Source organism: Pagrus pagrus (genome assembly GCF_965226575.1).
Source record: "Pagrus pagrus genome assembly, chromosome: 4".
NCBI classification, from domain to species: Eukaryota; Metazoa; Chordata; class Actinopteri; order Spariformes; family Sparidae; genus Pagrus; species Pagrus pagrus.
Genome location: NC_140188.1, coordinates 17,227,065 through 17,293,674, shown reverse-complemented (window position 1 = coordinate 17,293,674; position 66,610 = coordinate 17,227,065). Strand labels below are relative to the sequence as shown.

Sequence of the window (66,610 nt, the reverse complement as noted above, 5' to 3'; positions counted from 1 at the left end):
CAAGGTTCGATTCCCATGCATGCTCACTAACCTCAACTTTAGATCTAAGAAGGCCACGGATTATCCGGAGAGAGGAATCTCTGAGATAGTCTTGGATACAGACAGACCGTGGGAGGGAGAGATCATGAGAGAGCTCGGGCTGAGCAGACAGTGAAAAAGTTGAGTTTTTCCACTTCTTCCACGTTTGTGGTAGATATCACAAACTGTATTATTGAAACGTAACACGTCATATAGATCGAGGGGAAAATGTTAATATCAAAATATGATCCGGCACTAAATATCTCATGTATTTAGTCCACTCAGTGGATGCCAGGAAAGGATGTCTCTTCATATATATCACACGCAGGAGTAAATTCCAACGGCTGAGGCAAAATTGATCCGACAGGGAGTGCTTCAAAGAGACGGCAGCTTCAATGAAAACAAGATTACCAAAGGGATTGGTTTCGATCTGGACAGAGCATACAGGCAATTTATCAAATCCTCCTCACCGAAACTGCTCAAAAATAACCCTTGAAAAATCTCAAAGAACTGATGTTATGATATTGTTGTTGTAAGTTTGGTGATGTGGAGTAAGAAACAAGGTGACACGCCAGACGTCTGTAGCCTGCTCCTCAACTCATCTGGAGGCTGATGGCACGAGGCTACATTAGCCACTGCTACCATAACACCCAAGAATCTCTGACTAAACTGTTGTCTGTCATGCTGTATTATGGGTAATGTAGGTGACAAATGACAACAAAGAAGAATGCTTTGAATAAATAACACAATAATTCTGTGCAATGCTGTACTGGTGGAGTACTGTTTAAAGTTGATTAGGATTGTATCAGTATTAACCAGCTATATTGATATGCTAATAACTTCTATGTGGTTATTGAACCATGGGGTTAAAGGTCGACAAAATGGCAAGAACAAACAGCACATTTGGATCCTGAACCACCACTGAATATGTTAACAATGTCTCACTGTAATGTCTAAGCCTTGCTGCGAACTCACTTGCTTACCAATCACATGTACAGTACAGTCTATAGATGTGTAGTGCGTGATCCTGGCGGCCTTTCTTCTCCGAACTCCAAACAAATTCTTCATTCTTTCAGCCACAAAGGCTCAGTGGTTGCAGCTGTAGGGTTCCCAGTGCTGCAGGTTCCTGTGGGAAGTTTACATGTTCTTTCTGTGTTGTGGCTTTTTGCTCACATTCCAGTGATACGTACACTAAGTCAGATAGATGGGAGACAGCCCACGTCTATGAACCGTTTTAGCCCTTTGATTGGAAGTAACTTGGCCAAGGTTTCTCCTGGCCCATGCCACATGCACAGTGGACTGGCTCCAATTGCAACGTGGATTAAAATGTAAATATATAAATAGTCTGTTCTTGTTGACAATAACAGCTCTCTGCAGAACAGCGTTACTGTTTTGCGCTTGGCTGCACTTCTGTTACACTGTTATTGTGAGAAGGTCGATTGGAAACAAGATTCAGCCAAGCAGAAAATACGTGAACATCTAACTGCATTATTTATGGCAAAGTCATCAGCACATATGGTCAGTGCTACAATTAAAAGGCTAAAAGCGCTGAGCTGTGCTTTGGGTTAGTTAAACTTGGCTATACTGTCTGTCTTGATGACTAGGTTTATATTTTTATGTAGGTTGGGCTGGCCTGTAAGGAATTTACAGCCAGTACCGCCACAAAGTAATCAAAACAGGCAAAATTTAGGGCTTTAAAAACTGATATAAACAATATATTACCGGATTTGAAATCTTATTTGCTAAATGATGCATCAATCATCTGGAGGCTGGCATGTAAGTGGCTCAGGAGATAGGTGAAAGAAGAGAGAATGGGTCACTTGTCTACACCATCACTCATTGGCTGTTGTTGGCTCTAGGGCGGGCATATAAACTCTGTTAAGCTCTGCTCAAATTACCTGTCAATCAAACACTACCAGTTCAGGATCTCCGGCGTGGAGGGATAATGGTTTGAAATGAGAGGAGCTTTTTGACAGATAAAGGCATTAAAAAAAGAATCCATGATTACAGTATTTAGCCATTTTGTCACCATTTATGCATTGAATACTGTGTTTTGGACTAAATATGTTTCTGAAATGGATTTAGTGGACATTTGGGAACAAGAGACAACAGTTTTTGTTGGCGATTGATGCACTACTGCCACAACCACACACTTTATTGGTGCATTGGCAAAACTTTGTACGTGTTAGTTTGTTTGTTGGTTGTACCTTGCTGATGTGGCTTAATCTTGAAATGGTTTAAGTAACTAGCCAGATGCTTTGTTAATGAAGCAAGTATATAGAGTACATGTGTAAGGAATTGCCAGCTAAAATATATAATATTTTACAGTGATATTTAATTACAATTTGCATTTAGGAATTTAAGATTGTGTTTAAAAAAAGTGAAAAGTTGAAGTGAAAATCCCCCCATGAATGAAGAACAAGACACACACGTGTGCAGCATTTATAAATCTTATTATTCAACAATATTCACATTACAACATCAACACTGCTCTGCTAGTGACATGGTCTAATAATCCCAATATATTGTATAGTTACTTTGTAATACATTATCGAGAGGCACTTCCAGTAAGTCTGGCAATAGAGGAGCTACAGTATTGTGTCTAAATTACAAAACAGTAAAAATAAATATTTTTCTAAAAGTTTTTTTTGTCATAATATACTTTTGAATCTGTACAGTATATATTTTTTTTTTATACAAAGTCAAACAATATCTAGAAATAAAATGTCATATTCCACTTAAACAAATACTGGTGAATCACACGATTTTCCCATCCTGTAGGTATTGCTACATGTGTTAAGTGCAAGATACTGGAGAGAAGAAAAGAATTGAGTCTGTGAAGTGCCTGCTATAGTAGATAAAAACATACCAGTCTTGTTTGTCTTGCTTTAAAGGTGGTGAAAAAAAGTTTGTTTTGGTTTTCTTTGTGACAAACAAGGAAAGCTGATGAATGTAGCATTCAAACAATGTGTACATACATACGTACATGTGAAAATGGTATGGCACGGGAGCGTAGCCGCCTTTTCAAAATGGCTGAAACAACAAACAATACAAAAAAGGAATGTTTTTGGTTCTAACCATCAAAAGAAAGTACAAGGGCTTCAGTCTGAGAGCAGAACAGTTAGTCAGCTCCATTGTAGAGCCGCTGCTGCCTATTGACACGGCAGTGAAATAATAACAGTGTGGACAACGCTGTGAGCTCTTTTACGTGAACGCTGACATGGTTCTTACGTCGCCTTTATCTGTCCTGTCTTCACGTGAGAGCTGTTACAAAGTATATGCAGATCCAGACATCCTCACCGGGTTCTGGATGAAGAAGATGCGAGAAAACGTGCTCCTTTTAGGGCTTGTTTTGTGCAAATCACGAAAAAAAAAAAAAACAGAGTTCAAAACGTTTCTTTGGTTTGCACAAGTTAATCCAGTGTGCAGCAATCCCCTTCTTCTCGTCAATTCAAAGAAACCATTGATACTGGCTTTGACAAACTGACATAATTAAGTTGTAGACCCTGTAATTTTGTTGTTTACTATTCCCGCTTTAAAGTGAAAATATCGTAAAATGATGTTTATTTATGCCTGGTACAAATCACTGGCCCATGTAGTAATGATGTCTTGAAACCAAACAGATGTCATGAGCTCTGGTGGCCATACTCCTTAACTAATATATTCAGAATAAATAACAAATGTTTCTGTCGTCGAAAGCCAGCAGATAGTGGATACTAGCCAAGACCAGACTTGAATGATCTTTAAGAGCAACTTAACACTCCCTGAAAACCTTATTTTTGCTGATCTCCAGTGCTTTAACTTGAAACTTTCGATCAGAGCATCCAGTGAAACACATTTAGCAAACAATGCTGCTGTGTCTCACAGATCTGGATGCATTTCATCAGCCACTACAGAAATCCATTGGTTTCCATTCATTTTCCCACAAGATGACAATGTAATACACTTGAAACTTGTCTGAGGTATGTAATCCACCTCAACAGACATCAAGTTTGCTTTGATATCTGCAAGCTGCAGGGTTGTTACGAAGTAACACAGTGCAGAGTTTTCAAATTAGGCCCTGTCCACACGTTAAGGGGCATTTCTCAAAACTAGCTTTCTCTTTGTGTTTTGGCCTTTTGAACACTGAGACTCTTAGGTCACTGAAAACTGACTTTTTGGAAGATGATGGTTTTCATTTTAAAAGATCATTTTTCAGGGAAATACGTAATAAAAACTGACTAACTGTCCTTTCACATACAAGTGACAAACATCATACGTGTAATTCATGGCACAATATAAACTGGAACAAAAATTGATTTGTCTTTCCCTATCGACTACTGAACACATTTGTTTCCATAAAAAGGTCCAATGAGGTCCACCGGGAGGAGCATGACTTCGGCTCTCTATATTTTTTGACGTTATTTTTTTATTATTATTTTTTAAACATTTCCAAAAATACCCTTGTGCGTGTGGACTAGGCCTGAAGCTACACCTAGAGGTCCAGTGTATAGGATTTAGTGGCATTTTGTGGTGAGGCAGCAGTTTGCAGGCAACTGAACACCCCTTGCCTCAGCTGTCCTCTCGAGAGCCAGTGTTTGGTTTGTCTGCTCTGGTCTACTGTAGAAACATGGTAGTATATCATGGTGGACCTTAGTAAGAGGAACCGCTTCCTCTGTAGATATGAAGGGCTCATTTAAGGTAACGAAAACACAACTTTTCTTAGTTTTAGGTGATTATATACTTATGATCTTATACTTGTATTCCATTTCTGCCCATAAATCCGCCACACTGGATATTTAAACGTCATGACAAAACCAATAAATGCAGACAAACATTCACTGTGGTGGACTGTGCCAATAGATTTTCCAAAATGAAGTGTTGGGCGGTTAATGTTTCTGCAAACCACTGATACGTCAACATTTGTACGTGTCATCGGCTAGGTACCAAATCGATGTGTCTACAAAACCAGTCATCTCACATTCACATTACATGTTAATGACCTGACTTTCATATTTGGAGGGGGAGGGGATGGTAGTGGAGTTACAGGCAAGAAGGCTGCCGAGCTCCGCTGGATATTTCTGATGGTTAGTCGGGACATCTCCAGCAGCGTTTGTGGCGACCAAAACAGATATTCTAAGCCAAAACATGATCTTTTCCTGACACTAACCAAGTGGTTTTCAAACCTAACCAGAGCAGAAGCACAACACTGTCAAAAAAAAAAAAATGTAAATTGAAAATTCAGCGGAAATCATCATATCATCATCGTATCCATGGTTTGCAGAAACATACAGTGCCAACATTTATTCTGGTGATTGGGTTGGATTTTCCTACTCCTGAGAAATGAATGAAAAACAATGGCATGGCTTTAAAGAAAATCTAAAATTGTGAAGCTTACATCTGAAAATGGTCAGCAAATACGCGTACATGCTTTGTAGTTAAGAAGCAAAGAGCTGCTAAAACACTGCGTTGCAAAGGGAACTGAAACCTTAAAAAGCTGTAAGGAAACTTGACCGGTTGACCGCTCCTGTACTGTATGTCTCACTCAAACCCCCCTAAATGGCCACACACACACACACACACGCTCTAATGTTTTGTATTGTTTACGACAAAAATAGCGACCCGAGATTCTGTCACAGCTTTGATTAAGTCTCTTTGATTGCTGCTCTGTAGTGTACACAGTTATTGAGGCAGAGCTGGGACGGGGAGATCAGAGAAGGGGAGGGTCTATTTTGACTAAACCGTGTCCCTAGTGAGCTTTGAATTCTCTGATCACATACAATTCAAGCGCATAAGTGAAGTGAGTGTGAGAACGTGTGCACATTCCCAACATAGAGGAAAAAAAATCCATTGCAATAGTGTGCACATTAGAGGCATCGATATACTGAACGGTGCGTCGGGTATTTACAGTGCACGGAGCTCATTCATGTGTGCTCAAGTGTCTGAGCTTTTTACGCTCTTGCTTACTCTCTAGAATGACTTAAGTCTGAAAGTCACGATGCTGTACAGAGTTTCAGAAAACGCTCAACTGAGAGACTCCAGTCGGTGGCTTATGTGAGCCACAGGTGTGTAGATCAGTCGCCTATCAGCTGGTGCTCACAGATCACTGCTACAGGTAGTCATGACAAGCCAATGCGAGGAGAGGCTATTGGAAGACATTTGGTTCAGTAGGGGACTTCAACTGCTGCATGCGCTACAACTACAGTGCTGCCATAAGTGCCGGCAGGTGAGACACAGTTTCAGGGGTCAGATATCACTTTGCCTTTATTCCGCTGCTGAGAAACATTAGCTCTTTTCATGATGGACTTCCTTTCTGATTCACACCAATGCTGGAGGTAAATTAAAAAAAGTAATAATTCAATTTGAGTATCACGGTTTGTTAAACAAAACCCAATTCAGCCTTCTTTGAATGTCTGCTATAGCTACCACGTATAAATAAAACAAATTAAAAAAATCAGACTTTGAACACCTATTAAGAGCTTTCAACTCGAACTGAAACCCGAACAATGAGCTCAGGCTTTTCTTGGCACAGGCTCTCTTTTTCATGGCAGTAAAAACAAGCTCAACCACTGCACCCTTTTGTAAGTAATAAGCAGTCAAGGGCATTATGTTGCACAGTTTAGCCCTCCTTTGCACAATGGGCATTTTGATAACAGTGCAATGGATACAGCTGAGGATTTAGACAGCATTACCGTTAGCAAAACTCTAATTGAGTTAAGAAATTGGGTCACAGTAGGGCAAGTTCAGCCAGTAAAAACATATGACAGTGTCTGCAAACAAGCCCGTTTAAGAGATTGCTTAGTCTGTTTTCATCCAGCGTGTGGACAATATGTCATGGACTGCTTGCATAAAGAGTTTTGTGTCCTATCTTATGCTCTTTTGGGTTGCTGGTTCAATGCCAGTCTTTCTGTTTCAATCTTGAAGCTGGAAATGTTTCTTTATCTGTCATCATCGCAGGTCGTGATCACAGTGATGGGCACTCACTGTAATATGATGTTGTAACCACTGCTGTCCACATAGAGGGACCTAGATTATTTATGAAGGGTTTTTTATGAGCAGATGTCTCTGAAAAGTGCTGTCAAAATCCAAGAAAGTCTTTCAATTGTATCAAAATGTGCCCTTGTTCACTTTGCAAAGCACCTGCTACATATCGGTAAGTGAAGACACACAGCATCCTTAAATCTCTGGATCTGAAAGAGTTGCTCCCCCTGTGTCAGATCATACACATTGTACTGCATATCCCTGTAATGCAGCAGGTCATCACATGATTCTGAATCCGACCGAACTGGCTCATCTTCAAAGAGTTACATCTCAAGGAATCTGCCGCAATGTGAAAAACTATTTGAGACTCCTCTGACCCATCATAAGTCAAGCTAAAAGGCTTCTCCCTCTCCCTCCTCTTTCATTACTGAGCCTCATTACCGAGGCCGTTCCCCTCGTTCACACTTTCCTCCGTCACCGCCAATCTGAATCTCCGAGGACATCAAAGGGAGAGCGCCGACACAACCCGTTAAGCCCTGTGCTATGTCATCAGCGGGGAGTATGGTGAGTCTGCTGGCCTGTTATCAGATTTCTGTTGCACTTCTGGACAAAATATGCTAATTTAAACGGAAGCTAAGCAGAACGCAGGTATTTTTCTCCTCATCCTCATCTGTGTCGTCTCTCATTCTGTCTTTTTCATTTGCTCTCATTGTGGACTGACTACACGTACAAAATATTTAGATTTTCTCAGTGAAGGTAAAAAAACAACCCTGACAGCAGACAGCAGCATTTTAAACTATAAGGCTTGCACTCAATTAATCCTACATTTGACTTAACTTAATAAATTAGTAATCAATATCATATATTCGTTATGCAGCTTTTGTTACGTAAGGTGGTTTCCATTAGGTCAGAAATGGTTCATATATTTTTTCCTCATTACTTTTTTTTTTTTTTTTAATAAAATAATGAAAGAGCGCACGACTTTCGATCTGATCGAGACTTCTCATTGAGTTTCTTGTGGGTACGCAGCATCCCCTGAATGTCTCCACAGGGTGGTTCTTTAAAAAAACATGAAAATATCTTATTGACATAAATCCTCACGGGTGATTTGGAGCTGTGAGTCAGCTCTGAGCTCGGGCCACTCTGGCTTACTGGATTACTTTACTTTCTCAAACATTTGGCCTACATACCAGGCTATAAATTATATTGCAAAGAGGAAAGAATCCCTGTCATTAGCGAGTGCGTTCCTGTAAAGATTTAGCAAACGAGTTGGGAAGCGACGTAACTGATGTTTACTTGACAAAACACATTACCTTATTAACTAGTTTGGTGTCTTGTGAGTTAGTTTAAAGGTGAAAGCTTGCTACTGTGTTATAGCAGGGATCAATCAGGAAGCTTAGAGTGCAGACGAAATGAAATAGAAATGTAATATACAGCATCATGTGATCAATAGTCTCTGTCGTGTAATTGAATCTCGAGCATCTCAAACAACACAGACAGAAAATATTAGACAAGTGGCAAGTTAAGTAGTCATTTCTTTTTTTTTCCTACGGGTTTTCTGCCTTCCTGAGTTGTGTGGCCTGGACACGTGTAGCTGTGCTGGACTGACTCTGAGTCACAAGAGACGGGGAGAAAACATGCGACTCAGGACAAACATTGTTTGACATGAACAAAACCTTGGTTTGTGTGTTTTTCTTTGAGCGAGAATAAAGCTTTAACAGCAACAGGGTTCTTTGTCTGACTTCCTATCTGTTCCGTGTGTGGAATGCATTTCTACTGTGTACTGTGTGTATGTCTGTATAAACAACATGCTACAACTGGCCCTTTCTTTTTTCCCCGTCTCCCTCTGAAATCACTCGGCTGAGCCTCAGTGGACACAGCTTTTTCCCTGGCTTTCATCCCATTGTCTTCAAGGAGAAGGGGCTTGTTGCACATCCTCGACCAGCCGGGTGGCTCCACAGTGTGCTGAGAGCATGGGAGCAACAAGAAGGGTGGGGTTGGGGGGGCGGGTGGGCTTGTGACAGTGTGTTACTCATCGATGGAGTGAATGGAGTGAATCGGCGTGGTTGGCCCATAGTGCAGGATGGGCGGCCCGGGTGAGGGCAGGGCACCAGATCCAGACTAAAACATACACAATGAAAACAAATTCAGTCCCAATCATTCTTTTTTTTCTTCTTCTTCCTCTCAGTCACTTCGTCTTTTGCTCGTCAGATGAACTGGGCATGCGTCATCCCCCCCTGTCCTCGAACCCAGTTTTTGTTAGGCACATATTACCCAAAACATCTTCTACAGTGTTGTGTCAAAGTGATGTGCTGGCTACCATATCAGTTAGGAAAGAAACAAACATTTTTAGACAACGTTCAGATTCCTGGTTTAAGAGGTGGTCAAAGTTCAGAATATCACTCAGGTTCCTCCTCTTTTTCCCCTGAAGTCTCTGACTGCGGAAGGATTTCCTCTTCCTCTAGAGCCGGCATCTCCTCCCTCTCGTCGAGGCCGTAGGTCGACTCCTCCTCCTCCTCCTCCTCCTCTTCTTTGCTTGCTTGCTCCTCCTCTTCCTCGTGAATGGCTGTGATTGGGTCGGTGGTGCTGATGCAGTTCGGCTCCTCTTTCTGGGCCTCCTCTTGGGCTTCTGCAGCGATGACTCTTTTCCACATTTCATGGTTTTCCAGAAGATGCTGCGTGATCTGGCAAAACACTTTCCTCCTGCTCACCTTTTTGGTTTCTTGCCGCTCTGTCGGACACAAAGGAAAAAGTCAGGCTCTCGAGAGGTGATGAGAGAATCGATACCACTAACATGTGTTTTCATTAAATGTGGAGCTCGCCAGCAGACGGACAGCTTAGCTTGGTATTAGTTTAATAAATAGGAAAAACAAACCTATTTCTTCCTTGAACAGTAACATTTACAGATACATGAGATACATGTGAGCTTGCAGCCTGACTTATGGTAGGGCGCTCTACACTTTTGATTCGTGTCTCTTGCGTAACCGCTTCAAAATATGCTTCAGCTAAAGGATTCAGTCGTCTCCATGGTAACCAGGAGCTATCCTATATAGGATTTGTGGACGCGAGGGCTCGTGCCGCTTCCCAGCTTTGCAAGCTTGACCTACACAGGCTTCACCCTATGACAACCACGCTGGCTGCACCTGGTTACAGTACGTAATATCATCCCAAAGGGTATTTGTATCCTTCTGACTGCTCGCTTGTGATGGCGTCTTCAACACTTCAGAATTCTCCAGATGTGCAACATGAACAGTAAGCGTTGAGTGACACTATTTTCCATCGAAGATTCGTCATTTTTGTGTCAAGCACCCTACCATACATCAGGCTTAAGAGGTGCTGGTGTGCAGATTTTTTTGTCTTTTCTTTTTTTTTGTTACCATAAACAGATGCAGACTAGCTGTTTCCCCTTATTTCCATTCTTTATGCTAAGCTAAGCTAATTGACATAAACGAGATTGCTGTCATTCTTTTAAAGTAACTCTAAGCAAATAAATGTATTTAGCAAAATCTCAAACTATTTATTTAAACTGGCCATTCAGTAAGTATGTTAGCTAACCAATGCTAGTTTCATATTCAAAATCTCTGATGGTATTCTTTTCAAGTGTATGACAGTTTCGGAAGCAGCTCCAGTCGTACAATGCCTTTCAATAAATGTAAATAAAACAATTCATTTAAAAAAATTATATAGATTAATGTAGTATTTATACAGTAGAAATCCTGAAATCTACCCTCAGCTTTAAACTAATTTGAAAGTACCATAAGATGCCAACAGTCTGTTCACCCTTCTACCATGTGGCAAAAGATACAGAAGAATCTGCTGCCATACCACCAGACTATGGAGTAACTTTATTCCTCAGGCTATAGAGACTTTTTCTTACAGAATGTAGCAAAAAGTGACTTTAACTCACATTTTATTCTACAACACTAGTGTTGTAAAATGACTATCAAACGCACCTACGAACCTTTAAACCATAAGATAAGAAAACTAGTTATAACTATACACAATTAACATTGGGTGACATGGGGAATAAGGCAAGGGTGAAACACCAAACACCAAAGACTGAAATACTCCAAATCAACCAAGCTTCAAATCGACAGTCGACACCCCTGAAACTCTCAGATTGATTTCTCTTTTGTGAATCCCAATCTACAAAACTTCATCATCAGCACTGATTTACAATCTTCACCCCAAGAAATAAGCAAAAAAGAAATCAGATAACTCTTCAAGTCCTGTCAAATCACTCTGGGTCTCACCAAGCAACAGGACATTATATTTTCTGCGTCATTAATTATTGAGATGTTGACATACGGGAGTTGTCAGAATTTATTGATGCGTCCTCATCTGCCACATCCTCATCTTCCTCCTCTGTGTCTTGTCCTTCCTTCGTCTCCTCTGGCTCCGTCTCTCCCTCAGGCGGGTCAACCCAGCGTCCCGGCATGAGAGCAGCGGAGTCGTAGGACGAGCACAGAGGTCCCACTATGTGAGTGATGAAAGACTCCTGTAGTTTAGCGAGCTGCGGGGCGGACCGGTCCATGAACGGGCTGATGGGAAGGCCCAGGCTTGCTTCTTCGTCTCCCTAGAAGTGTGCGAACACGGCAAATATGTCAGAGGCACAGAAACAATAACATTTATGATGGTTTATGATCAATGTACTGGGAAATGGAACATTTACATTATGTGGTAATGAGATTTAATGAGACATTTTCCCCACTGAGCCATTTTTAATTTGTTTAAAAAGGTTGCTGTCTTGAAATGAATCCAGCAGTCTCAGCCTCTTAAGCATCAGTTCTTGAGAATTCATGCAATATTTGAAGACGCTCTTAAAATTAAAATCTTTTATAAATTAAAGATGGTCTGGCTAACTATCAACAGCAAATATTTGGTTTGATCATACATGAATTCAAACATTTCTTTTTATTATTTTCTTTATATTTTTTTCTTCACTGATGTTAAAGACTTCTCCCTCTATGAGCCCGAGAGTAGAGCTGCAACTATTAGTCGATTAATCGATTAGTCGACCGGATGGAAATTAATCGCCAACTATTTCGATAATCGAATAATCCCTTTGGTAATTTTTTAAATAAAAATGTCAAACATTTGCGGGTTCCAGCTTCTTAAATGTCAAGATTTGCTGCTTTTCTTAGTCATTGATGCTAGTGAATGAAGAGTCTTTGGGTTGTGGGCTGTTGGTTGGACAGAAGAAGCAATTTAAAGATGAAACTTTGGGCTCGAGGAAACTGTGAGGAGCATTTTTCACATTTTGTTTTGATATTCTATAGACTAAACAATTAGCCAATCAATTGTAAAACTAATCTGCATGATAATCAACAATAATAATAATTATTGGTTGCAGCCATACCAGAGAGACAATCATGGTACAAATAATGTTATGGGACAACATATAAAAACTGCCATCTACAAATTGAAATATGGAATAACAACCAGTCAAAAGCATAAAAACATTTTGAATTAATTAAAACATTACTGACTGTGTTCATTGTTAAAACTTGCAGACGTTACTACACTCTGCCCGTTGAGCTCGAGCACACAACATCAATATTTATTATATAATTTTATATGGAAGAAAACATTTTTTAAAAGAGAGGTTAGACTGTATAAACCCTGATATACATTTTCTCTGTACATCTTCACCGGGAAGCACACAAAGCCCCAGATACACTCCCCCTGGGTACAGTCTCCTGTAAGTAGGTCAAGAGGACTACAAATACAAAAACATCAATTCAACTGTGGCTCATCTGTAGGCATCAATCAGAGAAATGAGTCTATAAACAGTCTCAGTAATGGTGACTATTATCTCTATATTTGCTTCCCACAAGGTCCCAGATAATAATAGTGACATAAATATTCTAATCATGTTTTTATTAAAGGGGCACGACAACAAAGTCTGATGCAACAAAACAGATGTTTGAGATTTACTGAAGTAGAAAAATCATCTATTGTAAATAAAAGCCAAAGTGGAGCCACGGTGCTCTTTCCTTGTCCTCAGATAATTGCCATTCGTGCATTTTCCATCTTTCCATTTTGCGTCCACAAAGAGAGACCTATAATCAAACAAACCAACATAATTTTTGGATTTAATCTGCTGATTGGTCTCCTGGTGGCATCCATATTCACACAAACTGAGCCCATATCTACACTAACCTTCAAAATGCTACTGTTCACTTCCTGTTCCAGCACAATTTGTTGTTCCTGATAGATTTTCTCTACAGAATGTAAATAAACAGATCTCTAGAACTTGTCCCAGCAGGCTTGTGGGATATTTACCATTATTTTTTGCCCTCTGTTGATGATAACGATGGCTGGATGGTGGAACACAAGCTACAAACCACAGTCATATGGGCTGTGGTTTGTAGCTTGTGTTCCACCTTTATATATGGCAAATGACATTCATGTATTTTGCGTTTGTGTGATGCCTTCTGATGTCAGGGCGTTTTAAGCAATTCAGGAGGACAGAGGGGTTACCATTGCTATGGCAACCTGAAACCTAGATGGCGTGGTTCATGCGAGAGGTGTGTGCATATATGTATGTGTATATATACTGTAGTATCGTCAGAGCATGAGTAGGGGGAGAGGGGGATAATTGTTTATCATAAGCAGAAATTGCTGATGTTTTGGACATTTAAGCGGCGTTTTAAGAGCATAATGTAAATGCATGTGTGTGTGTGTGCACCATATAAACATGTGTGTGCTGGCTCGATTGCCTCTGAGAGCCTCGGGTCCCTCCCTGTAATCTTCCTCTGTGTGGCTGTGAGTGAGCGCTGACAAAAGGACTCAAATGAAACCCCTTGAGGCAAATGGTGATTTGCGATATTGGGCTATATAAATAAAATGGACTCGATTCATTCAGGTCATCCGTCTACTCTCTCTCGAGAAAACATAAGCACAACCTCTGTCTCTCACCCATCCTCTCCTGATGCTCCCACTCAAAGGACATACATAATTCTCAAAGCTGTTATGAGATTGAGATCAGAAGGTTTGAGAGGAATAGCACGATGCTAAGCTTCAGGAGCAGATCAGAGTGAGGACTTTTCCCTCAGTAATCAGCACAGAAATGTTCTCGCTGCAACACAGTGTTTTGATGTGGTTGGTGCACACAATCACCTCAAAAAAGACTAAATAACAAAATAAATGTTGATAGAGAGCTTGCTGATTGTGGAAGGAGCCTGGTGATAATAAACGTCTGTTACAGCCAACTCGTCTGATTTTTCCTTCAGAGAAGATGAATGTCAAGGATACCGCTGACTGTGAGGCATAGAATAGCTTCAATCATGCCTTAAATAAAGTCTCAAATTAATGCTTTTCAAATTACAACATGCCATTGCTAGGCAAGTAGTCATGTCTCACTGGCTAATCAGATTTGATCTTCATCCACCCACTCTGCACCGACTGAATGGGCCAATGAGAGCCATCGTTAGTTAAGAACAGGATTTGTTGCCAGGCATACGTCTACAGAAGTCCTGAACAAATTCACGAGCTAGTAGGTAAGTGTTTTGGCCTTTTCAGTTTCTGTTAAGAAGACGCATCCATTTGTACACACACACAACCTCGCTGAAGGGTCCTTGAGCAAGAAATCGAATCCCTCTCATTTGCAGAGGCGCTGCTGTGCAGTTGACCTCGCGGTGGAGGAAGATGAGCAAAGAGAAGAAATGCCTGATGACAGTTTGTTGGTTGTTTGTTCCTTGTCAATCAAATCTGATCAAACCACATCCACACAGTCCTGACTGTTGAATCTTTATAAACAACATCTAAAGATGTGTTATTTTTATTTTGAGTAAAGCTGCTGTAAGTGAAATATTTGTATTAGAATAAGTATTAAACAGCTCTATATTCAAACAGTTATCACTGTGATAGAGCGTTTGGTCAGTAACCCACGTCTCTCCTCCAGGAAAAAGAAAATGTCTGGTATCCCTTCAACTCAAGTCCTGTCTTCTCATGAACATGCATTTTCAGAAGCTTTAGTTCAGTTTTTTATACTTCTTTCACCCTTTTCCACGTCTGTTAGCAATAGTTTCTGCAAATGTTAATAATCAGCGGTTATTATTCCAAAACAATACACTCCCATCTATCTATGTGTGAGATGCTATCTATTCTCCACCGACCATCTGTCTGTCTCAGATTGCAGAGAACGATGAGCTTACTTGTTCGTAGAACTCGTTGACGATCCCCTCTGTCCACTGCAGGTGGAGCTCCTTGCACTTCAGCGGTCCATTGACATCAGCCAGCTTGATGCACATCTGGCACACCAGCAATCGGTCGTTTTCGTTGGTCCAATCAATCCCAGACACTCCTTCATCACCCACCTGGGGAGATGTGCACAGGCAGGTTTGTGTAAAGACAAATCCAGTTATGGATTGAAAAGAATTCCCTACTGCTTGGTTGTCAACTTTAGTTTAGGACAATCTAAGAGAAAATAAACGAGAGCTGAGAAGAGATGACGTTGATTCGGATTGTTACCTTTGCATTAAACTCTGCCAAGAAGTCAAAGTGCTTTTTGAGGTCTGTGGCCAGGATGGCTTCAATGACAAGGAAGCGGAAGCGCTTGAACTCCACATGTTCAAGGTTAACCAGGAAGTTGTACTCAGGTCGAGACATGAAGAGGTTCCACGCTGAAGCTGCATGATGATTTTCCAAGACTGAACGATCATTGTATAGAAGAGCCTGCAGCAGACGACGAAGAGGAGAGAGAAACATTCAATCGATTACCAAAATAGCTGGCGATATATTTAAAAGTTGACAGCTACACTTCAAGCTCACATCAATGCACTTAAGGTGATCTGCTGACTATCAACATTTTATAAACTGAACGTGTCTACTTCAAGCCATGTTGTGAGCTTAATGTGCTACAGTAAGTTGATGAGGCTTGCTGTCTCGGTCTGTTAATGAATATTATGTAGATGTATGAGTTTAGATTGATCAATTATTCACAAGATGATTCATCCTCTGCAGTTCCCGGACGTGATTGGTTTGGAAATTTCCACACAGCAGCTGGTGCACAACAACACATGGCAGATTCAACATAATAGCCAGTGTTGGGCTCTGGATGCACTTTTGATGCACTGTATTCACATAAATACATAGATTTCTGATGAGTTGGCTGAGCACAAGCAGTAATAGGTTACTTCAACTTACTGATGAACTAAAATAAAGTCTTGGCAGGTGCAATGTTTTGTCAGGATATTTTATAAAACCAACAGTGAATCACCCTCATTATTCATCAGTGGCACCTCTCTGAAGCACACCTACACTTATTTACCTGTGGTGCACTCGTAGCTACTAGAAAGGCGTTGGTTCTTCCGGGATGGTCATAGTCATGCATGGCAGCAGCTACATACAGGGCCATGAGCTCCAGGCCGGGGATGAGGCCAGCCAGGGAACAGTGGCCTTCCTCCTGCACAGAGTTCATCCTCGACATCAGGAAGCCTGTGGCACCAGGCGTAATGCCATTCTCTGAGTCTACGGGGGAAAGATAAGAGACCACAGCTCATGATCCATTCACTGATTATTAGACAATGATGGAGGACAGCTGCTAGACTCTCAGCCCAGAACCAAAAAAGAGACTTCAGCTGCACAGAACAAGTCTAAGAGGAGACGTTCTTGCAGGTTGTTCTCGAGGAACTAATGTGTATATTAAAAGTCCTCACCAGTGTGTATCCCATTCTCCGTCAGCAGGGTGGGCAGGCTGGGCACAGGCTGAGTGGTGAGGTACCACACAGCATGCAGCACATCAGTGGCATGGATCCGGTTATGATCTGAGGAGAGGAAGATAAAATGCTCATTCACACCAGTGGAGGGCAGTAACTCCACTGTGAAAACAAGGGGTCTGTAACAATGCGGAGGTAATGGTTTTCTGGCTCTTAAAAAAAGGTCCAAGTTGTGGTAGAGCTCTATGGTGAGCCACGTTTAACTATGAGAGAGCACAACATGGACAGAGACAATGCTCCCATGTTATTGGGCATCGGTACTAAGTTACACTAGCTTTACAGGAAGACAGGCTGTTTACTGTTGTATCCGTCTGAGGATTAGCACTTAGATCTTGTACTTAAAGGTGCAAATCTCTTCTGAAATTTTGATCAGAAGAGAAAGAGAGATTTTTTGTTGTTGTTGTATGCCTATACAATCTAAATAAACAAACTGTCTTCCTGACTGAAGATGGCCAAGCTATCATCGCTGCTGGTGAAGGAGTCCCACCCCCTACAGGCCACTATCACAGCACTGGTCAGCTCCTTCAGTGACAGGCTGATACACCCCAAGTGTGTGAAGGAGAGGTATCGCAGGTCCTTCCTTCCTGCTGCTGTCAGAGTCTACAACCAGCACTGCTCCCAGTAGACCTCACTGTGCACTGTGCAATAAAAAAACTCTGCACATATCCACACACTTTCTGGTTTGCACAAATTGGACAATTTTTAATATCCATATTTATTATTTATTGTTTGTAAATAAAAATACCAACTGTTTAAACTTACACTGTCCATATTATAAATAATAAATACTATGTCATATTGTAAATACCAATTTCATATTGTAGATATTATGTATATACCAGTTAAATTCTATTTCTTATGTCTTATTATATTGTTTATTTTTTACTTTTATTACTGTTTAAGTGTGATACTGTCCTTTGGCTGTTGTGACAAAGAAATTTCCCCATTTGCGGGACAAATAAAGGAATTCTGATTCTGATTCTGATTCTGATAAAGTGAATAAACAAACTGACCTTAAAGGACAGCACCATTTCATACTGTTTTACTTTGTTTATATTTGGCGGACCCTGCCACCTTTCTAGCTTCAAACAGTGTTCTGAGGCCTTATTTTCTTCTGAGAACAGCTTGTTTATTCAAATAGGGAAAAATAATATCCTAGTTTGAATTATTACCACATTCATATTGTTAATATTAACATTTTGAGTTTGAATCTCGTACATAATGCCCCTTTGAATAAGGATAGCAATACCACAATGTACAAATACTCTGTTACATTAGAAGTATAAAAGAATTTGAATAAATACTGTAATTATCATTGATGATATTTGTTGATTAATCTAAATCTGCAAAGTAATTAGTGACCAAGTAAAGTTCAAGTACCTCAAAACTTACATACAGTACTCGAGTAAGTGTACTTCATACACTTCAAACAAGAAACAGCAGCTACAGTATAGAAAATCCAATATTTAATTTAAAATATAGAGATCATGTAATCAAAACTATTCGGTCACATACTGTCATTACAATTCATTGAATTAACACAAGAGCTCAATGCTGCCTGTGAGCTATATCTTCAGTCTCAGCATGAACCGACACAAACGCTGCTGTTCATCAGATGATTTAACCTTGATATCCCTGCTAACTGTGAGCAACGTTAGCACACCATAAACTACCTAGCAGGAGGTCAAAGGCCTGTTAGTGGGGCGGTTATTTCACTGACGTAGCGATGCCTCCACCTTGTGGCAGACAAAGATAATGCTGAATATAAACATGGAGACCCTCTACTCACAAGGGATGACCCTGTATCCGTTCTCCAGAGCGTGGAAGTAGTTCATGAACTCTTGTATGGGGATTTTAAAGGTCTCAAATAGACCTGTGTCCTCAAAGAGCCGATAGGAAACCTGGGACAAAAAACATGAGGAAAACATGCTGTGAATCATATCTTACTTCTGGGTCTTTACTCACTGCCTGAATTAGCAGCTAATGTCACAACCAAACCGAGCTGCTAATTACATACATGTGAACATTTCCCATCAATATGAGATCCCTTTAATGAAATCAGTATTGATCTGTTGTCATTAGATAAATGTCATATGGGTTTCGACACCTCATCATTAGTCAGTGCCCACCTGACTGAGGATGCAGCCCGTCTTGCCGTGCGTCTTCTCCACTAGACTGAAGATGGGGAAGTTCCAGTTGTTGAGTTGATTCATCAGAGGCTCCAGACCCTGCATCACGAGAGGATCCGGGGCCAGGATGGCCTTGTCCTGTGGGTACAGAGGTACAAACAAACTCCATCAGACTGAAACACTTGAAAGGCATGTTCAAAGATGTTCTGGTGTTTATTGAGCAGTTATTTAATGACACATAAAGGTCTTACTAAGAAAAATAATGACCCATCTTCTTTATTTCTTTTTGTTTTGGGAGGTAAAGAAAGCACATAAAGAAGCACATAACAAGTAACTGAGACTTGTTCTCATCGCCTGCCTGATTGCCCACCTCTGGTGATGGCAGGAGCGGGTGAAGAACGATGCCCTCCGCCAGATACTCCCTGCAACCTTCCCTGGCTTCAGGCGGCTTCTTGCCTCCCTCTCCCTCCTCTTCATTCTGTGCAAAGTCGCTGCTGTCACTGTGGTTGGTCTCGTAGGTGCTGTCGTAGGTGCTGTCATAGTCTGAAGAAGCTACGACCCGCTCATCTGAGGAGACATTACACATGTTAGACACACAAAATTTGATGTAACTATGTTAGTGATTATCCAGAGTAACAATGAGGGCAGTTGTGGAGGAGAAGTTATAAGCCTAGGAAAGCAGATGGGACTTCAAGCATCTCACATTTAAATTTGATTCCATGAATGTATTTTTTTGTTTACCTGGATGTGGTATTCTGTCTCCTTTGCCCACAGTTTCTACCCCGTGGTTTAGCCGATTGTTGAATGGTCTGCCACAGCTGATAGAAGAGAGCAGAGAAACACAGGCACATTCAGAGGAAACGCACAAGTCCGTTCTGATTATCCCCTCTCATCTGATCACTGAAGTAGCTCCTGTCCTCACAGCACAGATTTAAGAAGAGACCCATTTTCACACAATCAGACACAGATGCATTTGAAGCCCAATATTTAGAAATCTTTCATCGAAACGTAACAGAAGAAGGAATCGCAAGGAGTGTGAGATCCTGTTACCTGCCGCAGAGCGATGGAGGCCGCCAGTGAGGGGTAGTGGAGCTCGGAGCGCTCTGGCTGTGAGTTAAGGCTCTGTGGTGGCTCTTGGGGGCCACAGGGCCAGGGGTCCGCTCTGTCAGGGGCCCGGCCGGCTCAGGAAGCTGCACTGAACACGTCTTGGTGGTGGGGCTGGAGGCAGGAGTGCCCTGGATGGGAGGAGAGGGGCACGGAGAGCCCAGAGGTGACACGTTGGATGGGGGGAAACCTGAAAAAGAGAGAAAGACTCTGCTAGTCAGTCTTTACACAATTTACTCTGATTATTATCTTACTTATTTTTTTTTTTACACACCTAGTCTTCCCAGTGGTTTGCTGTAGAGGTGGTTGGAGGCAGCATAGGAGGCAGACATGGAGCGACTCTTTGAGATGGTCATCATCACCGAGCTGTTCCATGATTCACTGATAAAATGTAAGAAAACCGTCAGATATATCAATTAAAAACAGTCTTCTTGATCTGTTACTGTTCAGAGTTCTTGAGGATTACCTGTCTGTGGTGTGTTTGATGCTGGCTGAGCGGTCTCGGCGTACAGGGCCAGGCTCGATGGTAGGCAGCCCTGTAGCTGAGGTGGTCGTGGTCCAAGTCGAAGAGATTCTCCTCAGCAATCCTGGGGGCAGACCCCGTCTTAGACGCTGTCATGCAGACAAACAAAGACGTGTTTAGAGAAGAGGTTTACAAACTGCTACTCCTCCTCTGAGACCACTGCAAGACAGCCTTCTTTTGACAGTACTTTTGTTGATTGGAGTCTCACCTTTATTTATTTAGCGATTCTGTATCTGTGATGAACTTGCTTCTCTATCTGTCAGAGAACTGAAATCCTCTGATGGTGTGGTCACTTTGGGTCTGCATGATCGTGCTTTGGATAAACCTGGTCCAGTTTCTGTGAAGTGTTTTCGCGCTACATGCACTTCCCCCTTAGAAACCTTTAATCTAGCCTTGATTCGACACTGAGGAAGCCCCTCTTCTTATAACTTTCGATGCGTTCAATTCCTTTCTGAATCCTCGAACTTTCTGGGGGTTTTTTTAGGTTTACTTGACAATACTAGATTTTCAATGTGGTCTCAGACTTTTGGATCTAGCTGTGTATTCAAATGACTCTCTGCTGCAATGGTTTAATTTCCCATCATTGTTCCCAAGATAATTCCATCTGGCACTAGACAAGTTGTGTGCTTCTACGTATCGTGTTGATTGCACAATGAGATATAGAATAATGAAACCATCTGTGATCGCATTTGTTTCCTGTAACGTTGACTTTCACGATACAATTCTGCCTTCCATCGGAAAAGGAGGGTAAACTGGTGACCCATTTCTATTATAGACTAAAGAATTGTATAAACTCATTTTTTGTCCTACGTCGTTGTTATTTGTGACTTTGAGGAAAATGGAAACGATCCAGCTGTCTTTACAACTGCGGTGCCAACAATAATACCACTTGGAAACGCTGGAGGGGAAGAGTTGTCTGTTGCCACTTTAAGAAGCAGTCGTTTCTCATCTTCTAGACATTGCTTGTCACAATAACTCTCACTCTGTTTGGACAATTATAATCCAGCATGAAAGTAAACGTTGACAGAGAGCTTGGGTCACAAAAGTCACACACAGTTAACACAACTAAAGACAGAAGTGCTGCCATCAAAATATAACATGAGGAAAACAAAGTCAGGCAGAGAAACTTTGTGGCTCTGTGGAGGAACACGGCTCTATTTAGTAGTTAAAACGATCCAGCCTCGGGCCACGATTTAAAGGAGACATATTATGCTCATTTTCAGGCTCATAATTTTGTTTTGGTTTACTACTAGAATAGTTTTATATGCTTTAGTGCTCAGAAAACACATCAGTTCTCATACTGTCCAGTGCTGCAGCTCTGTATTCCCCCTCTGCTCTGTTTTAGCTGCTGTCTCTTTAAGGCCCCTCCGCCTGACTACCCAGTCTGCTCTGATTGGTCACTTCACACACGCCTGAGCCAACACCGCTCACCAGGTCACCAGTTGGATCTGTCGTGTTTTCAGCTTCCAGTTAGTTTCACTTCTACTGTGAATATAGGCATAAATTATGCATATGTGTGACATGGTGACATAGTATGACGTCACAAAGTCACGGAATTAAAGGCGGGACTACTGACGAGGTGTTTCAGAAGTAATGTTTTCTGTGGGAGGGAGGAGCTCCTGTTGGCGTGGACTTTTTAACTTTCAAGACCTTTTGCATGCACAAGAATCTACATAACACACTGAAGGAAAGGGGAAAAAACAAAAAAGCATAATATGTCTCCTTTAAGTAATAAGGACAGCTACATTTTCCTACAGAGCAACTGTTGTTCCTCAATCCAAAAAGTGAAGACATCCAACTTGACCGATGCCAAATTTGTTCTTCCAGCTGTCTTCCAAGCATATGGAAGACAGAGTGAAATGAAAGTAGAAGGGAGTCAAGCTTGTTACCCCCCGTGGTCTCAATCCATCCAGTGTTGCAAATTTTGTTTAAAGCCACGAGCGAAACTTTTGTCACTTTGTGTTTGGTTCTCTCTGTCTCCCCCTCTCCCACTCACCAGTGGAATATAGAGGGCAGCAGAGGACCGACTCTCACACAGAACTGAGCAAAATAAGTTTGTTGTTTACTTCTTAGGCAGATAACCACACACACAAACACAGCAGCGTCATTGCCAACCAAACACACACACACACACGATCTCACAGTGGTATCCTTCTCTCCTACAGTGAAGGAACACTAATCAGAGGCATCTGAGGGAGGGAGAGAGGGAGGGTGACACAACAACACTTGGTGGTAATCAATCACCGTGAACATCATGGCTGGTGTCAGTTTTTATTATGTGGCGCTGAGTGCAATTTTTAATTTAGATCTGAAACATCTGCACTGCATTATTATGTAACTCCTATGTAGCTGACAATGATGCAAGCAGACACTAAGTTGGCTGTGATGGATTGCTGCATTTTATCTCATAAGTTTTAAGTCTCCGTTACTTTCTCTTAAATCTTAGAGCACTGTGGTGCGCTTTGGGAAATGTGCGGCCTGAATATGAAGTATTATGAAGACAAATCTGTGCAGCAGAAGTTGGTTCAATGTTTGGAGGCTGCTATAAACTCATCAAACTGTCTGAACTCGCTCAAATTGGCTGTCCCGTAATGAAAAACTCAAAACAAATGCACCTCAGCTCTCCAACACTTCTTATCGCCTTTATGTAACCGCTATTTCTGTCCAACAACAGGGCTGCACAATCGAGCTGAACCACCACCTTTTAACCCCTTGCCACACACAGACTCAACAATCCCCAGTGAGTTAAAATGAGGCGGCATCTCATTGAGTTTCACTACATGGCTCAGACATTTGAGCGCACTCAGGCAGTGTTAAAGCTGCTTGTCACTTTCCTGGTAGGCTATCCTGCATTGCATCACACGCTTTATTTAGTTTCCTTGCCCCCTTAAGTGCCTGCATACATTTTGAAGCGCTGGCCTTGTAAAACATTAAAAAGCCCTCTGGAAGCCTGTGCGTCATTGTTACATTAGAGCCCCACGCTACAGCAGCGAGGAGGGAAGAGATGTGGGGTGATGTACCTGTATGAGAGGTACACCGGGGCATACGTGTGTGTGTGTGTGTGTGTGTGTGTGTGTGTGTGTGTGTGTGTGTGTGTGTGTGTGTGTGTGTGCAACCATAGAAAAAGAAAAAAAAAGGCTGAAAAAGTTGACTCAAACTGTTTTCGTAACAGAATTTCTTTCTTGCTTCTGTCTGATCTTTTTATTTATCTTTTGAACGAAGACTTATTTGAGGAGTGCTACACACAGGTGTTGATTTTCCTATCTGTATCAATCAGCTTTGCAGCAGAGTGCAGCTGTAATTGAGGACAATTACTGTAATTCTTACAATGAAGCTTCTAAGAGATTCTGAGCGGGTAATCACAACTTCCTTTTAGCTGCTGAGTGAACTTGCAGTTTCCATCCTTAGTCTGTGGTATTTGTAATTATGGTTCAGTCACTGGACATTATCTCAAACAAACATTTACCTTTGGGATGGCCAGTCTCTCGGTCTTTTCGGGCCCCTCCTCGGAGTCAGAGCAGGTGTGTGTGTCTGCGGGGAAGCGAGGCCGGTGGAGCGGCTGGAGGCTGATCTGGGTGCTGAGGAGGTTGCTGACGGCCTTCAGAGAGCTGCAGGTGTTGGGGGGAAGTGAGGGGTCCGCCAGCAGGTCTGAGATCAAACCGTGGGCCTCACCCATCACCGCGATGTCCACCACCACGCTGGTGCCGGAAGACTGGAGAGAGTAAAGAAGATAAGAGATTGAAGGAGTCATAAGAGTGGTCCATACATCACAGCCATAAAAACATAATTAATAAACATCCCTCAATATTCTTATAAAGAATAACACACCCTACAGTACACCCACACCACCCCCTCTTTCCTAAACTCAGCTGTCAGTGATGCGACATATTGACTGATAAGCCCAAAGGATCATCTATGTCATAGGTCAACCATGTGTGCTCTCAATTATAGATTCTATCGTTAATGTCAACATGTGTTAATCAGCTCCTTGTTAGTTTATAATCAATTTCCTCACAAACCTATCCACATGTACATGCACACACAGACATGTACATGCGTGCACAGTATATATAAGGGTGCATGTAAATGTAGCATTGGTAATTAGCAAAGTCCAACCATATAAATGTGGAGAAAGCGAACGATACAATTTGTTTAAAATCAGAAAATCAGAGCTTAATATTACTGTAACCACCACTAGACGTCCTGCACATTACAACTTTGACAGATTTTTTTAAAGCAACAAAGAGGCACAACTGGAGCAAATGTCTGAGGTTGTATCAGCGTACTACGCACCAAACAACTGAACTGTGAGACAGAGACAGCGGCGACGAGGAGTGTTCACTGCAGAGACAGAGTTGAGGTGAGTTTACTTTGTGTCAGCTGAGCTGTGGCTCTCCACTGAACTCTGCGTGAACTGTGTTAGAAAATACTACCATCAAACTCTCCCACTCAGCCTGTGATGTTGATAGTTGATAGCAAAAGTTTGATACATCTGAACCTGCTTCTTGTTGTGTGTGTGTCACTGACAGTAGATGTCTCTGGCATAGGGCTCGGCGATATTGGCTTAAACTAATATTGCAATACTTTTAGACTATACTGTGAAACACACTGTTAGTCTCAATATAAGGCATGTATTAAAACAAGTAGAACAGTCTGATAAGTTCAGAAAATGACATCAGCCTTCAAAACCAGGAGAAGACAAGTTATGTCACATTACACAAAGGGGGACCCAAATGCAGACACACAGGCAGACTTAACGAAAAGTGAGTTTTAATAACAAAAAGATGAACATCCAAAAATGTAGCAGCAAAAGGATGATAAGAAAACAGGAGAAATCCAAGAATCAAAAGCAAAACAAAGTACCAAAACCAAAAACTTAAACTATGACAAGTTATATTATGTCATGGTATAACAAAATAATAATATATCTTCAAGCCCTCATTCAGCCAAACAATAGTACCGGACATTGTTTGCATTTCGACATGCCTATGACATCAGTTGTTGCTTTATATGAACCTTATCATCCTTGATACTTGACTTGACTGGAGAAAAGCGACTAAAAATAAAATGCTGCGAATTTAAAAATAAAAAAGTTATAAAAACGTGAGTGAGGTCATGGAGCAGGTTAATCATCGCATTCAAACTGGCTCGGATGGTTTGTTGTTTTCTACTCCTCCTCTCCCCCACTGGGCCAACACATGAAGCCAATCACGTGATCACTCAATCCATTCACTCTCCCTTCTGCCTTGGCGACTGCTTGTGTCTTTGCCTCACTTTTGCATTCAGAGGTTTTTCACATCCTGATCCAGTTCTCCTACTCCGTTTGCAGTTTACTCAATCACAGTTTATGACTCACACACAGACATTTGTCCCCATTACAGCTTAATCTTAGGTAGAAATAGACAAAAGATGTGTGGGTGGAGGTGGTGGGGGAAACATAAAACCACCTGCCCGAATTTAAACACAGCGACAGACGATTCTCATAATTTGCTTCCTTAAACAGATTGTATTAGCTCTTCAAACAGGGCTGTGATGTGATGAGTAAATGCATCGTAGGAAGACAGTTTCCTGGAAGAGCGCGTGTCTGTATGCGTGCATGTGCCGGTGTGCATGTGTCACCTCAACCTGAACAAAACCCATTAGACCACTCCAGAGCTTTATGACATCCTGCTATTGTGACATTCACCCATTACCTGGCAGTAATGGACTCTGTTCAGCTAATGTCAGGGAGAGAGTGAGATAAAGGGGCCTCGGATATGCCTGTGACTCTGGTTCTCTCTGTGTGTGTGTGTGTGTGTGTGTGTGTGTGTGTGTGTGTGTGTGTGTGTGTGTGTGTTGCAGCTGCACTTAGATTTCTGATATTTTAGCATTTAAAAGAAAAAAAAAACTACAGTATTTGTGTGCATTCAGTGCAACGTGCATGAGCATTTGAGCTGATGAAGTGCCACAGAGGGCTGTCCTGGTTGAGACACAGTGGTGAAGGAAGGCGAGGGAGAAGGTTATTGATTCCTCCCAGCATAAAGGCCCACAGGAGACAGCAGGGGGGGAGTGATGGTCAATGAGTAAATCAACAGTGGACACACACACACACACACACACCCACACACACCCACACACACAGAGGCATTCATGTCCCAGAATTGCCCCTTGGGATCAGCCTGTCAGGCTTTCAGGGTTACACAGTACATGGTGCGCACAGAAAGATGGGTCATAGTCCCTCAACAAATGCAGCGCATTGTAACTAAAGACAATATTAAACACTGGTCTGTGGTGACGTACACAGAGATGCAAAATAAGATCCGTGTACATCAAGCTGCTAAGAATAGAACTACTGATATGGATCACTAGTTAAGCCACATAACATCATCAGTGTTTAAAGGCAAACCAACATACATTCAGAGCATCTACAGTAGATGGATCATTTTATGTACACTACAAAATAGATGTTGGCTCTCAGGTTGTCAAACGTATCAATACTTTGTTTCTTTTTTATACCATGTGTTTAAAACAACACGATCTCTGTTAACGATACATTCGACAGTATGAAGAGGAATGATGCTATAAAAAACAGATCCACAGTCAGATACTGACATTATAACAGATGTGTTGGCATGTGTCCATTGACATCTCCTGTACCAGCACTTAGTGCAGGTTGTTAATAAAAAATGTTTTTTTCCTTTTTTGTGTGCCTAGGAGTTTTTTTCCCGGTTTTTCCGTGTTATAAAGAAGGTATCGAGTATTGCTTTTCATACAAGCAATAGATCGAAGTTTAAAATTATGGTATCATGACAACCTTAATCTACTTGATACACCTTAAGCAAGTCTGTATTTATCTCCTGGATATGATGTCACATCAACTTTTTCAGAAGCCAAACATCTGTTCCTCAGCAGCCACATTATCAATAAATACACATTTGCAGCTTATTTAGTTCAAGTTAAAGATGCTTTGATGTTGTACTTGAATATCACCTTTAAACATCAATATATCCGATCTCACAGCACAGCTGTAGACTGCTAATCAGCATATTTCTTGCTTGTTTATTTATTTGTGTTTAAAATACATTTCTAAATGACAGACATGCCAATTAGTGCAGGACTGATATTATCACATGACCTGTGTGTTCAGTGAATTATGTAGGTAATATGTAGTATTCTTACTTCCAAATTACGGACATGGCAGATTTGCATGGGATTAAGATCACAGACGTCCTCCACAATTATTACAAATTAAATAAGGTCCCCAGGTACTTTAAGACAGCGTTATATGATATCTTTCACCACTGGAAATCCCCTTATTAACTCATTTTCAGCATTAAACTACTTCAATATTTTGTCCTATAAAAGGCAGCCAAGTGCAAGAAACTCAAAACACACAGTTAACCTGACTTCATTTGAAGATCAGAATCACAATCGGCTTAACTGACCGAATTCGTGTACACATACAAGGAATTTGACTCCAGTTGTACATTGCTGGTAGCGTAGCCAATCTGGATGTATGTTAACATCATGGGGGTGGACCCTGTCACCAAATCCAAGTTTAAAGCTAACTCCACAAAAGTGGAGACGACACAGATACCAAAACAAATTTCCCCTGCCGCCACTGGCTCAGAAACATAAAGACACTGTCCTCTGCCTTCCTCTTTGGATTATGTTCCCCCCAGATTCAAAATTCTCCTCTTCTTCCTCCTCCTCTCATGCCTGCTATTTCCCACTATTTCAGTATTTCCCACTCTTCCCCCATCCCCCAGCCCCATCTCCTGAGAGACAGTTAGAGGATATGTAGGCAGATCAGGCATAAAGGCAGATACTGAGAGCAGAGCAAAGTGAGAGAGAGATAAAGAGAAACAGAGAGAGAGAGAGTGAGTGGTGGTGGGGGGGAGCTGGCTGAGTCCACAGGCAGGCCGTGACCAGTCAAGTGAAAAAGAGAACGGCTAACTCGAGCGGGCCAGCTGAGCTCCATCCTCATTTACAACGACTGTACATACAGCCGTACAGTGAGGGGCTGCTCATTGTTTCTGTACTACGACACCAGAAAAAATGTAGCATGTGTAGAAAAGCCTTTTACACCTTTGTCAGCTTTGAGAAGGAATGCTGAGGCAGTAGTGGCCAACAAAGCACAGCCAGAGGCCAAGTTCATGCTCTGGACACAGGTGGATGGCTGCAGGATTGCAAGGAGTTGCAGGATTGTAGAGCAGAAACGCGGCTATTAATCCTGAAAAAAAGGTATCTAATGATTTTGTAACAATGACTCGCACAGCATGTGAAGACGCATGAACACCCGAGAGCACCGTTTGTTTACATTGTGCAATACATCTACCCTTTCTGTCCTGTTCACGCGTGCAAACAGGAGAAAAATCAATAGACATCGCTGCAATTGTTCTTCAAGTTTGAGTTGAAGATAATGAAACTATGTGAACACACTCTGTAGATAACACACCCACCTACCTAGGACATGCTGCTTGACAAACAGCACCCATCTAAGAACAATAGCGACACTGAATCTCTCCACGGTGACTCACGAACACCGATCCCTCACATGCATAATTGACCTAAAAACTAGGCTGTATCAAGAAGCTTAATTTAGACGTTGCTTCAAGTTGTCCTATTTAAACCATCTCATCATTACTGATTAAATGGCTTTCCTTTTTCTGCTCACACACATCCGGAGCTGAAGGGGAGAGACACCAGTTAAAACCAACCTGTTTGGGAGGATGTGCGCTGTCCTGATGGCGTCCCATGATACTCGCCGAGTGCCTTCTCTGCATCGTTCAGATCTTATAAGCCAGGTTCCTTTCCAAACAACAGCTTTATGCTCTCTCCTTCCTTTTAATCCTCAAATGTCACAGTCTCAATCCAAAGCAAGTGACATTTCAATAATGTAGCCCACAAACACTTCCTCGCCCTCTCCTCCGCTCTCCTCTTCTCTGCCGCCTCATGAACCTCCCTCTGTCCTCTCACCCGCCCGCCCCTGCCTCCGCGTCTGCCAATTGCAGATGTTCACCGGCGGATGAGAAAAGCTGCAGTACACAGGAATCAGTTGTATTGAAAATACCTGGTTGCTAGGCTACGTTGGGACAAAGATCAGAGCGAGTCGTCTGTGAACCATAAAGTAGTTGTTCGGGGCTCAGTTGGCCGCGGCCGAACTACGCCCACTACTTGTCAAGTGTTTCCTGTGATAGCAGGTGATGCCTGACAACCGGGCAGTGACTGATGTTTATTATCAGAAGAGGGCTTTCTGCATCAGGAAACTGAGGTGCATATTGATTCATTAAAAGTCTATTAAGGTAGTAGGTTTGTTCTTGGCGGAAAGCTGCAGGTCCAGTGTGAAGGGAAGTGGTGGGAAAAGTCACACCGATGATACTCAGCATATGGTGAAAGATATTAATCGATGACCCTTTCTCCAGATTTGAATGATTTTCAATTTCAACGTATTAACTGTATATGACGACTGAAATAATCTGAGGCGAGCGGCACCCTGTGTTTCAGCATGCCGATAACAATATGTGCTCTCAGAATTTAAGAAATTGGGAAAATAAGACACAATGCGAACCATCTGGCAATAAAATGAGGTCATAAATGTGGAACGAGAGGTGACAGCCCACCCACTGGAAGGTTATAGAAAACTGAACCAACCGTTCTCAAAGTTAAGCTGCTTTCCAAGGATGCAGAAAAAATTTACCACCAATCTCGAATTTAGTGACAAAATAAGCCAAGCTGAGCGTTCATCACCTTGTCGTGAGTTTCCTAAAGGGTAACTCCACCAATTTTACACATATAAGTGTGCTTACAGGTCTACAGGGGAGGACAGTACTACTGCATGTGTGAAAAAGTTAGTATACAGCCTTTTGTGGCTCCAGAGGAAGTTGTATGTCATCTGATGAATTGCGTCTAAAGATGTCCCTCAGTGGCTAAGTCACATTGTGGGTACTGTAGGCGCCTTGAAAAGGAAGAACGTGTGAGATAAAAAAGGTGTTATCTCTGGTTCAACTGTATCGAATTGATGATTGTTTTTCACACTGTCCATAATGAGTCCAACAGTGTCAAAGGAGTAAATAGCGAACTGCTTTTCTTGACTTGGCTTTAAAGGTTTAGGAGAGCAGGAAAAAAACCTCATGGGTTCAATGTTTCCACAACAATAATCTACTTTACTACTATTCAAGAATTCAGCCATACAACCATCAAACTGTGAACTCACAACTAATTCAAATTAGTTGTTTAAAAACGTCCCACAGTAATGAGTCAAGCTCTATTCTACTACATACACTGAGAAAAAAATCATGCCACACACACACACACACACATCTTTCCTCCACTTCCCCCTGGGCTGCACTGACCTGGGATCTGCTCAGCGCTCTCTTGTAGTCCCATTCTGGCTGGCACATAATCTGGAGATGAAGAGCAAAGAAAGAGAAGCTACTGTCAGAAGACTGGTCCACTCTGTGACACCACACAGCAGTATCTGAGCACAGAACTTCTTTCCTCTTCCTCCGTCGTCCCTCCTTTACCCCCTCCTCCCTCCATCCCTCTCTCCGTCAAGCCATCTAAAAATAAAAGAGGAGCAGGCGCTGCTGATGAAGACGAAGAAAAGAACACATCACCCTTTATGCTGGAGGGCTGATCTACATATGGCTCTCCTAATCAAACACCATCACCACCACCTCCACCTTATATCCGTCCCCTCGCTGCAATCATTTTCCATTTTTGTTCAATAAAAGAAAACTGTAATTCAATTTCACAGTCAGACGTTTAGTTTCCGAGTGAATTTCCTCACATACGACAGCTTTGAACTTTTCGGGAGAAACCTTTAACAGAGCTAGCCTGGACTGAGAACGTAAAGATGAAATCGATAGGGTATTTCCCACATTATAAGGGGGGTCATTTAAAGTTACAGTAGACGACCGGTGGCACCAAATGGCAGAAAGAGGTAACTGTTTGAATGTGGACACTTCCACACAATGCAGAAACCGTGGAGCGAAGCTCCTCTGACCTACATTTCATGTGACTAACAGCTGGTGTAGTCGGGATGAAGACGATGAAGAGCCAAAAATGTGAAGCCAAGCTCGGACTGACTGAAGAACTAACATCTGCTGTGTCGGAGCAAGTTCTGCATTTTATTTTTGATTAATTATTTCATGCACACAATGTTAGTGCTTCACACTCGTAATCACACCTGACAGCAGAGGTTAACCGGAAACTACGGCATCTCAGTTGGACACTCTTCTCTGCGTGAATCGGACAAATAAAATGTGCATAATGTTGTCATTTTTTTAAAAACACTGCATTAAATTATCTTTGTTTTTCGCCTCACAGGGCCTGTCACCACAACTAACAGCAATGGCTGACGCAATCATCACTGGCATGTGTCCTTGTTTAGGTGGATTTAATACTGCAACTTAATAACCAAGCCAATGCAAGTATTTGAGCTCCAATAATATGCAAATATCAACCAGAGAATCTGGACAAAGTTATCAATAATATTCAAGTGTTTCAATTTACAGTAAAAACGTGCGCTCCAGTTATCAGTTCATTTCATTTTGTTTACGTCACGCTAAAGGGCAATGCCTTTCAGCATAACAATGATACGCCCTCTCAAATGAATCTAGTGAGACTGTACATTAGTAGTCTGAAGGGGAAAAATGCTCCGGCTTGTTGTTTTTTCTTTCTGGTTTTTGGTGTCAGGATGCAGTGACGGTGCCCCCTGAAAAATTGTGTCCTGGGGAACTTGTTTTGCATGTATTGAAGCGAGCCTCGGCATTAAAACGGCTACGTCCCCACAAGAGAAAAGGTAACACCTGCTAGCTTGTTAACATTCGTACCGTTAGCGAGTGACCAGGTTAGCATTTGGGTAACTTGCCATTTTCAGCGTGGAGGTTGCTAGCTCAGAGTTTGTTGTTGTGTCCTGTAGACATGGCAGGCTGACACCCGCAGTCTACATCCAAGTAGTTGTGGGGGGGAAAATGAAGACATTTCTAGCTCTTCTGCAGGGACACTGACCAAAGTTAAACCTACAGTCAGGAAAATATAACCTACCTCACTGTGCCTAGCTAACTGCTATCCTCAGATCAGAGGTCCCTCGCAAAGACTTCCCGCTTTGTTGCCATGAAAATTAGCTTAAAATAGTCATTCATGTCTTTGTCTTTTGACCACGATGCGATAACGACAGAGTTAAACAATGAAAACAAAAGTCAGCTTTCAGCAACAAACCCTGACTAGATCTGACCACAGCGTTTGTACCAAAAAATCAAAAAGACAACAGAAACATGATGAAGGGCATGCCGTGCCTCCTGAATGTTAGCTACCTGACGTTTGCTATCTTAATTTTTCATGTGTTATGATAATGACATTAATGTATCTTATAGCTAGTGGTCTGTCAGGCTTTTAAATTGTGCTCAGAAAGCAATTTAGCTAATGTAAAATCAACTTTTACGTGAATGTTACTTTCATAATTGCAAAAAAAACAAAACAAAACAATTATTTCACTTGAGCATAAGAAGTGATTGTATTGTTACTTGAGCACAGATTTTCAGTACCATGCATACCTCTGATTCTTGATGATTATAAAAGGCCTCATCATTACGTAATAATAACTGGTCTGATTCCTAGTGTGCATATCTGTGTGTGTCTGTGAGTGTGTGTATTGCTGTCATAGTCCGTAGGCTGATGTATAAAACAGCATAGTATGAGTCGACCTGACAGTGCAACTGTCATCCACTGGAGATGACTTTGCATCTTGAATGGCAGATGAGATAATCTGCCTAATACTGCGGATTCATGTTTTATGAGAGGCCCCCGGGATGGGAGGGAGGTTGTTTGGAAAAATAAAAGCACTGAATCACAATGAAGTCCTTGATCTTGTAAAATATGTACACTTCATCTTAAGTGTGTACTGTTCTTTTTTTGTAGATAATGTTAAAAGAGTCAGATACATGGTGCTATATTAAAGTAAGGATGTTGTTGCAGTGCTGCACCACGACGGAAATCAGACATGAGAAAACCATATGAGTCTCTGTTCTCTCGCGGTCTACACACACACATCAGCTTCTGTCATTTACCCAGGCCCTTAAATCCTCCTTTATGCTCTGCTGTCCCTTGACGGCCTCCATTACGACTCAAATACACTTCTCATGTCAAGTCTATAAGACGCTGGGAAATCACAGAGCCCTTAATGCACATCTGAGCCGCGTAATGTTTGACTGCTCCATCATTCAGTCTTAAGTAGACTGCTACTAATTTCACTCATGAAAATATAAGCGTATCAGCAGAGGTATCTGCTACAGAAAGAAATTAAAAGGGCATTACTGTGCATTATTGGCACTCACACGTGTATAAACACACTGTACACTGCAGGGGGAGCTCTGTTTGTTGACATGAACACTGTTAGTCTCTGGGGTGTTTTTGTGGTATGCAGAAAATCTGTTCACACGAGAACATACGTTTAACAACAACATAAACAAAGAGCCAAGAATTCATTCAACCGTGATTTTATAAAAGCGATCAGTTACATCCATGTTTTAAAATAAATAACCTGGACGGCTGCTAATTCACAAACGTTAACAAAATGAATGACAGTAGAACGGAGGATCTGACAATTTATTTTATATATTCACGTCACATCTTGATAATAATCTGGACTTCTCCTTCATCAATCCCATTATTTTAACAAGATAGACATAATTCAAACTCATAAGCATGTAGCTTTTTCAAAGGTTGTGACCCACTTCTTAATCAAAAACCAAACTGCCTGGAAGCTAAAAATAAAATGAGAAATTTCTCCGGCTGCCCTCTAGGCTTAAAGAAACATCCGCGTTTTGCTTTGTAAAAGTTACAACTTTCATCTACCACAAGTGCAACACAGAAATATGCTGTGTGTACTTTGACATCCCCGCTCTTTATTGAACCACTCATTTCATGAAATCCACTCTGGGATTGTTTACAGGAGTTGCAAATCTTGCTCTGAAACACACTGTGTGACTGTCCTTAACCCGTCGCTCTTGTTCAAACTAATAATGTCTGATGGACAAAGCCATGTAAGGGCTCCAGTCTATCTTTACACATACACTCCTACGCACTTGCACACATACTCAGAGGCACAAGCGCGCACGAGTGCGCACACGTGCACCGACACACACATAAACACACACACGCTCTCTGTTTGTCACGACTCAGACACTCCAGTCATGAAGAACCCAGCAAGCCAGACCCAAACCCCTACTGGACAGCAACTGTTCTTACTAGATCCCAGCCGAGTTTATACTGTGATGTATCTGAACTGGTTATTTTGTATCTAATCATGTCTGATCTCATCTGTTTTCATTTCATATGGTTGTGTAGTCGTACCTGTAGAAGTAAAAAAAATAAGGCTGCTGCTCTGTTTTACATTAAGAGAGGCAAATGATTAATATAATACATACCAATAATAAACAGTATTTGATTAGCACCTGTACATGTCATGTAAGATTGGTCAATAGGGAAAAATCAGTATAAAGTATTGACAAAAATGTTTCCAGACACCAACATTATGGCAAATGTGTGTAAAATATGAGGGCTAAATGATATGCAAGAGAAAAAAATCTATTATTTTGACAGATATTGCAATTGTGGCATGAGTCACATTTTGAGTGGGAATGATATTATTGACATACATATAAAAAGGATGATGATGTGATTTTTTTCTGGGGTCTGTACCAAACAAGCATGTTCCCTTACGTCTGGAGAAAAGGATTTATAGGCTCAGGCATCTCTCACACATGACACATTTTACTTTTATCAAAAAAATGCAGCTCCTGTGATTTGCACTTGGCTATATTGCAGTTTTGATAATATTCCAATTAATTGTTCAGGTGGTTATTACCAAGTAACATATTTGAAATGTCTTTGAAATGACTCCCCAATTACCACAATAATTACCTCAAAATGTATTTAAATTTACCTAAACATGATTCGATAATAATATTCTGCTAGTTTCCAATAAGTAGTTAATAAATAGCTGGTGGTCTCTTTAATACTTTGTCAGGAAAATTCCAACTGGTTCCTGCCTAACAGCTGATCATGCCATTTTAATTTCTGACTAGTAGCATGCCACTGAGGGAAGTGTAAGTGCTTAAAAATGTACTTCAATTTACTGAACTGCAGAAGTTAGGCAGAAAAAAACAGTTGGACTTTACCAGGAAATGCATTCAGGAAATTATGTACTTGTTGGAAAATAGCAGAATATTACTATATAATAATAACAAGGTATTTAAATACATTTTAAATATGTTGCTTTGTAATTACCACCTACTTACCATTTCCAGACCTGTGAAATGAATAGTTACTATATATAAAAATAAAATATAATATATATAATTAATTAGTAACAATCCAATTGACCAAAAGTCAATAACAGAATAATAATACTGAAGTGACAACATGAGGTTAGATGGTCTGATGGAACATCTTTTATCATTTTATTTTAAACTCCATCACGCTCAATCAATGCTCCCTGCTGTTACATGTCACTTTTCAGGCTCCATTATTGAAGTCAATATGTTTGTCCTGTAGTGTTGTTGCCCGACACCCTGATTTTGTTGTAATCATCATAGTGCAGTAAAAGCAGACAGCTTCACTGATGGTAAAGCATCTTTTCTACACTCACTGGTTCATAATGACTCCAAGAGTCACACTCAACCAGCTTTGCCAAATGGATTTGGCAAAGCTGCCTGTGTATGGTTTGCCTGTGTGTGTTCATGAGTGTGTGTGTGAGAGAGGGCGAGAGAGACTCCTGGGACTCCTGGGCTGGATGATGATGACTCACCCACCCACACACACACGATCACACACATGAACTAAGACATGCACTCACCACCGTCATCGCTCAGAACCATGTTAGCGCTGCTCACTGATGCTAATTGTTCCCAATCGGCATATCAGGGGTCCTGTCAATGCACCGCGAAACCAGACCACACCAGCGATGGCTTATTGATCTCATTACACGCTAACGTCACTCCGTCAAAGCAAGTGTTTGTGTGTCTGTGTGCACATGTGAGGGGCCGATCGGCACATCCATCAGAGCTCTACCACGGAGCCCAAAAAGACCAATATATAGAATTAAAGATGATCTGAGCATGTAATCAATACAGGACATGTTAGAAACCAAATCATAGTCTGAAGCTGTACTAGCAGCTATGAGAGGTGGCACATATAGGCACAGCTATACTTTGAGCTAAGCGGTGTTGGGCAAGTTACTTCCAAAATGCAATGTATCTTATATTAGTTACTTTCATTTGAAGTGATTACTAATGTCTGTGTTGTGTAATGACGTACTGATTGATACTTTTGCGTTACTTTCACCAAAATAACCACAGAAGTAGGACTAGGCATTATAAAATGGAAGAGGGTAATATTACAATAATGCCTAGACCTTTTTAAATAAATAAATAGCCTTGGGCACAGGGATGGGCAGGCTACGGAAGCCCTGAGGGGCAAATGAGAAATAGTTTTTTCACATGGAATTTTTTTTTTGCCCTTTTTTCTCCATCAGATCGCAAATCATAAAGACATGAGAGAAAATAATTTAGATTAAACTCGGAAAATGGATCACCAGAAAAAACAAAACAATTCTCACTAGCAGGCAGACAAAGTCTAATAAATTATGAATACTTGAAAACGAGTAGTTCCCTTGCCTCCCAATAAGTATTACATACTACATACATATTACATACATATACATACATTACTATTACAACTTTGTCATTTTTGTCAAGTGGTGTGGACACTAAAACAGAAAATAAAGATAAATGCCTGAACCAAATTTCCCAGGAATCCACCCGGTAACTGTCAAGACAAATGATCTCATGGTGGCGTTAATTGGTCTAACAATTCTCCAAACACATGGTCGGTTCAGACCTCGATCTTTTGAACCACAGTTCAATTCACCTTTCGTTTCGTTTTTTGTTTTTTTTCTGGGTTCTATTATATCAACTAATATTAGGAATATCAAAATAGCTAAAATACACTGTGAGGGAACATTTATTTAACTAGTTAAATAAACTGCACCTAAACTATGTAAACAAAATAAGTAAAAGAGAACATCTCTTAAGACCAGTCTAGATATTACAGTAACTAAGTTCACCAATCACTTCCAAGCTGCCCTTCCACGATATACAGTTTACAGCAGTCTGTCTTTTGTTGCTCCACACATTTCATGTTCTCACAAAGATCCCAGCCACGACTTTACATCTCTAATCTCTTTTGTCTGTAGATGCAACACACTAGTCGAATGGGTAACAACTGCATACGTATGACGTATACACTTCTAGGAAATAGACATTAAGGCAAATGTTATCAATAATTGAAAAATTGTTTTGTCGTATATCATTAATGCAGTGCAATTCCCTTTAATTCACTGCATTCTCAGAAGTCACAGTAAGCTGGCTTGTTTACGGCAGCTATGAATAAGTAAAAGTAGACTACAGAGTGGGGAGAAGACAGCTTTCAAAAGCCTTTCTCTAACTGTGTTGCCCATGTATATGTATATTCACAGACAGATAATATATAGAGATAAAATATTGAGCCTTGAATCATAGAAAAAATATTTTCATCATTTAATTTGTATCCCTACCCTTTCTTGTTCCCTGGGAATGGATGTGCTGATGGGAGCCACCAACATAGCCCTGGGCAAGTGTGTGTGTGAGTGTTTCACAGTGGAGTTGCATGACTAAGCCTTTGCATGTACTGTCAAGTAAATGTATGTATGCGCCTTGTCAGTAAATTTAGATTCGTACATCTTAGTAATTTCCTTCTCATGTGTGACAGATGAACAGTTCAAAAGCTGGGGCTTTGCAGTTGCATGTGATCGTCGGTCCTGTAGCAAGATGCACGCTATCTGTTAATGATGTGTTAAATGCTTAATATAACTGCTAATCCCCACTAATTAAACAACATGCTAAAAAGTTCAGTACCATAAATCTATGGCACCACATGGGCAATAAAGATGTTGACTGTCTCTTTAAATGTAAGAATGTATGTTCTTCAAAAGGCAAAATTACTAAGCAATCAATAGCAGCAAAAATAATGTGTCTGACAAAAAGGGTCTTTTTGAAGATTCAGACTTTTCAACCTGCACTTAATAATGTATGAAGTGCTTTTTCTTCATCAACATTAAATCGAATGACACTTGGACAGGTGACAGGATTGCTAGTATGCCAAACCAACTAAGAATCAACACCCGACTCTGCAGCTCTACACAGCATTAAGACAGTTTAAGCTGTAATATTTTGGTTATCTGGACCAACAAAATCAACAATACTGTGTCCCCAGCACAGGAGCTACCTCAAGCTAACTGTACGACACCTGTATGATTTGGAAAAGTATGGCTAATGTTTTGCATCTTTAAAAAATGAAAAAAATATACCCAAACATTGAAGCCCTGTTATAGCAAAGAGGCCCTAAGCATGTGCCTGTAAAGTTTGTGCCCAGATCCAGCCCCGCTAATATATAATATGTAAAATACGGGCAATGTTTCAACACGGTGTGCAGGACTGATTAATGGCAATATTACATTTAAAGCGATCCCGCTTCCTTGAGACAAAATACCTTGGTTTTCAAGATTTTTCTAACTCACTGGATTTGCCAAGCACAGACATTTCCAGTTATTGTATCTGTAAATTTCACAAAAACAACTGGAATTTGTTCAGTGATATAACTGCATTGCTGTGAATAAATGACAGACTGACTGACTGAATGAATAAATTAACGAATAATCCATGAACACAACATTGAAGCATAGAAAAATAATAAGAGTATTAATAAAGACAACGAAACCAACAAATTTAAATTCACACCATTCCAAACAGTTGACAACAAACAGTGTGCATTCATACTCTTGCACCATCTACTTGTCATCTTCACTAAGTAAGCTGCATCACACGCTAACATGCATGCACAAAACACGCACACACCATTTCATCATAGTCTTCCTCCTCCCTCCAAGGCTCCACGGCTAAGTGGAGTGTTTTCCCCTCGCGTTGTTGTACCCATGTAAGGCCACTGACGCCAGCTTGTCATTCTCTGCTCTTATTACTGTGAGAGGGGACTGCGTCACAGCTCCAGCAACCCACTTCTCTCTGTCAGCTTCCTGCTCCTGCTGATTGACACTGACGTTGCCGGGCGTTAGCATTTCAGGCCGAGTCCCACGGGAACAGTGTGAGCGTCCAGACACCGGTCTTCCATTTGGAGCTGCATGCATAATGACTTACATTTAGTGTCTGTGCTTCAAGTTTTGCTTTTCATGTTTCCCCCTCCAAAATTGTCCAGGTGATACGTTTTAAGTATAACTGATGATTGACATTTACACTGAAGCAACACTATTGAGCATTCACCCACACACTAATGGCGGAGGCTGCCATGCAAGGCAGGAGCAATTTGGGGTTCTGTATCTTGCTCAAAGACACAAGGACATGCAGCTGGGGGAGCTGGGGATTCGAGCCAGCGACCTTCCGATTACCAGACAACCCACTCTGCCTCCCGAGCTACAACCCTCAGCACTGTGGCCTCCTTGCATAAACCAAATAGAGGAGGGAAAAGACGCCATTATATATTTTACTTTACAGCACTTTTATACTTGGAGACTCTAAACATTTATCAGCCTAGTTCAAATACAATGGTCTAGAAATACATTCTAGCCCCTACCCACTGTTGTGTGACATCAGACAACTGCTCGAGGTAAGTAGGAATTCTGACTTTGAGTGGCGTTCAGTAGCATTTTATCTGGTAGGAGGTTGAAATTTTCAAGTTCAGAGTCGTCTGGAAAGCGGCCAGACGACTCTGACTTCTCTTCCCGAGAAGAGGTCTAGTCAAGCAACATAAGTGAAAAGAACTGCATGGGTGGACTTTTAAGTGTGTAGGAGCTTTAATATTATCAAAAGGCGGGAAAAAAAGTATTATTTTTAGATTTTAGGCCTGTTGCCATTTGCAAAACCCACAGGAAACAGCTATTTTATGACTGTTTATCTGAGGAATTTCCCCAGGGAAATATTAACCCAGATCCTGTAGTAGGGGCCTGTAAATACAAAGTAACCACAAAATAACATGAAGATTTTATTATTTCTCTATATCGCTTCATTATGCAGTCCTTGTATCATTCAGTGATGCATACACAGGGTGTTATCTACTCCATATAAAAGCTCTGACTCTTTCTGGTGTGTGTACACAAAAAGATAACACTAAGTAAACACTGGTCGGAAAGACCAAAGACAACAGGAAAGACGCCGAGCAGCAAACTTAAAGGAGAACAAATCCATAGAAAGAAAGCGGCTGTTCTGGGTATCCCTGTCTTCAGGCTAAACTAAAGACACTCAGCATGTTTCACACCAGAGCAGCTTCATCCAATAAGGACTTACTCATTGAATTCCTTGCTGAATGAGATTGGACAGAGAGAGGAAGAGAGAAAAAAAAGTAGGAGGAGGATAAAGCGAGAGAAAGATGCTGAAGAAAATAAGCTGAATGAAAAAAAGGGGAACACATTGACATTAGCACAAGCTGCATCAGGCCTTAAGGAACCAAACCGGCCACACATTCAGATATGTGTGTGTGTGTGAGTGAGCGAATGGGACAGGGTGTGTGTGTGTGTGTGTGTGTGTGTGTGTGTGTGTGTGTGTGTGCGTGTGTGTGTCGTGTGTGTCGGTGTGTGTGTGTACCATCCTGTATACACATCACAGCCCAAGGCCAACTCCTCCGTCTGCTTTCCAGATGAGAACCAAGCGCTCACTTGGTGATGCTTCACCACAGCTCAGAGAAGACGGGGTGCCATTTATAGAATGAATCCAATTATTTCTAAATACTTGACCTGAAATAAACTCTCTGCTCTATACCTGGTTAAACATACGCTGAGAGAGAAGTCATGACAGAGGAAATATGACAGATACGGTGTGTGATCTGCTGGTTTTTAACTTGAATATTCACAATTAGCAACAAAGTCTTTCCAAACACCACAGAGCAATGTAAACAATAACTTGATTTAGTTTGGGTTAATAGTTAATTCCCATGTCCAATCTGCCTGCATGGTATTAAGTTAATGTGGAAATACCTTAAACTTGCAGTCTTTCTATTGGCCAGGACGGGGCAACTCCACCGGTTTCAAAAAGAAGTCTGATTGTATATAAGCTTATGAGAAAATGACCCAACGTCTCACTTGATTTATTACCTCAGTAAACAGTTTCCTAGTGAGTTTATGGTCTTCTTCAATACAGCAAGATGTTCATTTTGTAAATTATGGTCCCATTTAGAGTAAGATAGACAATACATTTTGGTATGTTTTAGGGTGTGGGACAACCTCAAGACCAAGACCAAGGGGACAAGGGTCCAAGTGTCCTCTTTGTCTGAAGACCAAGTAAAAATGTGGACGATTCCCAGACGAGACTGAGACCTTCAAAAAGCGGTCTTGTAACCAAAGACCAATCTCAAGTACAACACTACCAAACTCAAGGCTTCAAAACGGTAGTCCACAAACCAATGAGGGACATCATCGGGCTCCATCCACTATCTATTAAACATTATGTGTGAATAACCAATCCCAAAAAATGCAGTCAAATTTGTACACACAGACATTATAAACAGATTATTAATAAAGTATTATTATAAATACATTTAATATGATCTATTATCATCTCCTAAGTCCATCACGAGCAAATGTCCATAAATCTGCCTAAAATCATCAATCAAAAATGCTCCTCATAAATCCAGAACTTGCTTGAGAATCTGTATAATTTAAGATTTCTGCAGTATCAAAGTACGCCAGTGATAGTTGTTTGTACATCCATTATTACAGTGTAAAGAGCCACTGCTGATAGCTAATTCGGCATACTTTAAAGGTGCCAATTTAGCATAATGTGAACAGACTGAGCTAAATTGCAGCCGACAGCATAACTCACAAAGCAACATTCCCACAAAGGGGAATAGGAACTGTATTTCCAAAAGCTAAAACATGATTATCAATCATATAGAAGTAAGATAGAAGAAGAGAGTAATAACAGTAATAGGACCGACCAAATCCATTCATTTTAATTATTTTGCACACACATATAGCCATGCATGCACACACACACACACAAACATCAGCAGTGTCTTACATAACACAGTGAGTGATGGCAGCTGAGGACAAAAAAAATGCTGCCTTTGGCATTTGTCCTGTGAAAGTTGGACAGAGAGGAAATCTGGTGAGTGGGAGAGAAAACAGAGAGGGACAGACAGCCAAAAAAACAACACAACAGAGAGGGAGACAGAGAGAGAGAGGCTGATAGAGTGAAAGAGATACAAAGAGAGAGCGAGAGAGACAGATTTTTTTCACTACAGATGCCTGTCGCCTGAGGCAAAATGCCCCTAGAGAAAATATTAACGCTGCAGTCCAGTCATTTTCATGTCTTCTCAGTTTTCTATTTAATTAATGCACCAAAGTTTCTATATTTCACGCACCATTTGAATACCCTTCAAAGCTTGAAGCAAGTTCATACTCATATAAACTAAGTAACCCTGCTACTGTGCAAATCTTATAAAAGGCATACTGTATTAGATAATGTGATGAAATTTGTTAGGTTGAGTTCTATCTGATTCTTCTCTTCATCAAATTAAGACGAGATGCTCGAAAAAGGTTTAGGTTAGCAGCCTCAAAGTATCTGCACTTCAAGCACAAGGGTTTGTGAAGGAAACAGTAAAAATGAAGAAATAAAGATCTATGAGTGACATCTTCCCAACATGTCCACTGTAAAACAATCAATTCAAGGCTCAGAGATGACTGTACATTCCACCTGATGCTGGTTGACCTGGGGAAATGCTACGGATTAACAGATTTGGGCCGTGCAAGTTATGAATTTAAGATGACATCTCATAATTTTTTTTTCCCAGTTTCAATTTGCATGTCTCTCGAAAAAAACACTTCCTTTTCTGGTAAAGACATGAGATCAGATGGATCCCTATTTAGATCATGGGGACTTCTGATGTACATTGGCTTATCTAATAGCTACTTAGAGTTCCTCTGAATTTCAGATTAAGGTACATTTTGAGTTTTGTGTAAACATTCAGGATTTCGGAAGAAGAAACAGGATTCAAGTGGAAATTTGTCTCAATCTGGAACTGTGAAGCTCGTGTTTTTAGTGACGTATCTGCCCTTTGAAAATGATGACATTCGACATCCTTTTGGGTAGGTCTGAGTATTCAGATATTTTAAGCCAAAACATCTTTTCTAACCCTTTTTGTGCCTAAACCTAACCAGACCATGAGCACAGTGTTTTCACAACATCAAATTAAAAATATCTAGTGCAGTACCCGGTCAAAACAAGCTGTTGTGCACAGATCATCTGGTAATGTGAGGGGTTAACAGATCCAGTATTAAGTGTCCTGAATGCCTCACCCAAGTAAGACCACAACAACCAATGACCAGTGAGGCTACATTAGTTAGCATACTACTCGTGACAGAAACTAAAAATCTCAGCTGAAGAATAGAACACCTGCACTAACCGCGTCTCCCTGATCATCCAGACTCGTTTAACCCTCTTGCTTTTTTTAATCACTGTGATCACGAGATTACATCACATCACATCACTGAGCTAATTTCATTACATCACCAAATGGCATTATATTGGTAATTAATGATGCATGTGATAAGATAAGCCCAACCGCAGCGAAGGTCTTCCAGTAAAAGACAAAATGCTGTATATATTTAAAAACATTGCTTATTACTGCATTGTAACTAAACTACCTGTCAGAAAACAGGGCACATATCATACTGAAGCAACCTTGTACTCTCCTATCCGTCATTTAACGGTCCACTTCCCCGTCATCATTATAATAACTTCAGACTCAGTTTCAAAGGAGCAGGTATGTCTCTCTCAGTGACACTCTCCTGTCAAAAGTGCAGCATGTAAAGACGCAGCTTTAGCATTTTTATGTCCAGATGAGACCCTGAGTGGACTCATTGTCTCTCAGCACAGACAACCTCTGGCAATTAGCTGCTGTATGTACGTCATCAGTGTGTGTCTGCAGCGTGAGTGTGTGTGTGTGTGTGTGTGTGTGTGTGTGTGTGTGTGTGACTGCGATGTGTATGTGTGCATTATGAGGGATAATGGAAGGGAAAAACACTCCCAGATGCATGTGATGCAATTATACCCTTGATTATCTGATTGGGTAATCTACAGGCAGGCTGGAGGCGTCCAAGACAAACACGCTGTTGGCAGACTGTTGACAGAGCATAAACCACGGGGAAGTGTGCGCACACACGCACACACACACACACACACACACACACACACACACACACCTGTATTTGAGCAGGCATGCATAGATATAGTGAACGCAGTGATTTGTATGTGTGTCTACGTATGTTTTATTGCACGCACGTGTTTGTGTGGAGAGACGGACGTCACTTGACAGGGTCAGTGATCTAACCCACAGCGACACTTCAACTCAATCTGAATAGATGTCTTGCTTTACGAGGACACGACACATCTGGGAGCTTCACCAAGGCCAGGCTTAGTGTGTGTGTGTGTGTGTGTGTGTGTGTGTGTGTGTGTGTGTGTGTGTACAGTTTGTGTCTGCACGTGTCCTTATGCAATGTTTGTTGTACACACTTCATTGGCTGTTCAGAATACGCACCAAGTAGGGTCTTCGGAAGGGAAGAGTATTCACTTAATTTGCCAATACAAGTGTTTTAAGTGCAGTGCGTACGAAATAAACTATTCATGACTAACCCAGGACAGAATAAGCAGACGTATCTCTTTAAGTGCGTGTTCACAAGAAATCAAATCATGTTCCTGTAAATTGTGGTGTAATCTCTTGTATATACATATGAGTAATACCTTCTCTTTATGTGTAGCTGTTTGATCCACTGTTGTGTGTTATATACAGTATGTTCTTGTGCATGTAAAAGGTTAAAAAAAGCTAAGAAAAAGTCAATCTCCACCCCAATGGAAGCTCCCCACTCCCACAGAAAATACTGCTCCTGAAACGCCTCATCAGTAGTCCCGCCTTTAATTACATGACTTTGTGACATCTCACTACGTCACCGTGTCACACATTTGCATCATTTATGCTTAGCGGCTAGTTTGCCGCATATGAATTAATACTGCAACGCTGCTCTGTTGTTGTCAGTGGTGCTGGCTCAGGTGTGTGTGAGCTGACTAATCAGAGGAGACTGGGTATCCAGGAGGGGGGTCTTAAAGAGACAGGAGCTAAAACAGAGCGCTTCAGACAGAGGGGGAATACAGTGCTGTTAGACTGGACAGTTTGAGAAAACTGATGTGCTTTTTGAGCACAAATGCATGTAAACCTATTCTAGTAATAACTCAAAATAAAATGATTAACCTGATAATGAACATTGTATGTCTCCTTTGATATAAAAACATTGATTAGTGCAGCTGCTCTTTATGTCATCCTGGTTTCAGTCTTAAAGGTTGTTTCAAGTTTACAATATGAAACAGTTCTACATAAAATGTCTTAAAATGAATAGATCATTATTAGATATTTGATGTTTGACGATGTTCCAACCAACAGAAATCTGTCATTTTATTCAAGATAACGCTGCATTGTGCATTTCATGTGGTCGTGTGTTGCTATAACTTCCAGGGAAACATCAACAGTAGCCTACTGTACATCTGAGTGAGGAAGGAAGTCAGCCAATGTAACTTAACATAATGTGAATAAAATGTTGTCTGTGAGCATTTCTGGATGTTTACTAATGAGCAACAACTCCCATGATCCCACGCTACTTCATTCATATGTTTTGATTTAGAGATTGAGATTACTACTGCTTAAACATCAATGAACAAGCTCACTTTTGTAGAGGTAGCGACAGAGAGGTGTGGAGAAATCATTGTCATAAAACACAGGGTAATAAAGGCCAAAGGCAGAATTTTTAATTGGTTCTACATTTAAATGAGGATTCTTACAAATCTGCCCCCGAAATGGTGTCACTGTGTGAGATTACTAAATAAGTAATGCCCTCCCAATAAAGCTCATGGAAACACCAAAAACAAACAATGACTTTATCCTGTTAACAAGCCTGTGTAATATAGCTTTTTTCCATGACAAAGACCTCCACTATCTTCCAAAAACAACGTCCTCATGGGAGGAATATTCCTACAGTGGCATGAGGGTAAAATGTCTTGTGTTTATAATAAAGAGGAAACATGTCACCCACTGAAACAGTATGGCCCTTTTATGTGTTTGTTATAGTGAGGGAAAGACCTATATACAGTTTGTCTGGTATTACTTGTTAACAGGATAAAAACGTTAGTGTTCATGTTTTAATGGAACTTAAGCGGATGATTATAAAAAAGATCAAATAAATCCAGCATTATTCTGCAAGCTAGGTAGCTCAGTCATGAACACAGCAAGACTGTAGTGCCACTGGGCAGCTCTCAGGTAAGTCTGTAGATGTTGACTAAGTCTGCTAAACAAGGCCATAGCTGTGAAACAACTCACAGATGAGTAAACGCCATTTGAACCCAAACCGGTCCAAGCACCTCAAATTTGGTACCGGTACCCAGCGATACCTTTTTTCAGTACTTTACCCATTCTGTTATTAAAAAAATGAGTCACCACATACTATCAACATCGCTTCGACCTGGAAGCAGCTGGAGAAACTGTTTTTTACACTGTGCACTTATTCTACCTGGCTACCTGGACGAAAATGTAGAAACTGATGAAATATCAGCACAGTACTAGATTATATAAAAAATACATTTATATATATTTCATGTTTGACCTGGTGTTTCCTCAGGTTAGACATGTTACCCTGACTGACTGTAACCTTTTCCCTCTTTCTCTCTATAACATTTCTCTAAAAATGCGCTCTCTCAAGTAGGCATGAATGTTTTAACGTGAATTGGAACGGATGTACGGTATGCAACGCTACCATTCCCGCATAAATACAGTTTAAAAATCTTGCCTCTTAGCCCCTAACTGATTCTCTGGTTCCCAAACTGCACACAGAGTAAAGGAATAGGTTAAAGCTGTGAATCCCAAATCACGTTTGTTAATTTCAAACTGACAAATGTAGTGAAACTAAAGCGCTCATACAAAACAGTCGGAGCAGAACTGTCTCTAGCTCTTACCTGCTGACTGTTACTGTGTACATGAGTGAGAGTGTTTACTGTTCAGTGCAAGAGAAAAGTATACAGACATGCAGACTGACGTATGGACAGATCTAGATTCTGCTAGACCACCCCCACCCCCCGCTCACCTCTCACCAAGCATATTTTGGAGCTAAAACACACCATTGAATCGAGTAACAAGGCAATCCTTGTCCAAGGCCACCAAACCTCATTTGGACAGCCAGCAGGGAAGCCACTGTGTGTGCGTGTGTGGGTGTGTGTGTGTGTGTGAATGTGAATGTATGAGCACGTGTGTACAGTAGTGGCCAGGCCAGGTTAAAATTATTTGCTGCTGCCTTTCAGAAGCAAGCTGTGGAGGCCACTCTCTCTCACACACACACACACACACACACACACACAAACACACATTTCTTCCCCGCCCCTCTCCTCTTCTCTGTGGGAGCATATGGCACTGAGCCATATTCACATTACGTGGAGACAAACACACACACGCACACACTCAATATCTGTCGCACGGACCGAATGCGATCGACACAAAGTTGTCTCCACAGTGAGTCCCTGTGAGAGCTCGGAGCGCTGGTGTGTTTAGAGCGGCAGCGAGGTTGAACACAGGGACCAGATAGTTGTCCTTTTTACCATCAACACTTCTGCTGTGCTTGGCAGCAGGCCTCCTCTCGCTCCCCCTCTTTTCCTCACCCTCCCCAGCAAATCTTTCAACACTCTCACGTTCCCCTCCCCTCACTCCCTCCCTCCCTGCTCCTCTCTCACGCAGTGGCTCCTGCATTAGGTCCCCTCAAGCTAGTTTGTCCCCTCCTCCTCACTCTCTCTCTCTCACACACACACTCACTCACTCACTCACACAGATCTGAAGGCTGCTCGGGGCTGGATGCAGCCTGTGCTCATGCCAGCGAGTTCTTTTCTTTCAATCACGTCTTTTCTTAACCCATCTTTCCTCCTCTGTTCCATTAGCTGAAGCGTCTGTTTAGCTTTTTTTCCCCCCACAATGTCTCTTTTGAATTAAATGATCCATTCAAGAAACCATCAGCAGCCCCTCTGACACAGGCCTGGCTACTAAATTCACACATTTTTATCACCTCTTTTCTTTTACTTTGCCCTCATTTCTGCACATCTCAGGCTTGTTTTCTCACATTCTATACATTTACTTCCATTTTCTGTTGCTACGTCCAACGTTAGCTACAGAAGCTTAAAGTGGCAAAACACATTTGTCCTGATCCGCGTGGTGATATTCAGCCCAGTAGCCAGAATAAAATGCTGGCATTTAACGTTTCTACAAACCACTGATGCGTTTTCATTTGTATGTGTCATTGACTAAGTGCCATATTGACATTTGTACAATATGTGTCATATCATGTTCACATGACATGTTTTATCAGGCAGTGAAGGGGATGGAGTTGGAGTTTTACTTTTGTTAGTGTGAAACCACCTGACATTTGTGAGGAGGGTGCTACCAATGGTGTGACCGTAAGCGTCACACCATTGGATATTTTTAAGGCGACCTTAGGACAATTTTCGCGTTTTCATGTGTCTGGTAACAAAACACAGGGGTTTAGGGTTTTCCTAACCCTAACTAAGTGATTTTTGTGCATAAACCTTACCGTAAGCACAGTGTTGTCACGACGTAAAACTGAAAATTGAACCTTAAGTTTAATCTAAGGTTGCAACGTAAAGAAATTCAAACTTTTACTGGGTATATGTGCACATAAAATATGTTACTACAATACAACGGTCGATAAATAAAACATCTCCTTCCCTGCTTCTCTCTGCCTCTTTCTGTTTGTCACAAACAAACACACACAAGCAGAAGCATGTGTGGCATCTTAGACGTGTAATGGGCACAATATGCAGATGAGGAATGTCCTTGTATGATATGTGCAACTCCTGCTGTTACTGGTTTTCTGCTCACCATCAGCTGGTAACAAACTCTCTACAGTTAAGATATATTGTTTAGAAGTACAGCGGGGTAAAGTCACAACTCAACCTTACAAATTATGCACAGGTGTGATCCCTTTATTATCCATTTATGTGGTCTAACAATGCGAGCTGATGGCAGCAACAGTGCACTCATGCTAGATATTGCTGTTAGTGTATCAGCATGAACAGAAAAAGGCAGACATTAAACCATACATCACGTAAGTGATCTTTAAATTCTTTCAAGACACGATAAGACCTTTGAGGTCTGCTCATTGATGCACTTACAACACCTCCATGAGCAGTGAGGCACAGACAAAGCCTTGTTAGTATCTGGGACATCCTTGCTGTTTTAAGCATCTGTTTAGAGGTGACATCTGCATGAAGATAATATGAATGTAACAACATGAAATTAGATTACATGATTAAAAATTCTATGTTAAAATGTGTTGTTAAAAAATGTAACTGCAACACAAAATATACTAGAAACTGATGTTGGTGTCCGAAAACAAACCAACTAACTAACATTTGTGTCCATAAGCCGTCTTAGTTGCCAAACCTTAAACCACAACTTAACCATGTTTTATTTTCCCTAACCACAGTGTTAATCTAACCATAACTAACATAGATTCAATGCGCAGGAAAGAAAAAAAAGAATCGTCATCGTCAAATATCAGTGTTTCTCTGGTGAAATGGGTTATCAAATCCTCACTGGGTTATGAATTCATTAGAGGTAAAAAAAATAAAAATTAATTAAATAAACAATATTCTCCATGATTTCAATGAAGGTTTAATAAGCCTCGATGCCACACAAAGTCAGATCAGCTCCGGCAACCGGAACAGCTTGTGTGTCTCCCTGGAAAAGTATTTGCGTCAATGAGAGAATGTGGGTCTTCCCTCAAATAGATCTCTGAGCACATGTCTCTGCTTTAAAATCTCCCTCCCTCCCTCTCATCTCCTCTCTTCTCTCATGCAGATACTGTATATGATGATGAGATGATGAGGATGTTATGCAACGCAGTACAGCCTTCACGGTCTGACCTCCATTTTGAAATGACTAAAGATTTAAAAATTATAAGAACACTAATTCGTCTCACCCTGCCGAGGTTTTGCACTCTGACATGTTTACAGTGTCGTGCAACTCATCCTAACTTGTGACTCTGTTCTAGAGAGGAGAAGAAAGCTGCACAACTAAACATTAAAAAACAAAACACTTGGAAATGCTGCTGCTTTTTTTAGACGTTCTATTCGTGGCTGTCGTTATCTTGTATAGACCGAGTGCTTTGCAATTGCATGTGACCCAAAAACCACGAGGCAGAGGCCGTTCCCCCCCGAAATCCCCGTCCCACTGAGACCCTGGCTAAAGCACAAACAACTTCTGTCAAAACACAGGGCCTCTGGGTGGAGTTAGTGCAGAAAGATCATCAATCCTCCAATATTATGACTCAACACTGCATCATGTTGATAGTGTAGAAACCTCTCATTAGCTTCATAGAAGCTCATTTGTTCTACAACACCAAAACAAAAAACCCCTTCACCGTAAAAAGAAAAGAAAAAAAACAGAGCTGAAGCCACGGAGCCGATGCTATTTTCCAGCTTTCAGTTGAGCAGAGTGCCTGTCTTGCCTCTGGCTTGGCAGGCTGCACCAGCCTGCTTCATAAATACTGCACAAGCAACGCTTGATGAAAACCCCCGCTTCTCTCAGGTACAACTGCACTCTGGAGAGCTTCATTATCTACAGTATGGATAAACTGTACCTGCAAACTGTGTGTGTGTTTGTGCCAGAGAGAGACTTCAAGAGAGAAGGAAAGAAAATGTGAAGCCACTGATTCGACTCATTTGATAAATGTCTTTAAAAGTCTGCTCTGTAAAACTCAAGTGGATGGAGCCACGGCAGGTTTTCAAAACGGGCTGGCGAGACCTCACAAAAAGATGTGTGCTCATGCAAACTTCATTTCAGTTTGACAATATGCAACAGTAGTAAGATGCATCAGGAGATGTGCAAAGTGTTCTTGAAATATTGAATGATGATAGCAGCGGCTCTTATTCTCTGTGTCTGAAATCATCCCTGTGTGTTCAGAAGCTGCAGGATATGTTTAAAAAAGAAATCATACTGTATCGCGATTATTTTGACAGATTGTTTCACGATTAGTGGGGATGATCGTCACAATTTTCACTTTCACTGAAACAAAACTTTTAAAATTACGATAATGTGACATTTGTTGGTGTCAGTGCCAAAGAAACCTTTTCTTACATCTGGAGAAAAATATTTTTGATTTATCACAAAGTTGAAGCTTCTGTGATTTGAATATTGCACTTGAACATATTGTGATTTTGATGATAGCCCTAATCAGTAGCTTACTCTAAAGTGAGCGGTACATGTTTGACACTAATGAATCATCATTTCACAGCATTCTGATGTGTGTAGCGTTGCAAAGGGTGACCAGACATCCTGAAAAATTCAAGATAGTCCCAAATGACAAGCAGTTGTCCCAAATCCCGAATCCTGTCCTACTTGTCCTAGACTAAACCAGAGTTTTGATAAGCTGGTTGCAGCAGTTTGTACCCTACAAGAATCACGACTGTCGTTGTTACTGTTATGACGTTGTTGAATTAAAAAACAAATACGGAGGGAGATTAAACCATCCATTGGGTCTACATACAACACACGCATTGTGTTTTGTTCCTCACGACAGACATCTGAATTCATGAATAAAAATAATTTTAGCATTGAGTTTTGTCTGTTTCACTCTTCATTGCCACCGTGACTATGTAACCCCTCAGCTCCCCTCCGTTTCTCATCTGGTCACTAGTGTTGCATAACTTCAATTTACACACCAAGTAAAGGCCAAGAAATGAATTAAAGCATATTAAGCAAAATGTTATGTACATATAGATGTATCACTCCATTGTGTAAACTTTTGAGGACAGTGTACTGTATTTTGAATATATGTTATTGATATTGGACATACTAGATCTTGTTCACTAGGTAGCAGCCTGGGCCATAGAATATTTCTATAATTATCTGTTATAAATAATGTAACTATGACTTTATGATTTATGACTATTTTTACCATACCATGGCCACAGAAGAAACTTGTGTCCGATTGGATGGTACGTTTTCATCCAAATATCAATATATATTTTGTCAAAGAGGAAACCCTGAGCACAGTTTACAGTTTGACAACAGCGTATACACCTTACCTAACCATGAGTAAAACTAACTAACGAAGTGTCAAACTTCATTAATTAATATGTATACATGAATGGCGAAACAGTGCCAGGGAAAAGGGGTCACTGACAGTGACGAGCCAGCAGAGATTTATCAGCCAACTCTGCAGCTCTTTCTAGCTTTCCAGCCTCTTTTAATATTTGCTAATTGTTTTGGCCGTGTTTATTGTTTGGGTTATGGCTCACCGCTCTCATCAACACTGTCACCAGCAGCAGCAGGCAAACTTTATTAGCACACATGATCTGACAAACATGCTGTACGAGCTCTGCAACAGCAGATGGACTAAGTCAGTGACTGTTGAAGAAAGTCAAATCTCTCAAAACAGAGTCAGTAGGATAGGATTCAAGATACAGGGATCAACCATTATTTCTGGATACCTGCACACCTTATTATACAGATAACAGACTTCAGTTAATGCCTTATATTTAATAAGTATCATTTTGGTCACAAGCAGTCTGTTTGAACATCTCCATGTCCCTCTCACTGGGCCCACACTTCACAAAGCCAGGACAGGTCACAGGAGGACACGCTGTCCTCAACATCAATTTTGAGAGGTTTTTTCTTTTTTCTTTTAAGTTTAAGTATTACGTTTTTAAAGTTTAATTTGTCATCAAGACATGACTGGGTAGCACGGGTAATGGAGCTGTTCTAATAGTGCAGATAGTCCACTAACTCAGCGTTCCCTGGATACCAGTTAGCAATGAGAAACCAAGAGTCAGAGGGCTGATGTGGGATCAGCTCCAGCTTCCAAGTGACGGAGTGAAATTTTGGGGGGATGGGACGATGTAGGTGATCTTACATCAGGGAACTCTGATGTGCTGTGGGGCGATGGGCTTCTTTTATGAAAGGTTTTTTTCTATTTTGCTACAGTAAGGAGGTTGTTTTGTTTTTATTTTTAGACCTTTTGTGTGTATTTCACAGTTTGTATTTTATTATTCAGAAGCACAAGAAAACCAGCTGGAATAAGAGCTGCAACAACACACCTGATTTAAATGAGTGGGTCGTTATCAGGCAAAAATATCTCCAGACCAGCGTTTTAGCACCTTTTCAAAAACAATCTTCCTAAAAGCTCAGTTTTCAGTGACCTGAAATGCAGTTTATGTGTGTACGAGTGGACAGGTCCTTAGATGTTTCTCTGCCCCAGCACACCTGATTCAGGTGATGGGTTGTTATCAGGCTTCAGCAGAGTTTGATGACTGATCACTTGAATCAGGTGTGTTGGGGCAGGGACACATCTAAAACACACTGAATACGTCGATCAAAAGATAATTAGTTGCCAACTAATTTGATGATCGATTAATCGTTTCATTCATTTTTAAGCTTAAGTGTTCACATTTGCTGTTTCCAGCTCCTTAAATGTAAAGGTTTACTCGTTTCTTTGTCATTTATTATGATAAATGAAGACTCTTTGGGTTTTGGACTGTTGGTTGGACAAAAGAAGCAATGTGAAGACATCGTTTTGGGCTCTAAGTAATTATGCTGGGCACTTTTCACATTTTTGAATCTGAATCTGATCAAAAGTCGGATTTGTTTCTTGTTAAATATCAAATAACAAGCCTTTAAATCTGCTTTGAAGTAGCAATAAACTCGAGTAAGAAGGCACCCACATACCCACCTCTAACAATGAGCAAACAGAGCCAGCCATCATCCCACTCCGAGGTGTATGCACCCCAGAGCATTCACCCTGTCAACTACAATCACACCACAAATCAAAAGCAGACAACCAATGAGCCGTTTAATGACTGCTACCAAGCTTTTCTTTCTCCGTTACATTTTCACTCCCTCTCTAGTCTAAAATCTATAAATGAGATCAGGGCAAAGTTGCCAACACAGGAAAAAGAGCAGTGTAATCAGCGAGGATTACGCTGCTTCTTTAGCTAAGCCATACATGGGTGAGTGTGACACGAGCTCACCCACTCGGGATGATCACTGTGATTCCCCGCCATCTCTATCTCCCGTGCTCGCTGTTTAGTCCCCCCAAATCCCTTGGTGTTTATCACAGTTTGTCACCAGAGGGCATAAGCAGACTTAGGGGCAAAGAGTGCAGGAAAATACCCTTCAACGCAGGAATGAAAGGATGATCACTTGTTTCAGTGAGAGGTTAACCCCCCCAGCCAAAAACAGCAACAAATATGACCTGACGGTATATTTTCATGACATGCAAAAGAGAGTGAGTGAGCAGGAGTGACTGCACACGTATCAGAAATCATTGACCTCTTGCACGGCCTGACAGATGATTAATGTTTTCCTTCCTGTTCTGATTTTTATCAGTGCATTTAGTCTAAGTCTAAGTTTCCTTACACGTTTTTGCTCTCAAATAGCCTGGTAATATATGACTGTTCACTGCAGTGGTTATAGACAAAGCACAAACTGAAGATTTGATGTGTTGAGTCTGATGCTGTAGGGCATGCCACGTCTCAAAAGCGCTCTAAATTGGGTCTCACTTTTTTTAGTGAACACACAACTTTCTGTCAAGTCATGGTGGGACACTAAAATTCAAACTGACACCCAGAATGAGAAGTCGATCGAGGCTCAGTAATGTTGCACCACAAACAAAGAACCCCTGTAAATATAAATCTACAGTAGGAGATGTAGGATACTGAAAATTGTAACACAAGGCTCCAGACCAACTCTTCACACTGGTTGCTCTCGTGTGCCACTTTCATTTAAGTGCACCAGCACATAATGTAGGTGAACCCAATAATACATATTTGTTTAATTTCTCAACATATTGTGTAAATGATGCGACGTACAATACACATCTCGGCATTACTTTAAAATAACCTTCATTAATAAATGGTAAATTTATGGTTAATCAAACGTTAGTTAATAGTTATTTGATGGTTAACCAACAATGAAATGCTTTAAAAAAAATATTTATTCAAGGATAAGTTCACCCAAATATGAAAATGCAGTCATTATCTACTCAGCCCCATGCTGATGGAAAGTCAGGGGAAGTTTTGTATCCACAAAACATTTCTGGAGGTTCACAACAAAACAGTGTTGCGGTATTCTCCTAAACAACTGAAGCAGATGGGGACTTGTTTTAAAGCGTAAATAAACAACTGAAAAAAATCAAATAAAATGGCTCCATACGGCTCTTCCAGCGAAATCCAAGTCCCCAGAAGCCACAAGATGCCAAATTGATTTGAAGATACATTATTTACATGTATTTTGAAGCAGAAATCTTCATGGTAGCAGCTACGCTAAAAGCGTTAGCAGACACCCTGTCTGAGATGAGGACATGAGCTAGACAGCACATCAGTGGTGTAAATAATATCTGTTTAAATCTATGTTTTATTTTTTTAGTTGTTTTTTTACGTTTTAAAACAAGTCCCCATCTGCTTCAGTTGTTTAGGAGAATGCTGCAACGCTGTTTTGCTGTGAAGCTCCAGAAATGTTTTGTGGACTACGAAACTTCACCTGACTTTCAATCGGCATGGAGGTGAGTAGATAACGACTGAATTTTCATTTTTGGGTGAACCTATCTTTTAAGCAGTTGTAAACATGAGTTGCAACTATTAACAGCCATCCAAGTTAATGTTTATAGATGAACTACATGGTATTTATCAAACCATTTACAAAGCTTCATAAATGTCATTGCAACTTTACAAAAACAAGTGTTTATTAAGCATTTCATTGTTTGATAACAGGCATAAAAAACTGTAACCTACCATTTATTAATGATGGTTAAATTACAAACAGTTACTCACACCTGATACAACAATCCCAAACAGTGTCACACTTGCATGCCAAAAATAAAACATTTTCTATGACAAAATAAAACAGCACAATTTACCAAAGGAGGGTTCAGGAAGCTGAAAGCTATTTTGGGACAGGAGCAGCTCAGGTTGGATGACAACCAGGGATGTGCTTCGAGCTCTGAGTTAGCTCACTGAACCAGCAGTCAGGCTCATTCATGGCTTTTTGGTCACATCCAGCTGATGATCATGGGTCACACTGTAAACACCATCACTACATTCACCCAACGCTGAGGGTTTACTAAAAAAAAGTTGAGAGGTGAGCTAAACAACATGCATACTTAGGTCTAACTCCAATCAACACATCAGAATAACAATCCTCTCCTCTGCTGACGTCTCCGCTGCACAAGAGGAGGTTCTCCTGAGGACGCACTTGTATCAAATTCACCTCCATCATGTGTAAAGTCTGCGAACACGTGCGCCACACACCACTGGCCGGCACCCACGATAAACAGAGCCTCTCAAAATATTTAGATGTGACCTCACACCTAAGCGTGCGCGCACACACACACACACACACAGACACACAGTGACTTGGAGTGCTAAAAGTGCACCATCCATTTGCTTATCTGCAGCACAGACACAGCGCACACAGCACACGGTGGTGGTGGTGATGATGATGATGATGATGGTGATGATGAGCAAATGAACAGCAGTGTCACGGTGAAGGTAAACAGCAGTGTTTGCGCGGCGTAGAGGAGAGGTTGCGATTCAAAATGACATGAATCACAAACACAGAAGTGAAGATGGATGACTGTGGAGCAAACACATAATCTGATAATGATAACAAAGCGTCTCGTCACAAGACATGTTGTCCCGCTGCCATGAATGGGACGCGCGTAAAGCTGCCACACAGAACACACCAAAACGCACTCCAGGTGTCTGAGCTGAAGGTCATCAGTAAATAAATAAATAAATAATAATAAGTGAATAAATGTTCTGGTTCATGTGTCCAAAGTTGGACGTGTCTTACCTGGTCCCGCGGAATGCAGGGCAGCGAAGTCCTGCGGTGGGACTTGCTGTTGCTCTGACTGTGAGCCATCATTTCCGAGGCCGCTATGGAGCTGGACCTCCGTCTCCTTTTGAAGACAGGGATGTCCTCCTCCTTCGCCCCGGTCACAGAGCCACAGCACCCCGTCCCGCTGGTCCCTGAGGCCGGCAGGAGCCGGTCAGCATACCTCGCAAGCAAAACCCCAAGCAGCCCCAGCAGGTAGGCCAGGTAGGGTCTCCAGCTGGCCCGGACTCCGCACAGAGAGACGAGAGAGACGGCCCTGATGACGCTAATGAAGACGAGGACGGACACTCCCTGACGCAGCCGGACGACCAGCAGAGCCCCGCTGCCCAGGCAGCCGAGGACTACCAGGGTTGCGGGGACGGAGAGCAGCTGCTCCTCGGCGCCGCGCAGGAGGGACTGCGCCGCGGCTTCGCCCAAGTGGCACAGCGCTAAGAGAAAGAGCGCGGTGCGGATGAGCAGCCCGCAGCGAATCAGGTACAGCCCGACCCAGAAGAAGGCACATACGAGTGTGAAAACGGGAGAGACGCAATAACACGCGGAGAGGAGAAGCTCCACCGCGCAGCCCGCCGCGAAATGAAGACGAGAGTCGGAGCCGCTGCTATTTCCGCTGCTGCTGCTGCTGCAGCCTGCATCCCAGTCGACCAATCTGAGCAGCAGAGCGAGAATAACGGAGACGGAGGCAACGCAGACCGCAGACGACACTCCTCGGCGAGTCCATGTCACGGCGAGTCTGAGCCACGACTGGCTCCCCGCGTCCTGGTGCAACGGGGTGACACATGTCTTCACGTAGCCGTTGCGCTCCAACGCAGCCCGGGGATATTTTTCATGAGCGCTTCTTGATGAACCTCTGTCGCTGTCTGCCTCCAAGGCCATCGCTGTCAGTCTGCGCTGACCGTGCGGGGGATATAATGGATTTTAGCCTCTGAGTGTGAGTGTCTCAGCCTGTGACTCCCATCATCATGCATGTGTCCTGTGCGCAGGTGAGGTGACACCTAAACACCTCCCCAAAACAAAAGTTCAATAAGTGTGCGTGTCATTTAAAAAAAAAAGAAAAAGAAAAGTGCCGGATGATGGGCTCACAGCGTGTCTTTTAGTTGTGTGGTTCATAACTTCCCCATCACATCGGGTCTTATATTGAGTTGCCCCCTGATTGTCAACCAGTGAACCAAAAAGGCAACCCCTGGCGTTTCACACATCTAGGCCACTGCCTCCACTCGCCCACATAGTCTCCCCCTCTCTCTCTCTCTCTCCCTCTCCCCTCCCACTACACACTATCCCTTCTTTGTGCCGCTCCGGTGCTTCCTCCGTCACGTTTCAGCTCTCTCCCCCCGTGTTTCTGCTCATTCTCGCAGGCTCCCCTCTCTGCCCTGGACGGGACTCAGCTCGCAGTGGATGGATGCCATGTTTACAGGAAGATTTCCTGGCTTGTTCTGGAAGATGGAGCGGCCCATTATGTGGAGAGAGCATAATACACAACTTTCAAACTGCATCCTGCTGTCATCTGCACCCAGTGGTCATTTTCACGGATGTGCCTTATCGTGAAAAGCACAATCCTACAAGCAGCAAAGAGCAGAATTTAGCTCGAGCAATAATAATCTTGCTACCCATGATTTATTTCTCTGGATTAAAACCCTAAATCACATCATCCTCTGCCTCCTGTTGGCCAGACTGGCCGAGGACAAGTTAGAAGCCTTCACCTGTTTGCCCTACATTTCATGAGAGGATTTAAAAGGATGCACTGCAATCACACAAAGCTAGTCCAAGTCTGTCATCTCATTCTGTAGTATTACCAAGTCAAACATGGCTATGTGAGAGGAAACGTGGGGTTTTGTCGTCAGGCCTGCTGCCTGTGGCGTTTGAACTGATGTAACCGGTTTTAGCTTCCCGTCGTTGTCTCCATATCCCTGCAGGTCAACCTGTCAGTGCTTATCCTTTGGTTACTTCGGGCCTTGTGCGTGCTGCCATTGACCTTCTGGTTCTTCATGATCTGAGTACTGAGTGACACTTTGTGCAAGAAGAAGTCAATCAATTAAAAGCTAACTCCCCCAATTTTACAAACTAGAGTGTGTTTGCAGGTCTACTACTACATATATTAAAAAAAAGTAGTGTAAAGCCTTTTGCGGCTCCCAAGGAAGCTGCAGGTAATCTGACAAACTGCCTCCAGTGATGTCACGCAGTGGCTAAGTTGCATTGTGGGTAATGTAGGCACCAGGTTTTGAAAAGCTGTTGGACTTTAAGTTTAAAAACAAATTATCAGAATCGATACAAAATGCCCAAAGATATCACCTTTTATATTGCATGCATTCTTCTTCCTTTTCAAAACTTGCTGCTTAGTCGCCGAGTGACATCACTGCAGGCAATTAATCAGATTGCATGCAGCTTCCCCCGGAGCCACAAAAGGCTATACTCGACTGTTTCCACATGTGCAGTCATACTTAACGAGGCCTGTAAACACACTTTAATGTGTAGGATTTGTGAAGTTAAGGGAACTCTGGATTTTTGCGCCATTTTTCACCTTAACAATACGATACAGCAGAGTAGCTGTTTGCTTTTGTCCCGTGCCTCCTGCATTAAGTTGCAGTTTTGGTCCACCAAGGGAAAAAGTTGGGCACTCCAGCTATAAACCTTCTGAAAACCACTGCATCTCTCTAACCCTCCAACAAGCACAGCTGGCTGCCTCGCTCTCTGTTCCTAGATTGTCATTTTGTTCACCCATGCCTCTCTCTGATGGACCTGCAGTTGTCCTGGGACTTCCCTCTCTCCCCCGGCTGTCAGTGCCTCATTCCAGACGTTTTGGATCTGGATCTTCATCCTCTAGCCCCTCTCTTTCTCTCTCTCTCTCTCCCGTGTGTGTTGTTTTGTTCCTCCTACCTGGATAAACAGTGTGGCTGTGCTTTGTTTTGTCGTTCTTCTTTCCAGGTGTCTTGCGCAGAGCTGCAACAATTACTCAATTGACTATTTTCATGACTGATTAACGGAAAAATACAAAAGACAAATGCAAGAATCAAGATGAAATTACAGCCCCGCCCTGCATATTTTAGAGGTTTTCCTGCCCAAACACACCTGTTTCAAATGAACGGCTCGTTTTCAGGCTTCAGCAGAGCTTGAAGATGAGCTGCTCATTTGAATCAGGTGTGTTGGGGCAGTATTGAGAGTCACAGTCGATCAAAAGAAAACTAGTTGACAGACTAATTTGATAATTTTAGTTTCAGTCATTTTTCAAGGAAAAATGTCAAACATTTTAAATGCTGGGTTGTTTCGCTGCTTTTCGTTTCCATCTGTGACAGTAATCATGAAAATAATTGACTAATTAATCGATAGTGCGAATAATCATAAGTTGCATCCCCAGTCCTGAGGCTCAGGCATGTTTGGCGACACTTAAAGATGCTTGACATCTTCCTGGATCCTTGTTCTTCATATATGTTTATATGCTATATGCTATTGTACATCTGTTGGTCTTCGGGAGGTTTCTTACACTTTTTCCCTATTAATACCTGTGTTGTGGGGAGTTTTCCTTTTCAAATAGAGGGTTAAATGATAGAAGTTGTTGTAAATTTGTAATATATGGCTGTATAACTGATACTGAAATGATGTATTATGTCTAAAACATCAGTCTGATACATCAGGTACAGTTTGTTTTGTACATCAGAAATTTATGAGGTCTTTTTGTTCCCCCTCATTAGAAGTTTGAGTTATGCTAGGAACAGGTTTTATTAGAGCGGTGTTACACAACATGGGTCAGTACAGTTAATCGAGCGCAATCAGGACATAAATCTCATGTTGAAGTCATCCCATCACAGTTGACAGTGGACATTTGCCAGTACGAATTGTTCCTTCTAATTCACCCATCATTGAAACCTGGTTTGGTCGTGAGGGGGGTTGAGTGATGAAAACTTAACAGTGAAGTTTTCACTTTCTTTTAGTCTTTATACTGGTGGACAACTTTCCAAAGTGACAAGCGACTCTGACATGGTCCTATACATGGTGCAGTAAAGAAGCAGACTCATTCTGGGCTCCAGCACAGCTCAAGCCTGCCTTTGCTGTACATCAGCACTAACACACTGTAAATCACATCTTGGCAAAGTCTGCCATGACAATAACATTCTTTGACCTTTGCCCTCAGAGATGTTGTCCAGACTCTCTCTTCTAGTTGTACTGAGGAAGTGTTGTAACACTGTCATCTATCATTGTAGAGTGCTTAAAGAGGACTGGATGCATGTGTGTGTGTTTAATTTATCAACTTTCATCTGGTTATCTGTTGCATCTGCTTACACAACCACACTTACACATCCTGATAGCATATATTTATACTGTCCACACGTGTAAACGTTCCTCTTTATGCTCTGTCAGATTGGATGACAGGACTTCTTCACAAAATGTCCCCAGAAGCAGATGTAATGTCTGTGGTATATAACGGACACATTGTACGCTGTAGCCGGACTGTCTTAAAGATAATTCTTGATTAAAGACTCACAAAAACTGAAACAGAATGCCTGTATGGGTCCAAGAGGTTTGATTCTGACCAAAGTGGTGCTGATTTGTCAAATATTAACTCAAATATTCTTCTCAATATATGTCACTCCATCAAGTTCCATGTTAAAGGGAACTTGATGGAGTGAAATATATACTTAGCAAAGTCTAACGCCAGGTTCAGACAGGACGCGGAAGCGCCCCGATCGGCTGCGAAGCGCAGAGGAGCGGAGTCATTTTCGTTTCGGCGCCCATGTTATCCGATGGCGTCGTTCAGATAGCAAGCGCCGTGGCGCTCTGCCCCGCTGCCGGTGCGCGCCGTGCAGCGATCGTTTCGGCGTCTGGTCTAATTTTTTCGCGTGCCGCGGCTGAATGTGTCAAGCCGGGCAGGAAGTCAAACAAAGCAACAACGAGAAATCCTGTCAATTTTCAAAATGAAACACTTTTCAAAATAAAACTATTTTCGATAATTAAACACCCCGATTGACAGAAAACTACTCATTACCATGAAGTGGACATACATGTACAGTCGTCAGAAAAACATGGCGTTGTGATTTTATGCGGTTATTTGCTTTCCTATGGTGAAAAAACAGCTCCAAGTGTGACGACAGAACAGCTGAGGAGCAGAGCCGTTTGCCGACCGGCGCGTGTCCGGTGTGAACAGAAGGGCTGCGGCGCTTCGGGGCGCTTCGGCGTCCTGTCTGAACCTGGCGTGATCTTGTGTCCACCGCTTAGCAAATAAGCTTACCTGTAGCTTAACACTGACACTCTTAAGTGCATTTCTACAATACTGCAGCAAGGCAAGAGGTTAAACCACCAGCCTGTCCTCACTAGAAAAATTATCATAGGTCGACTGTGAACGCAGCTTATTACGACCCATACTGATGTTTGTTGTTAGGTGGCGCCCTCTAGTGGCTGAAGAAAATATTACGGCAGCAAAGTAGACAGTCAGGTGAGGCAGTATAAAGGAACACAAACTTAACTTAAGTCAAGTTACCATTGTAATGTTTTCCTAAACCTAACCAAGTGGTTTTCTGGCTAGATATGAGGATGTGCTGTAAACCACTCACTTCTGATGCCTGTAACTACAAATACATAGATTTTTTTTCAGGCTATAGAATTTTCCCAGTTCCTGTTAAAAAATGTAGAGAATTATAAAGTCACAGTGAAACAAAGTTAGATCCTCTTCAGCTTCAGTCATGAGACGGATTTACTCCAAATTCTTCACACGTGATCGTCTGGTTCACTCACAACATTGCGATATAGAGCTCATCTTCACCTACAGCACTTTCACCAGTAAAGTTAGATCAGGAAGTGAAGGTGAAATTAATAAATTATACCTCAACCACATTCTTTGGAAGTATATAAAAAAGTTTTTGTGAAAATAATAAGCACACACCTGCTACTATGATATTGCTTTGCTAGCTCTGCTAGCGAATGGTAAAGTGTGGTTTGATATGATGAGCGTATTAACAGCAACAAAAAGAGAAAGCTGTGAGTTTTCCTCATTAACTCTATATGATATGATATGACATGGTGTGGTATGTGACATGATAGGGTCGGTGAGTTCGAGCTGCAATTGACAAAGTACCAAAATCAGTTCATTATGATCCAAAAAGTAGCCATTTTCACCTCATTAACCCAGACCTAATATTCTGTGTTCAATAATCAGACCCCCCAAAAATAGAACTTCACATATTTTCCGGACACATGGGTCCCATTTATCGTAACACAGTGAACACTCATGAGCACGAATAGCGCTATAAAGCAGCCCGAATTTTCTAAACACTGCAAGTTTCCAAATTAGGCGGTGACTCATAACGATAACAGTTTTTTAATTTTGTTATGGTTGACTAATTAGCTTTGTCATGGTTAACTTAGGGCTCTGGGCTCTGAAGATTTGGCCACGCACAGGCTGCAGAATGCAGTGTTACACATTTTAGGCAGCTAAAAATACCCTCCGCACCACACAGAAGGACACCAGGAGGAATGTTACAGGGTCGAGGGCCAACTCTAATCAAGAATGGGTTTTGATTTCTCTCCTCTTCGCTTCTGACATTTAAATCACTCTTAACTTTTAAATAGCCGCAATCCAACTGCTGATAATAATAAGCCAAGAATTTCCAAATGTCTCTCACACCCACACACCTATTCATACAAATGCAAAGTTAATGGCATATTTATTTTGTGGCTGTGAAAATCTAAAGCAAAACTGAAGGTGTCACTGCTTTTTGGTTTGTCTCCAAGTTACACACACAAGGGAAGTTTACGGCATCGTCCCGCTGCCTGTGTTCTCTAATAAACTTCTGCTTTTCAGACGTTATAGCATGTGTTCCTGTTGTCATAACCTTTTTGGATAATGGCACATAAAACTATTTGTCATGTTTTGACATGCACTCAGCCAGAGCGACGTCATTGGCCAGTTGTTTGGCTGCCAGAGACAACAAACTGCCTGTGCTTGTGCCTGAACACAGGCTCTGCTGCTGCCCCTGTTCATGTGTGTGTACATATACGGCATATGTCTGAGTGTGTGTACATGTGCGAATGCGAGGAGAGAGAAGGGTCTGTGTCTCTGGGGGCTGTGCAGCAGCGCGATGACTCTCTCACTTCTTCCGTCTGCCTCTCCGTGTTTTGCTAAACACCAGAAATGTTATTTGAAGGTGCTGCTCTGACCCTTTTCCTGCTCCGAGGGGGAAACTCTCTACGTGAGCCTGTGGCGTTCGACAGTTTTGGTGCAGTGGCACACTCCAACGGTGACTGAGGAGAGCCTGTGTTCCAAGGACACACGACTCACCGCTCCAAACAAAGCACGCCAAATTAGTGATGCCCCACGGATGCCACAGAAAAGGCTGAATTTGTGCATATGAGAGGCCCAGAGAGAAGCTGCTCTTATGAGGAAAAAACACGGTGAGGTTATAATGATTCTCTATGTTTGAGTGGGGTCAAGATGTATGACAGTGGAAGAAAAACAGACATAAATGTCGACTTTATACTGTACATTTCTGTAAGTGATAAGGTACATTTTTTAATCTTGATGCTGTTAGTACCTCTCAAGCATCTCTTCTTGAAGCGCCCCTCTAGTGCAGTTGTATAGAGTATGAAAGGTCAGAGTCGGGGTTGGTTGGGTGGGTGGATGGGTCATGCACTGGACTTTCCCTCCAGAGAACAAGATTCATGTCCTGTTTGTGACCAAGAGTCAAGAGTGATTTGTTTTTAGGTAATGAACCCATTGTATACCTAAACTTAGTATTTTGGTACCTAAACCTAACTGCAAACATTTCATGTCAACAACAGACCAAAAGTCATAATATATGAACTGTTTGTCAGCAAGCTTTATTCTGAAAGTCTAATCGGATGTTGTTGCTAACTTAACCACAGAGCTCATCACCGCAAAACTGACACAAGAGGGGCAGGTACTGTCATACTTTGAAACGTAAGGCCACGGACCAGGCTGCCAAATTCGACGAGCTGGGAGTGAGAACGTGTTTTCAATAAGATGAACTATGTGGCAAAGACAAGTCTTGTACATTCTTTACTGTTGAGGTCATTACTAATTTATTGCTTTTATTCTTTGACATTAACCAAAATCAGTGCCTTGTTTCGTAGCTTTTAAGAGAAAAGGAATGTAAGAATAATGTTTTCAGCACAGAGTGACTAACTGATCCATCCAGGCAAGAGGTGCAGTAACATATCATGCCATCTTCCTTTTGGCCACACACCAAAATGTGTTGGGATGCTGGTCACTTACTTGTAGCACCATCTGCCATCTCTGAGCAGCTGAAAATGCACGGGATGCAAAACTGACAGCGTGAAAAAAGAGGGTCCAGAGAGCCAGAAATCTGTTGATCATGAAAACATTTTCCTTTCCTTTAGAGTGTAAACAACATGTCAGATGAAAGCCGGGGAGTTGTAACTCACAGGTTTACAATCAGCTACTATGATGACAATTATGGTTGAGATGGCCAGACAAATTAAAACTCTAACTCTTACTTTCACACAGACATTTTTTGGTGCATGTGAAAATGACGTTGAAGCAAGGACACAGAATCCTCGCTAAATTTTTTACCGCAACAAAAACACACCAATCTTGTGAAGTCTGGTAGATAATAAGGCCTGCCCAAAACCTTGTCTGCACAGAGAACTTTGAAAGAAGACCCTCGTAAAGGCTTTGATTAATGTTACATGAAACAAGTAGTGTTTTACGCATCAGTAAGAAACATTCGACTGAATTGCAAATAATAAAGGTTAGCTGTTCAATATTCCCTGAGATCTGTCACAGAAAAGTGAAAGGCATAGTGCACTACAAGAGGAGGCGTCACTGATCCTCCTCACAGGCAGCAAAATGAGCAGGATGCATAGTAAAAATTTCAGCTTCATTATTCAGCTATTTGGGCATTGTATGCGCTTGTAAAGGTGCAATATGTAAGAATTGGCCAAATGTCAAATTCACACTCATTCATACTGCTTTTTGGACCCAAAAAATAAACAAAATAAACTCACAAAATGTCAAGAAAATAAATATTTATATACTTTCCTTTCATCGTCTCTGAATTCAAGTTTCTCTGAGTTTTCACCAAACTAAGATGAGCTTGGTTGCCTTGTTGTACACTTAATTCAAACTCGACAGAAACAAAGTATTACTCACCTGTTTGTCTTCCCACTGT

General features: G+C 41.6%; 1 protein-coding gene across 3 annotated transcripts; it reads right to left on the bottom strand.

Annotated features, from left to right (window-relative positions):
• Positions 1–8,985: 8,985 nt before the first annotated feature.
• Positions 8,986–58,973, bottom strand: pde3a (phosphodiesterase 3A, cGMP-inhibited). 3 transcript variants are annotated; one of them, XM_084350095.1, is made up of 16 exons: positions 57,435–58,973; positions 30,791–30,841; positions 23,923–24,168; positions 20,400–20,545; positions 20,208–20,314; positions 19,880–20,123; positions 19,571–19,647; positions 19,200–19,396; positions 18,830–18,967; positions 18,490–18,601; positions 16,641–16,748; positions 16,253–16,452; positions 15,454–15,657; positions 15,138–15,299; positions 11,287–11,554; positions 8,986–9,709 (listed from the first exon to the last, which is right to left on the bottom strand). In XM_084350095.1, the coding sequence occupies exons 1-16, from the start codon at positions 58,347–58,349 to the stop codon at positions 9,378–9,380; spliced, it is 3,507 nt and encodes a 1,168-aa protein (XP_084206221.1). In that variant the 5' UTR covers positions 58,350–58,973; the 3' UTR covers positions 8,986–9,377. The 3 variants fall into 3 exon arrangements, with proteins under 3 accessions (XP_084206221.1, XP_084206222.1, XP_084206223.1); XM_084350096.1 differs by lacking the exon at positions 30,791–30,841; XM_084350097.1 differs by lacking the exons at positions 30,791–30,841; positions 57,435–58,973 and adding an exon at positions 29,156–29,404.
• Between the last annotated feature and the right edge of the window lie 7,637 nt (positions 58,974–66,610).

Coding starts and splice junctions, on each gene's coding strand:
- pde3a (XM_084350095.1), bottom strand. CDS start 58,349: ATGGCCTTGGAGGCAGACAGCGACAGAGGTTCATCAAGAAGCGCTCAT. Junction 20,124..20,207: donor CAAACCACTGGGAAGACTAG/GTGTGTAAAAAA, acceptor TCTCTTTTTCAG/GTTTCCCCCCATCCAACGTG. Junction 16,453..16,640: donor GGAGAATGGGATACACACTG/GTGAGGACTTTT, acceptor TTTCCCCCGTAG/ACTCAGAGAATGGCATTACG.